Raw genomic sequence first — 72,089 nt, forward strand, 5'->3', positions numbered from 1 at the left:
GAGGAAATGGAGGTGCCCTATTATTGACACTCCATTCCCTCGGCAACGGTCCTGGGCCGGGAGTCGGCCGCGGAGCTACTGGCCTGCGGGGGTGGCGAGGTTTCCCCGGCAGGCTTAGAGCTCCTCTTCTTTTTCTTGGCCTTGCTGGCAGGCGCGCCACAGGCCCCTCCGCCCACTTTGTGTCCCGCTGGCTTCCCCACAGCCGAACACAAGCAGCAGTTTGGCGCCGCGGAACACTGGGCCGCCTTGTGGCCGGGCTGACCGCAACGATAACAGAGGTCGCTGCGGTCAATCTCGGCGGTGCATTTTGCCCGGACGTGCCCCTTCTCCAGGCACCGGAAGCACCGCAAAGCCCGGGGCTGCAGGAGTTTCACCCTCGCTGCAACCCAGCCAACCAGCAATCTGCCACTATCGGCGATCTTTTTCGCCGACGCTACAGGGCACCGAACCCAGACTACGCCGAGTCCGGTAGCGTCAACGCGTATGTCGCCGGCCCGCACCTTGTCCGGCGGACACTCTCCGCCACGAGCAACGGCCGCCGCCACCTCCTCAGAGGTCACGGAGTCGTCCAGGCCAGCAATCCGCACTTCTGCGGTTTTCATTGGCCTGGAGACCCGGACGTCCTCTGGGTTGAGGACCTCCTTCATTTTGGCGGCCAGAGCGTCCGCCTTCTCGACGCTGTCGCTCGCAGCACCAGCCACCTCAAACAGCCGCGCACCCGTGGCAGCCTGCCTGAGGGTGACGGACTGGAGGCCAAGATCTGCCAATTTTATCTTGGCCTTGGCCTCGGCAATCACCGACTGGTACGTAACGCCGCGCTCCGCAGCTCCGGGCTGGAGCGTTAGCGTAACAGCCTCAGAACGAGGCGCACGTATCGCCGGCGCATTGCGACCGCCGGTCTTTTTGGCAGTCCGTCGCGCAGGCTGCGCAACTGCGGCGCGCGCTGCTGCTGGTGCCGCGGCCTTTTTGGCGGCTTTGCGGGCCTTCTTGCGGCCCACGACTTTCGCCCAGGTCTCACCCTTGGACCCGGCAGTCGTGGGCTGAACACTCGACGGGGTTCCCTCCACGGGCTTTTCAACACCCTCCGCGGGCTTCCCCTTTTGAGGCGCAGGTCTCGGCGGCTCCTCCGTCCTCCGTTTGTCCGCCGCTAATGTCGGCCGGAGGATTGGCTCCTGCGGAAGGCGCCGAGAGATGGCCTCGATGCGAGCGTTCATCATGCTCCCGCACTGGAGCATGCAGAGCCGAACAATGCGCTCGACCTCATCGTCGGTGTGCGCGCTTGTCGGTCCCGGTGCGGGAGTGGGAGTCGCCATGGGCGGAGTGGCGACGGCGGCAGATTGTGGCTGCTGCTGCTCGCTCAGCGCAGCCACTTGCCGCCGGAGATCCTCCAGATCTCTTCGGAGGCGGCTGTTCTCCTCCTGCAACTTAGTGACCTCGTCTGAGGCCGTTCGGTTGAGGAGGTCTCCAACCGCCTCCTTGATGTCGGCGGCTGCCTCCTTGAGGGCGCGGGTGAATGTGCCCTTCAGGTTGCCGGACTGCGTGGCAACCTTCAGGACGACATCCACGCCGCCCAACACTTGTTGGCTTAACGCCACCGCCGACATCTCCCCTGAAGCCGCCAAAGCGGCACGTCGCTCGCGGGCGCGTCGGGCCATCTCTGTCACCTCATCGACCGCGACCGCCCTCCGCTGCTCTCTTTTGGCGGCGTTGAGCTCTGCTTTCGTGCTTCCTAGGGAAACACAGCTCACGCCGCCAGGGTCCTCGCTCCTGACCCCAACATCACTCTCTTCGCTGGCCACCGGAGTAGCGGAGCGCAGAAACCGCCCCCGCGAATCCCTCGGCGGCCGCAAAGAGGCCCCCCCTCCTGTTGGTGCCGGTTTTCGGCCCCGCCGAGCTGTCGGCACTTTTGGGGCCGATAGGTCCTCCTCGCTTGAGGATAGGCCTATCGACCCATCTCGGTCCGAGACTTCATCGCGCGGACGCTTCCTCCAAAATCTGGAGGCAGTTCCGCGCGACTCCCCGTCGGACAGGACCACACTGCACGGTCTGCAGCCCCCCTGGCTCAAGACCGTGCCAAGATTGGTGCTTCCAGTAGCACTATCAGCAGCAGGGGCCTGGTCGCCTACCCCTGCGCGTCCGTCGGTCGCCAATTTCACACTCACAGGCCCGGATACCTGTGAGCGCCGGTTGTCAGCCGGGTCACATGACATAGAATCGGTGCTTCCAGTAGCCACATCCGCTACAGGGGCCTGGTCGCCTACCCCTGCGCGTCCTTCGGTAACCAATTTAACACTCGCAGGCCCGGATACCTGCGAGCGCCGGGCGTCAGCCGGATCGCAAGACAAGACACACTCTATATCTGACATTTCCATTTACGATATGGGTGGTACACACATCGCTTCCCCAAGGCGATGCGGCCACTCTTTTTGGGAGGGTATTTAGTCCCCCCGAGGCCAGCGGATGCCTCCGGTGCAGGATACACCGCCCGCTGCTCGGTATCTACAACTAGGACACTAACCTAAGACTAAACCTAATATATTTTTGTATTTTTTGTTATTTTGTAATTTTCTCTTTGGTTTTTTTTTTTTTTTTTTTTTTTTTTTTTTTTTTTTTTTTTTTTTTTTTTTTTTTTTTTTTAACTTACGGCTAACTTAAAACTAACTTAACCTACTTGGCACCGTGGCTCAGCACCTCGCCACGGATGCCCCAATACCGCAGGTTGAGGAGCAACCTGCGGCCTTCCCCACCTCGGTCACCACGACGAGCACGCCGCGGAGACCCGTAGACCGCGGACTGTACAACGGCCCGCGATCTACCCCACCTCGCTCCCTAGTCGTGCACTCTGCTGCTGCAGAGTGCAGATAGGGAGCCCTCGGGAGCGACTCCTCCGCTCCTGTCGAAATTAGCCACGGACAACAATCTCCTCTATCCCACCCCCCGCGAAGAGATTATTGTCCGTGCCCAGGGTGCACCGGCCCGGTGACTGCTCTTCCCTTAGGACGTGTCCACAGGGACCAGCAGTTGCCGAGCACACGGGGAGGTTTTCTGACAGGCACCCCAACCTAACCTAACCTAACCTAACCTTTTTTTTTTTTTTTTTTTTTTCTCGGGGGGAAATCCTCATGGACTTCCTCCGCCTGGGGAGAGGCGGAGGGGTGTGCCGGACTCTTACCGGCTAAAACCCCCCTGTGTCCTCCTTACACGTGGGCGCGGGGCCGCGGGAATCCAAATTCTTCCGCAGCCCCGCACTGGTGCTGGCCCGCCTTGCGGGCCTCGCCTCGGGCACGGGGGAGTGAGGTGTTAAACTCCCCCGTGCAACGCCTCAGAGGCGCGCGTCGACACCCGCGCGCGCCTCCGCCTCGGGTCCGTTGAATAGGGGGCGGGGACTTCCCCAAGTCCTTCGCCCCTGGACCCGTTCATGGGGGGCGGAAGAGGGCGTTGTCTGCCCTCCTCCGGCGCCCGGAGCGCCTGCTGCGGGCGGGATCGGCAGTTGAAATCTCCCTCTCCCGTTCCGCAGCTTCCTTCTGCGACATCACGTCCTCGCAGAAGGACACCACTGCGTCCCACGACTCTGCGCTGCCGACCATCTTCCGTACCACGGCCGGCAGCGACAGATCGCCTCCTACTTCATTTGTGAGGACACGGCGCTGCTCCTCCCAAGCAACACACTGAACGAACGTGTGTTGCGCCGTGTCCTCCCCGCCATGGACGCAGTGGTGGCACCGAGCGTCCGGCTCCCTGCCTATGCGACACAGGTACTTGCCGAAGCAGCCGTGCCCCGACAGCACCTGCGTCACCCTGAACGACAGGGAGCCGTGCCTTCTCCCGAGCCAGTCGTCGAGCACTGGCCGGATCGCCTCGACGGTGGCGAGGCCGGCGGTAGGGCGCAGAAGCCTCTGCCGCCATTCCGCCACCAAGACCTGACGGAGCTCTGCTCGGCGCTGCGCTATCTGCCGCTGCACCGGCCTCGAGTCCCGTGCCCGCTCTTCCTCGCGCCACCGATACAGCGACGCGAGTACTTTAGCCTCTAGGTCCCAGGGCGGGGATCCGGCCAGGACGCAAGCCGCCTCGTAGGAAATCGTGCGATACCCGCGGACGACTCTGACGGCCATCGCCCTCTGCGGTCTGCGCAGAATGGCTAGAGTGCTGGCCGCCAGGTCCATCGCCCACACAGGGGCCCCATATAGGGCCATGGACCGCACGATTCCCACGTACAACCGCCTACAGGCGGCGCTCGGGCCCCCCATGTTAGGAAGCAACGTTGACAGCGCGCCCGCTGCACCCATCAGCTTGGGCACCAGCCGCCGGAAGTGGGGGCCGAATTCCCATCGGCTGTCGAGCACCAATCCCAGATACTTCATGGTGGACTCGACAGCTATCCGGGCTCCACCGACCACGATGTGTGATCCCGACGGCGGCGCGCGTCGGGGGCCATGAAACACCATGGCCTCCGACTTGTTGAGGGCCACCTCCAGGCCCAGGCGCCGGATGCGGTTCACCACCTGTGACACCGCAGCCGTGGCTATCAACGCTGCTTCCCTGTGCGAGCTCCCCCGGGCAGTGACAAGCGTGTCGTCCGCATAACACGTCAAGTCGGCGCCCGACGGGAGTTCGCCTCTCAGCACCCAATCGTAACCGATGTTCCACAGGAGCGGCCCCAGCACCGATCCCTGTGGAACACCGCACGTCATGAGGTGCCGACCGGCACCGTCATGTCCCCGATATGTGACGCATCTACCTTCTAGGTAGGCCCCTACTGTGCGACGGAGGTAGGGAGGCACGCGGTGATATCTCAGTGCCTCCCGAATACAGCTCCAGGGCAGGGTGTTGAACGCGTTGGAGATGTCTAAAGACACCGCCAACACCACCCCACCCTGGGACACCGTCTCCTCCGCCAGGGCTCTCACGCGCATTATGGCGTCTACGGTGGAGCGCCCGCGACGAAAACCAAACTGGTTGTCGTCCAGGTCCGGCCCCTCTCTGCACAAGTGGCTGACGAGGCGATCTGCGATGACACGCTCAAAGAGTTTGCCCGCCTCGTCGAGCAGCACTATGGGCCGGTACGCGGACGGCGAGTCCGCGGGGCGCCCCTCCTTCCTGAGCAGGACCAGCCTCCCCTCCTTCCACACACTGGGAAACTGACCCTGCTCGAGACATGCCGTGAAGAGCCCTCTCAGCTGGGGCTCTAGCTCCTTCAGAGCCAGGACGAGAGCTCGGCCAGGAACTCCGTCGGGTCCGGGCGCCGTGTTCTTAGCCCGGAGCCGCGACACGGCCGCTCTCGTCTCTGCTTGCGTCACCTCGGGGACATCGGTGCTCTCCTCTTCGGGAGAGTCTGTGGCCGAGGGTGAAGCCATCGTCGGGGGAACGTGTCCCGCTCGCTCAGGGAAGAGCGCCAATACGACCGCCCCTAGCAGCTGGGGCTGCATGCTCTGCACCAGTGGAGGCGCCCATGCACGCAGCTTGCCCCGTACCCAACGGTAGGGGCGGCCCCACGGATCCCGATCCAGGGACCCCAGCAGCTCCTCCCTGGCACGCGACTTAGAATCGCCGATGGCCAGCCACAGAGTCTCCTTGGACGCGCTGTACACCTCATACAGCGCGTCCTCCTCGGCGGAAACCTAACCTAACCTAACCTAACCTAGTTTGCTCCAAATAAAACTCATGCTATGGTCATAACGAGGAAACTTAAATGCGACACACCACGCCTTACCATGGGCGGGACTGCAATTTGCGTGACAAAAGAGATCAAACTCCTGGGAGTGACTATCGATAACGGGCTTACATTCAACTCCCACATTAAAAACGTCTGCAAGAAGGCAGCCACCGCTTACAAGCAACTGATTAGAGCGGCAAAAATAAGTTGGGGTCTACACCCGGAAGTGGTGAGAACCATTTACACAGCGACAGTTGAGCCTATCATTTTATACGCAGCTAGCGCATGGGCACCAGCAGCCACCAAGAAATGCACGCGGAAATTACTGGACTCTACCCAACGAGGCTTCTTGCAGAAGATATGTAGAGTAGTGTCCGACCGAAACTGGTTTTCCAGCCGAAACCGAAACCGAAACCGAATGTTCGGCCGTGGCTTCAGTTTCGGCCGAAACCGAAACCGAAACCGAAACTCACATGGTCAAGTATAAAATTTCTTAAAATACTGAAATTTGGTGTTTTTTACCATTATTTTGCATTAATTAGGATATGAAGTGGATACACAGTATATTATTATTGTATATTATATATTATTATTGTAGGTATTGTAATAATTTATTTAATACAATAAATACTTGCAAACAGCTTTTGATGTATCACTGATACTTTTATCAAAGTACTGCCAAATCGGATTTGTTTCTCGTTGTGAAATTTTACTCTGAAACAATTAAAAATAAAACCGTAACAATAACAATCGGACAATAGGTCATCGGAATGAAAAACAAATCTCGAATAAGATTACCTATTGATGACGGCGATAAGGATGAGTTTGCTTGGACGGTGTTTGCACATAAAACTACGTGTGGACGCTTTAAAGGTTTATTTGTAACTAAAAATGCATACAAGTGGACTGTATTAGAAGAAGGGTATAGATACCTATAGATACACTTATGTATGACTGCTGTCGTGGTGGTGTGCGTTTAGACATTCCGCCCACCAAAGGATCTATCCTTTTAGTGATATTGCAAACAAAACGACAACAACAAACGTATTTCAATGATGTTCATAAGACACTTAATTGCAAATGAAAACAAAATAAACAAGTAACATCAAACCACTAGCCTAGTATTAACAAAAAAAAGTAAATTAAAATTAAAGTACTGTTAAATTTACATAACTGGTAAGTATATCAGATAGAACACAGTTCACATTATAACAGATAGTAGGTAGAAAAACAAATGGTGGCAGATCAAGTTTGACATTGTCAAAGAACAATAATCTGTATGGTACACAAATAAGACACATTGTCCAACTTAATCTGCTGCCTTTGTCTGTAAAGAAACGGGTAAGTATAAAAAAGGTTAATCATTCATAGCTGCTAACCGCCCACCGTGCGATATTATTTAGTTAGCTATTTAGCTATATGTAGGTATGTTTAGGTAGGATGTTATGGAGCTAGGAATGTTTACATCATTCTGATAACAAAAAAGGTAAGTACTAACAATATTATAACATATATTTAGGTAAGTAATTTAAGTATGAGTCACTAGTTAACTCAAAAAAATAGATTTTTTACATTGTTATGGGACGTTATGAATTACATAACATAAGTAATGCGTAACATAAAGGTATGGGTGATGACATAACAACTCTAATGCATTTGTAACGGGTTCGAATCCCGGCCAAAATTTATCTGTTGTTTTTTGCAATTAACAAAGAAATTAGTTTGCATTTTTAGGTAGTATACATAATTTACTTACTGGTCGTTTATAGACACCGTTTTTACATTTTATTGACACAACACGAGTAATGCCGTCTGGGCCCACATGTTTTTTAATTATTTTGCCTAATATCCATTTACTAGGAGGAATGTTATCTTCTTTTAGAATTACAATGTCATCGATGTCTGGCTCAGATTGTTTGGTATTCCATTTATATCTTTGGTTTAAATTTACGAGATATTCTTTGTGCCATCTGTTCCAGAAATCGTTGACCATTTTTTGTGTTAGCCTCCATCTGTCTAAGCTAGAAATATTACAATTTGTATAGTTTTCATCACTTAAGTTTAATAAAGGTTCACCTATCAGAAAGTGACCGGGTGTGAGTGGAAGGGGGTCATTAGGGTCGTCACTTAATACAGTTATGGGTCGCGAATTTAAACATGCTTCGACTTGAGCTAATACTGTGGTTAACTCCTCGTACGTAAGTGTAGCATCTCCAATGACTTTCTTAAGATGAGTCTTGGTACTGCGTATGCCAGCCTCCCACAGACCGCCAAAATTGGGTGCGTGAGGAGGTATGTAATGCCATGTAGTACGCTCAAGAACTAGCAACTCTGCTATTTCACCAGGAATGGAAGACTTGGCACTGTTGAACATGTCCCTCAGTTGTCTATCTGCACCCACGAAATTGGTGCCGTTATCACTGTAAACATCGTGACAATGACCTCTTCTCGACGTGAAGCGACGGAAAGCTGCAATGAATGCCTTAGCAGTCATGTCTGTAACTGCTTCCAAGTGTATGGCCCGCGTTACCATACAGATAAACAAACATATGTATCCCTTGTACGATTTAGCTCCTCTGCCTGGCGAGAAACGAATGTTGATGGGGCCTGCGTAGTCCACACCAGATGATTTAAAAGCCCTATCGGCTTTTACCCTCACGTCAGGTAACTGACCCATTAGCTGCGTGATATTCTTTTTGGAATACCTAATGCAGGTAATACACTCACGGTATAATTTCTTTGTTAGATCTTTAGCTCGTAAGATCCAGTATTTTGACCTTAGATAGTTTAGCATCACTAAAGGACCGCCATGCATTGTCCTGAAATGTGCATCTTTAATTATTAACCTGGTAAGATGACTATTAGCGGGTAAAATTATTTGATGTTGTGTGTCATAGGCCATTTCTGATTTCTGAATACGCCCGCCAACTCTTAAAATTCCATTGTTATCTACAATGGGACAAAGGTTGCGAAGCTTACTCCTTTTTAACACGTAACCACGAGACCTTAACTGCTTTATATCCTCGTTAAATTCAATAGATTGCACCTGTTTAATACAATTATTTAAAGTTTCTGACAATTCCTTTGACGTTATAAACTTAGAAAAATGTTCACGTTCGGATACAGGTAATTTGAAATTTAGAAAACGTCTACAATATGAAATTACTCTTAACATTTGTGATAAACTCGAAAATTTTGTCCAGATTAACTCTTGTTCAGTATTGTATATAGCAGTTAAAGTTCTCGTGCGTTCTTCCTCATGCGTATCTTCGTAGTAAGGAACGTTTATATTCATATTAAGGTTAGACAGCCAAGTTGGTCCATTCCACCACAGGGAATGATTTAATAATTCTGATCCTTGTAAGCCCCGTGACGCACAGTCAGCAGGATTCATGTCTGTAGATACGTGCCCCCATTGTTCGTAATCTACAGTGTTAAGTATGTCTGACACCCTGTTGCTCACAAAAGTGTTCCACCTGCTTGGCCCACCCTTTAGCCAAGCGAGTACAATGGTGGAATCTGTCCACGCAAATAACTTGCTTTTAGGCACACATATCACTTGAGATGTTTCTAAAATTAGTTTAGCCGCCAAGGCCGCACCGCAGATTTCCAATCTTGGAATTGAGACTTGTTTCTCTATTGGCGCTACCTTTGTTTTGGACGTTATAAGACTGACGTATACTCTCTCTTCGTCTACGACTCGCATGTACACTACTGCTCCATATGCGACTTGAGATGCATCTGCGAAGACGTGCAACTCTACACTTGATGTGTTACTGTAGTGTAGCCATCGTGGTATGCTAAGGCCTTTGATGTGTGCTAAATTCTCCCGATATCGATTCCACTCTGCTAGCAAGACACCGTCAATAGGCTCGTCCCATTCGAGCCCTGTCTTCCACAATTTCTGCATGATCATCTTTGCGACTACTACAACGGGAGCTATCCATCCCAAAGGATCATATAGCTTAGCTATTTCGGAAAGAATAGTTCTTTTTGTTACAGGTTGTTGAGGCTCCGGCAAGTTGACTGTGTATTCAAAACTATCGGTTTCACGATTCCAGTTTACCCCTAATACCTTAACAACACTATTGACCTTTAAAGGTAACTCATGATCGTCACAATTATTCTTTCCGATGTACTGTAGAACAGCTTCACTGTTACTACTCCATTTTTGTAGTTGGAATCCCCCAGAGTTCATTAGGCTGTTCATCTCGTGGTATATTTCCACTGCGTGCTCTTCTGTGTCGCAGCCAGAAAGCAGGTCATCCATGTAATAGTCAGACATTGTTATTTGTGCTGCGATAGGATAAATTGACTGCCCTTCTTTAGCAAGTGTTTGTAGAGACTTCACGGCGAGGTATGGTGCACAAGCTGTGCCAAAAGTTAGTCTTAAAAGTTTGAAGTGTTTAATAGGCTCGTCGGGTGAAGACCTCCACACTAATCTCTGATAGTCTGTGTCAGCATCTGATACTCTGACCATTCTATACATTTTAATTATATCAGATGTTATGCAGATTCTGTGTGTTCTCCATCTCATCAATATGTGTCGCAACTCTTGCTGAAGTTGAGGTCCAACACACAAGTTATCATTTAAAGCCACGTTATTTGTACCCTTGCAAGAAGCGTCGAACACTACACGAAGCTTTGTAGTCAACTTGTCTTCTCGTAACACTGCGTGATGAGGAAGATAGACAGCCGGTTTATCAATTTCTGAAGGAGTGATTTCTACCATGTGATTTAATTTTAAATATTCATCCATTACTTTACGATATTCATCTTGCAATTTAGGATTTTTTGACAACTTTCTTTCTAAACATTCAAATCTTTTAATGGCTATCTCCCTCAAACCACCATATTTACACTCTGGCTCTTCGTTCTGAAACGGTAATCTGACTACAAACCGTCCGGTTTCATCTCTCACTGTCGTGGCATCATAAAATTCTTCACACATTTCTTCTTCTTTTGAAAACTTTCTTTTTATGTTGTTTGGTTCCCTCTCTATTTCCCAAAATTGTCTCAGTAAATCATCGTCATTTATCTGTGCATGTAGGGTTGTGATGCGTTTCCTTCCGGTTTTATCATCAAGTGTCGTCCTGCCAGATACCACCCACCCTAGGATTGTATTTTGTGCCACTAAATTGCCCTCAGGGTGTCTGATAATACCATCTAACAGTACGTTGCCATAAACCTCAGCTCCAAGTAAAATATATATTTTACCTGGTGTTGTGAACCCTGGATCGGCCAAATCCAGTCCTTGAAGTTCTAACCAATCGGGGAATGTAAGATAACTGGTGGGTAACAGTGTTGTTAATGTGCGCAGTACATACGCATTTATTCTAATTGACTCATTGGGATTGTGGCGTGATTTCACACAGAGTGAAACCATGTGTTTAATTTTCGTTTGCCCCTCTCCCACACCGGACACCCAACCACTCACTGATACACGTGTAAGATTAAGTAACTGAACAGTCGCCTCAGATACAAATGACGCTTGTGACCCTTGGTCTAGCAAGGCCCTAATAATATGTTTACAACCGTTCTTACTATTAACTAAAACCTTAGCAGTAGCTAATAACACCGTATTTGTTTGAACATGCTTAGTTGAAAAATTAGATACGATATGTTCAGCATTAATTGACGAAGATGACTCACCTAGCGACGCCTCACGATTGGTACCTGTAGTCGTGTTTGTCCCCTCGTTGGACTTCTCGGCGTTTTCTTCTCTCTCGAAGTGTAGAAGGGAGTGATGCCGACGTCCACATCGTTTGCAGCACGCTGACTGTCGACACTTGTTCACCGAGTGTGATGGCGCGAGGCAGTTGAAACAAAGTTTGTTCTTTTTGGCACTCTCCTGCCTTTCTTTGGTAGACATACCGGCGAATGCTTTGCAATGATATATATAATGCTGATCTCCACATAACACACATTTAACTTCACGTTCTTTCCCTTCCTTGGTCACATTCGCATGAAAGGACTTAGGTTTAGCTACTGGCTTCGGTTGTGACGTTTTTGTCTTGTTAGCTTCGATCATCTCTAAGGATCTGTATCTAGACTCAAGAAAATTTCTTAAATCTGGCCATGTAGGTATATCACATTTAGATGTACTCAGTTGTTGTTCCCATAGTCTTACTGATTCTGGATCTAGTTTGGCCTCTATTAAAAAGGTGATAATTAAGTCCCATGTATCGGTGTCCACGTCTAAATTCTTCAACGACTTTAAACACGTAGAACTTGTGTCTAATAGATGCCTTATACAACTCGCCGATTCAGTATGTATAGATTTTTGTGATATAAAAGTTCTCAAAATAGCCTTACAGTTATATCTTTTGTTGTTATAACGCAGTATTAACTCGTTCCAAGCATCGGTGTAGTTCGCATTTGTCGTGGTGTAATTACGAAGGATTACTTCAGGTTCACCCTTTAAACTACTTTTTAAATAATGGAGTTTGTGCACTGGAGATAATTTCGTATTCTTATGTATTAGTGTTGTAAACAGGTCGTAAAATGTCTGCCACTCGTCATATTTGCCGCTGAATGTAGGTATATTGATACGTGGCAATTTTATTTCGTTACTGTCCGAGCACGTCGCGAATGACCCTTGACCTTCAGTTGTAGAAGGCGTTGAAGCTTGTTGTGCTGCATCCAGGAACGGCTGAAGAGCCTCCTTCATAGACGACTTATATTGCACATACAATTCTTGAAACACTTCATATGTTTTTTCCTTAAAGTAGGGAGTTTTTCTTTGCTCGTCACTGCTGATGCTCAAAACAATCTTTTTGTGTCCATCTTTAAAGTTATTCCAAAGCTCTTCAAGCATTTCTAACCTTGTTTCCAAGTACGGTCTTTTAATCCTATCTTTCGGCGTTTTTTTATAGTTTTTCTCTGCATTCTTTAGGTTATCTAATAGCTCAAGTTGATATATCACAAGATCTTCCATGACAATATAGATATTTAACACTCGTAAGCTTCACTGGCAAAATAAGGTCCACAAGTAGCGGTTGGTGAGCACATAGAACACGTGTTAACTAGCACTTGCAGTAAGTTTTTACTCGTAATCCGATCACACACTGAATATGGCAAGCGCAGCTAATGTTCTTGTTTGTTATAATATTAACCACGATATTAATATATTAACGATGTCACAGTCCGTCCACAAAACTATGCAATTAAAAAACGTGTTCCTTATCGCTTTCTTTGTTCACGACGCACGCCGGTTAGCCGCCGGTAGGCGACAAGATTCGGTTCGAAATAGGACCATATGATGACGGCGATAAGGATGAGTTTGCTTGGACGGTGTTTGCACATAAAACTACGTGTGGACGCTTTAAAGGTTTATTTGTAACTAAAAATGCATACAAGTGGACTGTATTAGAAGAAGGGTATAGATACCTATAGATACACTTATGTATGACTGCTGTCGTGGTGGTGTGCGTTTAGACACCTATAAAACGTAATTTATGAAATTAAACACTTCACATTTTTTATTTACTTACAATTTCTTTTTTACATGTGACTTCATTTGTTAATAACAACAAAACAGTTATTGACTCAATATTTAATTAACTATATAAATCATTCAAGTACAGAAACAAAACAAAAACTTACATGTTATCAGTTCCATCAAAACATAACCTCCAAATAATGTTTCCGTCGGACGCACACGCACTGGCTAAGTTTTATTGCATTACTGCGGAGCTATCCGAACGGCACACGATGATTCCCGAACAGAGCCGACGGCTTACGACACAGCTTTGCCGCGGAGAACGAAGTTAGGCGAACGTGCGTGACCTTGCGAGATAAGTTTCGGTTTCGGCAAAAGTTTCGGCCGATTTTGGCCGAAACCGAAACTGCAGCCGAAACTTGATTTTTGGCCGAAACTCGGCCGAAACCGAAACCGAAAGTTCGGTCGGACATTAATGTAGAGCTTACCGTACGGTCTCACTAAACTCCACACTGATTCTGACCGGTATACTCCCTCTTGATTTAAGAATTCTTGAAGCCGCCTCCTTATATGAGGCCAAGAGGGGTGTACCCCAACCGGAGCTCGGAGATAGAGAGGTGGAGTGTAGGACGCCCGCAACCGAAACACCACACCCGGCAACACAAGTGAGCATAGCGTTCTGTTATACGGGATCCTCGAACACGGTTTTTAAAAAAAAAAACTAATTTTACACACAAAAATGATTATATTGGTTTTTCACCACAATTGACAGTATTTAAGGATATTTGGACACTTAGAAATAGTAGAACTAGAAATAGGAATAGTAACGAATTGGTAATTGGAATTAGTACCGATATGTGTCGAGAATGACAACAGACTGCCCGCGCGGGCGAATCCGACGTATATTTATATTATTATAATTTGCTGACATAGCACCCTCTACATGGGGTTGCAGTATTAAAATAGGGTATAACAACCCCCCGCATAAGACCGAAATTTGGGGTTAATTACCGAAATTCGGAAAGGTATACTACTTCCCTAAGTCGCGGTAATGGGATAGAAGCGATAGAATGCAGCGAAGCGTTGTCGTTCTCGACGTGAGTATCGTTATCTATGTTTACATTGTTTCTATTGATAACAATTGCATTCTTATATTTTAATATAATTTTAATTAAGATGTATGTTATAAAAGAAATTACAATTAACAAAATTATAAAGGTAAGTATAATAATAATAAATAAATAATGTCGGGACACCTTTTTCACACACGGTCGGTTAGCCCCATGGTAAGTTATTAATTAACTTGTGTTATGGGTGCTAACACAACTGATAAACTACATATAGCTACATATATACATATTTATAAATACATATCATAACACCCAGACCACGGCCAACAAGCATGCTCATCACACAAATGTCGACCGAACCGGGAATCGAACCCGGGACCTCAGGTTCGGCGGTCCGGCATGATGACCATTGCGCCATCGAGGTCGTCATTATTCAAGTATTGAATAATGCGTCCCGTATTTAATAATAAATGGTTTGTCATCTATGATCTTATCTAATTCCGCGAATATTTCTTTATGTTTGTTTACATTAGATGTTAAATCGTCTAAATCGATATTTTGGAAAAGAATAGGGGACGTATTATTATTAATCGAGTTATAATTGATTTGACAACATGAGTCATTGATAATATTAAAATCTAGTATAGGGCTAGGTATACTTATATTATAAGAGTCATCTGAAGTTATCAGTCTTACACTTTTTGTATAGATTGTGCACTGTTTTGGGGTATCTAAAATACCCGTACCGGACACTATAATCTCACGCATTTCTGAAACACCACACTCGATAGACACTTTATTCGGACGAGACTGCACGAAAATCCACCGATTGATTATTAGTGGTTGCCAAATGTCTAGCTCGCCGAATATGGTTTTGGTAACACACCGTTTAGGAATAGCATTAACAGTTTTCGTTAATAGTTCACTTTCGCATATCGGGTTATCACTTGTCGTCGAGATTACCGGTACTTCGCATAAAAAGAACTCAGAGTATATGGTCTTACACTTACGTAAACTATCTAAATTACAATATAATTGTTTACTATTAGAAATAGCAATATACGAACTAGTAGGAGAGATTAAACTATAACTATTTGGGTTATCCACTCTATGAGGAGTAGGCAGAGCCAAAGTATGATATAAATTGAATTCCTCATTGGTAACGAGGGGCACTTGCAAAACAAATACAAGTTTATTCTTAAAATAATAACATGCAACATTAGATATACTTAAAATTAAATGAATATTATCTAGGCTTAATGATATAGGAATCCCAGTGTCCCGTGGTAGGTGCCTATCGTTATCGGCGAGTTCACGGTATAGTTGGGCAGGCGTTACAATGTTAGGATGTAGGATGTTTTGACTACTGAGTATAATTGCGTTTATCAAGTCTTCGAGTTGAAACGATAATGTAAGCAAAGAGCTTTCAAGGTTGGTAAGTATGGAATGGACTTTTGTTTCTATGATTAAATTGTTTGTAATTTCTGTGATATTTGTTATTTGTTTAAGGAATGATATTAATGATTCATTAATGATTTCTTGATTGGTTTTTAATTTGTTTATAATATTTTTATAGGACTCTAAGGTAGAAGTAGTAACTAAGATATTTTCTTTTATTAATGTTGCCATTTTCTTTTGATTATTTTGTATAGATTCTATAGCAGAATCGTATTTAAGAGCGTCGTCTTCATCAAGCGTGCCGAAAACGTGCTTAAATACTGTACCTATACCGCCAAACCATGCATTACGTTTGTATCGCTTTGAAATAAGATGATAAATAGAATCATATTCTCGTTGAACGTCTGTAAAACGAGCTGTTAAAGGAGATAGCGTGTTTTCACAAGAAGTTAAGTTAAATTTTTGACAGTTAAACCTTAATGTACCTATGATTTCATTCAAATTAGTAAGATGAGGTTTTATGAAAGATATATCTACATAACTAATTACGTTTAAATTACTCTTAATTATTTTAAGTTTTCCCAGGCTATCGAAGTAGATACCAGCGTTTGAAGGATAAGGCTTGACAAAGTCCGATCGTGCATCGATTGGAATGCTGAAAGATAGAATGAAATATGAATTAGTGTTGCTCATCGGATGAAACTTCAGCAGGTTTTATTTCATCGAAATGGTGTGTCACATGACGTCGATTTATAAGAAGAGTGACAGTGTTATTATTATGAACCGATATGATTTTATATGGTCCTTTCCAAATGGGAGATAAGGCTTTCCTTAGTCGTAAATGATTCTTAAGATAAACTAGGTCGCCAACCTTGTAATTGGGCGGCGGTTTAGTGTGATTGTCGTAGTAAGCTTTTGAATGTTCCTTAGATTTTAGAATATTTTCTACTGCCTTTTCTCTAGTAAATTTGAATTTGTGTTGTAACATTCTTATGTAATCCGAATATGTTGTATTAGGTGTAGTTTCGTATATCGAGTTTGGAATGAATGGTTTATGGCCAAAGACTAGTTCGTAAGGTGTAAATTTCGTGGTGGAATGAATTGTCGTATTGTAGGTAAGCATAGCGGTATATACGTAGGTAGGCCAATTGTCTTGATTATTATTAATGAATGATTTTAAGTACTCTTTAAGTGTAGAGTGGCTGCGTTCGAGAGCTCCTTGCGTTTGTGGATGATAGGGTGATGCCCAGAGTAGTTTTATCTTTAAGAATTGGCAAGTGGTTTTAAAAAGGTCAGAGGTAAAATTAGTACCCTGATCGGTAAGTATTGATTTAGGAATACCGAAGAGAGAGACGAAATGGATTAAACAATCAGCTGATTCTTCAGCTGTTGTGCTGCGTAGCGGATAAGCGACAGAATATTTTGATAAATCATCCTGTATGGTGAGTATATATTTCAGCTTTGCTGTACCAGATTCAGGTAGGGGTCCTACTATGTCTAATGCTATTCTTTGAAATGGTGCAGTGGAAGTAGTGGTTATTTCCATAGGGGCGCGATTAAGTTTCCTAAGGGCTTTATTTTCTTGACAGGATTTGCATTTCTTGATATAGTTTTCTATGTCACTTCTCATTCCCTTCCAATAAAATTGTTCTTTAATCCTAGAATACATTCGTGATGAGCCTAAGTGCCCGGCGATTGGAATATCGTGGTTTTCCCTTAGTATTTTGGGTATTTCACTCAATGTAGGATAAATTATTTTATTTACGTAAACGTGTATGCGGATTGGAGTGTCGTGAAACAGGTAAGTCAAAATATTGTAGATTTTAGTGTAGGAATGTCGGTCGAAAGGGTTTTTGAAGTCAGAGGTAGCTATATCTGTGATCGATGAGTCTAGTATGATGTCATTTCTCGCTCGTTTCAGGGTGTTGTATATATCAGGATAAGATGATTCGTCGAAATGGTGAACTTTAGTAAAAATTAGGTAAATATCTTTATTTTCTAAGTTTATTTTCAGGAAAGAATGGAGCTCTTTTTCAGCGTTAAGAATTTCGTCTTTGTCTTTATCACTAGAGAGTATTTCAGAGATGTACGGGTTTGATTCGTCTAAGTCGATTGAAGTGGGTATTAATATAGTTTTATAAGGGCATTTGAGTAAGTTTTCGTTATGTTCAGTTATAATGGTATTTGTTTTAAATTCTTTACGCGATATTGATTTCAAAAATTTGGAATAGTCTTCGTCGTTTGCTTCTGATTTAGTGTTAGATTCTGTTGGCGAAGGTATTTCGATGTTATCAAAATTGGGGTTTATATCAATACTCTGTGGGCTAAGGTCAAGTGGTCCTAGGTCTATAAGTTCTGGTAAACTGTCTTCGGTATGAGTAGGGATAGCGTCATGAGCAGTATCAGACTCGGGAATAGTATCCTGTTTACGATTAGTGTCGTTGTTTAATAATTCATTATCATCGAATGTGAACGGTATATAAGAGGGTAGATCTAAGAGGGGGTCTTCCAAAGGGTTATCGATTAAATCATTAGGGCTTGTAGGTAAAGAGTCGGGAGATGGTACATCTATTGGATTAATTGGGAATCGGGACAGAGCGTCAGCATTGGTATTAATTTTTCCTTTCTTATGGATTATATTATAATCGAATTCCTCTAGTTTTAGGCGCCAACGAACTAGTCTAGATCCCGGGTCTTTACAGTTAAAAAGCCATTGAAGTGGTTTGTGGTCTGTTACGATAGTGAATTTACGGCCATAGAGATATGGTCGAAAGGCTTTCGTGCCGAAAATAATAGCGAGACATTCTTTTTCTGTGACGCTATAATTGCATTCAGCTTTGTTAAGAGTGCGGGAAGCAAAAGCAATAGGCCGATCCTTACCGATCTGACCCTGAGAAAGGATTGCGGATATGGCGAAGTTAGAGGCGTCACATGTTAATAGAAAGGGCTGTGAAAAATCGGGATATGCTAATATCGGTGAAGTGGTTAATTTGTTTTGTAATGTTTCAAAAGCGAGTTGTTGTTCGTTATGCCATTTGAAAGATGCGTCCTTTTTTAGAAGGGATGTTAAGGGTTTCGCGAGTTTGGAAAAATCTGGAATAAATCGTCTATAATAAGATACAAGACCCAGAAATGATTTTATGTCTTTGGGGGACTTCGGTATTGGGAATTCAGTGATAGCTTTTATTTTTTCGGGGTTCGGTTGCACTCCATCGTTATTTATTAAGTGACCTAGGTATGCAACCTCCTTGCATAAGAATTCGCATTTGTCTGGTTGAAGCTTAAGATTATAAGTTCTAAGTTTTTCGAATACAGCGGATAAGTTCTGAATGTGACTAGCTAAATCAGGGGAATAAACGACAATATCGTCGAGATACACGAAGCAGCGAGAGCCTTGAAGTCCAGACAGGCAAGTGTTCATAAGTTTTTGGAATGTCGAAGGAGCATTTTTAAGGCCAAATGGCATTCTCGTAAATTCAAAATGTCCTTGGGGTACGGAAAATGCGGTTTTGGGTGCGTCTTCAGCAGCAATAGGAATTTGATGAAATCCTGAAGCCAGGTCTAATGTTGTAAAGTACTGACTCTTGCCTAATTGATCTAGTATTTCAGTTATTTGTGGAATGGGGTAAGTTTCCCCTATTGTTATGTCATTTAATTTTCTGTAATCGATAACGACTCTCCATTTGCGTTGCCCCGAAGCATCTAGTTTTTTGGGGACTACCCAAATAGGCGAAGACCAGGGTGAGTTTGACGGTATAATTATTTTTTGATCTAGCATTTTATTTATTTGGTTTTCTACTTCCTTTTTATGACATTCGGGAAAACGATATGATTTAGTTTGGATAGGTATATCGGAGTTTGTTCTAATTTTATGTTCAGTGGATGTAGTATATGTTAATTGTTCGTTTGGGAGATGGAAAATGTCAGAGTATTGTGAGCATACTTGTAGTAGAGCATCCCTTTCTTCGTCATTAAGATGGGAGGTCCTTAATTGATTTAGGACTTCTTTAGTTCTAGTATAAGTGTTAGAGGGAATTGCTGATGTGAGAACTGGTATAGATTGTTCGTCTAGAGCTTGCAAGGTAATATTTAGATTGGGATGGAGTACAACTGTTTCTTCGGATGTATTAACAACTGTGATATTGATTCGTCTATTTGGTTTTACTTTGACTATACAATTTGCAATGAGTAGTGAATCAGATAAGTGTTGGTCTAATATAACGCCTTCTTTAATGAGAGGGTTGCTAACTGTACATTCAATGACTGCTTCTGTACAAGGTGGTATTTTATATATAGGTTCAGAGAAATGCAGTGTGATGGAGTTTTCATCGAAACGTAGTATGTTCTTGTAATAATCGATTTGGCGTTTAAATTTTTGCATTAGGTCATTTCCTATTATACCATCATGGCTAAGACTTATGTTCTTTACTACATGAAATTCGTGCGTGCAAGGTTTTGGAGAATTTGGAAATAGTTGCATTTGAAGGCTTCCCATAGTAGGCGTTACCGCGTCATTGGGGTCAATACCTTTAAGTGTGATAACCTCATTACTTAGTTTTGGGATTCTGGACATAGAATCGAGTTTTAGGAGACTTACACATGAACCAGAGTCGACTAGAAATGATAGTGGATGATCTGCGAATGGAGTTTGGACAGTGACGTGAGGTAGGTATCTTTTCTCAGTATTATTATTTACTTCATATATTTTAATATTTTTTTTATTTTCCAGGTGCTCCGATGTAGGAGAGGTGGTTTGCCCAATCGTGGGTCGTGAACTAGTAGAATTTGAATGGCTTAGGACTTTTGATACTGAAGAATTAGTAATTTTCTTTGAACCTAATAACGATTTATTTTGAGTGGTTTTGACGGATTCAGCGTAAGTTTTTATTTTTAATATATTGGATTCAGTGGGTTGAGTTTTATTTTTAATAATTGATTTTGTTTGATTCGAAGGACTCGGAGGAGACAGTGAATTTGTTTTTATAAGATTCAATGGATTCGGAGGATTCAGAGGATTCAGAGGATTCAGAGGATTCAGAGGATTCAGAGGATTCAGAGGATTCAGAGGATTCAGAGGATTCAGAGGATTCAGAGGATTCAGAGGATTCAGAGGATTCAGAGGATTCAGAGGATTCGATTTAGTAGATGAGCCAGAAGGTATGGCATCGATTTTGATTCGGTGAGGGTAATTTCCCGAACGATACCTCTCGGGAAATCTTATTCGTTTAAATCGGTCGAGTCTACCGTATCATAACCGCCGTCGTTATCTTGGACTAAATGCACGGATCGGGGCTGTCCTTCATTATTGAAATTTGTCTGGCGACCGGATGTTGACGGTTGGAAATTATTAGCAAATCTATTGTTATTATATTGTCGTTTGCGACAATTTTCTAAAGTATGACCTACGTTTTTGCAGTAACGACACACGAGGTCAGTTGTGTGAACTTTCTTTGAAGTATCCGATACGCGGTATTGATTTGGCATCTGAGGACGATAGTATTGGGGTTGTTCTCGTTTTGGAACAAATTTAGATTTGTCTGTATTAGGAAAATATGTTGGCTTTTTCATAAACGCATTCGACAGTATCTTTTCTTCCGCGACTGCGAAGTTTACTGCAGCATTGAGCGAGTCGGGATCACGACATCTAACTATTTGTGATAGTCGTGGGTGAAGGCCGATAATAAATGTATGGAGAGCTAGATCTTCCATGGCTGCTACGCGTCCAGCTATTTCCGACTTTTTCATAATAGGTATAGATACTTGTATTTCGGTAAGTAATTTTGCTAAGCAGGTTTCAATTTTAAGGGCGAACTGATTAACTGTTTCATTTTGACCTTGTTTACAATCTTGGAGTTCGGAGAGTAAGTGTGCATAGTGTTTTCGTTCTCCGAACTGTTGTTTTAAGAACTCTACAAGCTGTTCAAAACATTCAAATTCTTTAATACTACATATTGTCTCCGCCCTATCTATGAGTTGACTTAATATGTATCTGAATAGAATTGGTTTTTGAGTTTTATTGGCTATATTATAAGCACTTTGGCAATTGGATATAAAAGGGTTTAATTTGTCTCGGGACCCATCGAATGGTTTGATAAACTTTAGTAAGACATTTAGTTCGACCTTTTCTTCAACCTTTTCAGAACGGAGTTGTGCACCTCTAGAGCCACTGGGAACCTCTTCTTTTAAATCGTCTTTAGACATTTTGAAATAATTGAATATAGAAATATAACGCTAAAATATTAAAGTTAAGCCTAGAAAGTACACAAAAGATTATAAAATACAAGTACAAGTATAATAGTACAAGGAGCTGTTTCCACACCGTGTTCGCCGGCTCGAGATTCAGAGCTTATCAGTGATGTCTGGTATGCATTACAATAACAATCACTCGCTGTTGCAAGGATTACAATTTTGTGTAGCGACTTAATATTATGTAAAACAGATAGTAAGTTAAGAATTTATTAATTATCAAGATGTCAATTAGGGAATTGGAAGACTCTGAGTTCTATGCGAGACAAGTGTATATAGTATATCGTCACTCACTGTAGTATTGTCACGACAATGAAGATCTGCCACAGCATGATGATGAGGCCTGATTATAATCAAGGCTCAGGAACAACTCCACACAGCACTTATTTTATATTCCACAGGATTCACTAGCACACAATACACACGCGCACTAGGATGTTGAAGGCATATTTGGGTGAACGTTGTTTATTATTGCCTTTGATTATTGAAGAAAACGTAGCACTGGCACTTTAATTTGTAAGGTTTGTCCTTTGGAGACGTATTCGGGATATATCTGTGTATATATTGAACTTTCGGTATCCCACCGCTGCCACCAAATGTTATACGGGATCCTCGAACACGGTTTTTTAAAAAAAACTAATTTTACACACAAAAATGATTATATTGGTTTTTCACCACAATTGACAGTATTTAAGGATATTTGGACACTTAGAAATAGTAGAACTAGAAATAGGAATAGTAACGAATTGGTAATTGGAATTAGTACCGATATGTGTCGAGAATGACAACAGACTGCCCGCGCGGGCGAATCCGACGTATATTTATATTATTATAATTTGCTGACATAGCACCCTCTACATGGGGTTGCAGTATTAAAATAGGGTATAACAGTTCGGAACCCTGGAGGATCAACAGCTAGATGACAACAGCAATTATGACATCCGTATTTTCACTGATGGCAGCAAGATTGACGGCAAGGTGGGGGCCTCACTATCCGTGTGGAAATGCGAGGCCGAAACCAAGGCCGTCAAACTCAGTCTGTCATCATATTGTACGGTATATCAGGCGGAGCTCCTTGCCATCTGCCATTCCACTAGGGAAATCCTCAGAAGAAAGGAGAAAACTTACGCGTATACAGTGACTCCATGGCAGCTCTCCAGACCATAGCCAACCTAACATCCCTACATCCTCTGGCTGTAGAAACACGCGCAAACCTGAGAACCTTATCACAGGACAACAAAACTGTCGTTTTGTACTGGATTAAGGCTCACGTTGGCCTAGAGGCTAACGAGCGAGCGGATTATTTGGCAAAAGAAGCGGCCTTGAAGTCCAAAAAGAGTGCCAATTATGACAAGTGTCCAATTTCATTCGTCAAGCGATGTATACGAATGCGGTCGCTGGGCGAATGGAATGAGAGATACAGGAACGGTGATACCGCGAGCATTACAAAAATCTTCTTTCCAGACGCAGTTATAGCCCACAGGGTAGTCAGGAAGATTCAACCAAGTGGAGTCATAACGCAGGTAATGACGGGGCACGGTGGTTTCTCGGAGTATCTTCATCGCTTTAGATGCAAAGAGAACCCATCGTGCATTTGCGAACCTGGTAGAGCCGAAACTGTCCCACATCTCTTATTAGAATGTCTCATTTTCTCGATGGAAAGATTCGACATTGAAAATAAAATTGAAACCAAGATGGAGTCATCCAACATAGCTAGTTTAATGCTAGGTAAATACAGACCTGTCTTCTTAGAATACTGTAAAAACATAGCCGATAAAGTAATTAAGAGAAATAAATAAGTAAATAAATTATGTTCACAAAATATTTTGAAAATATTTTAGTTAACATATAAAACCAATAGAATAAGAATATAGAATAAGAAAAATGTATTGTACGAAAAGTCTGTAGAAAAAATAATAATGTATAAGTTTGTATAGAAAATACCTAGATGTAAGTGCAAAATTGTATAAAAGAAGAAATAGATGTTATAACTAAGAAATTGTGAAATAGAATTAAGATTATCAAAAAGTTTAATAAAAATAAAAACGGTAGGAGGAGAAAAATGGGAACCCCACCCAATTTATGAGCAAGAGAAATAGAGCGAGAGTGTATGATATAGAAATAAAGAAATTGGCATGAAAGGTAATAAATGTAGATACAGTCTGCAGCATTACTGCTGCAGGTAGGAGCAACAATGCCCTGTGATGACGGGTGCATTAATAAAAAAATAAAGTACATAAAACACAGGCGTATGTAAAAGAGGCAAAAAAATTGTCACAATGTTACATTTATTAGTAAACAAACAGTGTTTTCCTTACACGAGTACACACATTGAAGCATTGTGACACGCCCACCCTCGCCAGAGTGGCTGCGCCCGGACGAAGGAAAGCGCACTGTAGCGTTAGTACTCGTCTAACTCTAAGGAAGATACGGTAGTGCCCGCTTCGGATTGGCGCTGCCGTCTTTGCGGGTCTACGATGTCCAGAAGGGGCTTCAAATAGGTGTTCTCGTCGGCCACTCGTCGAGACACATTGCGGTCATCGGTATTTTGTTGTACATTAATGTATTCGTGGTTACTATGCAAAAACCTCTCGCTATCTCTCATTTGCGCTTGGTCTCGGTGCATAATATTTCTTATATCAAATGGATTATTGAGTATGATATCTTTAATGAGAGGGCTGCTTGTCAGAACTTTTGGGAAGGCGTTCACTTTATTAATAGCAGTATTAAATTGAGACCTTCTGATTTTGTTGAATACCCGCGGTACCTGGAATGAGAAGGTAAAGCATAGAGCACCTTGTTCTTCGTGCGCACACGTCACGCAGCTGTCGTGTGGCTGTGCGTCACCTTCGTGACTGACGGCGGTATGCTTTAAGGCTTTAAGACCTCTAAGCGTGCAATGCGGTTGCTATGATCCTCGATTTACGACGATTTTTTTGCACAAGTAAAGCATTTCGTCTTTTGGGGGAAATGCTCAAGGACCTCCGCCTGGGGAGAGGCGGAGGGGCGTACCGGACTCCTACCAACTACCTAAATTATTTCTTTATTTCAAACACAGCTAATTTTTAACCGACTTCCTAAAAAGGAGGAGGTTCTCAATTTGTCGGGAGCTTTTTTTTTATGTATGCTCACCGATTACTCGAAGACGTCTGGACCGATTTGCAAATTTTTTTTTGTTCGATAGGGTTTACTTTCCAGGTGGTTCCATAATCATCAGGTCAGGATCTGATGATGGAACCTCTGAGAAATCGAGGGCAACTTTCGAAAATTGTAGGCATATGTAGGGTAAAAACTTAACACTAAAGAGTATATATGATAACACTATACAATGGTGAAGGTTTGAAGCTGACCTGATGATGGAGACCAGAGAAGGTCGAGGGAACTCGACAAGTGATTGTGTGAACTGCCTCGTGTTTGGGCTTACATTATTCGTATTGACGAGACCTTTGCATTAGTGAAGGTTTGGAGCTGACCTGATGATGGAGACCAGAGAAGGTCGAGGGAACTCGACAACTGAATACGTAAACTACCTCGGCTTATATTATTCGTATTGATGAGAATCTTCCACTTATGCGGATAGTGACAACTATGCTTGTCACTGAAAAGCTTAAAATAAAAAACCTTTTTTCGAAAAAATAAAACCGACTCCCAAAAACACTGGAATGCAAAAAAACTATTCTTAGGTGTATCGGCCTAGAAGTCGGTGACGTATAAACTCAGGTACATCCATTAGACACATCCATGAGTATCTTAGGAAATATTGTAATTTTAAAATAACAACTCAGCATAATAATGATCGAGTACTGCGAGTACTGCTACATAATGTTAGATTACTAGCTTCCGCTTGCGGCGTCGCCCGCGTGGTGTGTTGATAAAAAGTAGCCTATGTGTTCCAGGGTATCACCTATCTACATAAATATACAATTTCAACCAAATCGGTCCAGCCGTTTTTGCATGAAAGAATAACAAACATACATCCATACATTCTCACAAACTTTCACATTTATAATATTATAGGATAGGATATAGGATATTGGATAAGACCCAGTACTTACTCACCTACACACATAAACTAAGTCGCAAGTTACAGTCAGCGTTAGCCCAAAGTAACTATTCCACGCGGACGAAGCCGCGGGCGGAAGCTAGTACCTTATATCAGCGGTTCCCGAATTCTTTTAGCTTCGGAACCCTTTTCGTTTCACCATTTTTCGGCGGAACCTTACCTTAAGTAAGAAGTAAACTAAAAACGTAAATACACTTAGGTACGGCTCATGGCGTGTGGTAGCGCACCAAATGGTTATATGGTTAGAGACATATTCATTAAACTCAGGCGTAGCAGGGTAGCCCTGCTGCCACAAGGGCCAGAAAACAATTTAGCCGCCCTTGACTTTGTGTATTATGTGAATAGTTTTCAGTTTGAAGACTGACAAAGTAAACGCAAAAAGAAATAGATTGGGTTTGTACAGGTGCGAGGCAAGCGAGCGCGATTTTTTTTAACTAAAAGAAGAAATTCCAAGCACCCGCTAGCATTGAAAGACATTCAGTGGTAGCCGGTATCGCGAGCGAAGCGAGCGCGAATTTTTTTTAGTTTAAGTACCTACACAAAATAAACAAAACCACTGTAAATTAATAAGGTCTCAAAAAGTACAATCCACAAAAAAAGCAAATGCAAATGAATAAGCAGCTAGCGAAGAAAGCGCTATTGCTTTTTCTGAACCAGAGGAATAATAAATAAACATCAAAGGAAAACTCGACGCAAGAGCGCAAAATTTTTTCGGTGTTGGATACTTGAGCAATGAAACGAACCTAAAAGCATCACACGTAACATGGAGTCGCGAGCGAAGCGAGCGCGAAATTTTCGGATTCGCGGAGGTGCAAAAATTGGAAATAATGTCACACTTTGATTCATGGTAAAAATAGCCACTGGAAATACTCGTATGCCGTTTCATTTCACGTCCTGTCAAATGTATGAAAACGTATAATCCTGGCGATGAAATAAGCCTCGCTACCTACTTTTGCCGAAGACCTGGAGGTATTAAGTTAATCTACAATTTGTTAAAAAACGGAATTTAATTATCTGCTGCCGTGGCCTTCCCCCGCCACTTGTCGCGAAAGTACGAGACTTACACTCCCGAGTGGTACCAACCTACATGGTGCCAAAATGGAATTTTGGAATGCAATATTTAAAACAATTTAATTGAAAATGAATAATAAAATAATATTGTCAAAAGTGAAACGATTTACCATATGGAAATCTTGAATTTTCCACGGAACCCCTGAGGGCCTGTCACGGAACCTCAGGGTTCCGCGGAACCCCATTTGGGAACGGCTGCCTTATATAGTTTTAAATACAAAAATCGAATGAATTTTGTTTTGTATCCTCTCAACCATGAATTTGTATTTGGGTTCACTTGGTCCCCATATCACTGCACAGTACTCGAGGTGAGATCTAACCAATGGCATCATACAAAGCCTCGAGGGCCCCAATATTACCAAATTCATTAGCTTGTCTCAAGATAAATCCCTGTTCTAAAATAATGCATTATTGGCGAAAGTGTTTTTATAAATATGATATTAATCCGTATCCAAATAAATACATTATTCATATCAAGCCATCAGCGCAAGTGCCAAAGCCAAACCACCTGAATGAGCCTGACACACCTGGTGCAGCTTTAACCTCAGTTCTTTGATCTGAGGCTTTAATCATCTTTTATAGATGTTATCAGGCCATAGTATATCTATACTAATATTATAAAGCTGAAGAGTTTGTTTGTTTGTTTGTTTGAACGCGCTAATCTCAGGAACTACTAGTCCGATTTGAAAATTTCTTTCAGTGTTAGATAGCCCATTTATCGAGGAAGGCCATAGGCTACTTTTTATCCCGGTACGGGAAGTAGTTCCCACGGGAAGCGGGTGAAACCGCTGGCAGAAGCTAGTATCTGAGGACACGGTAGTGCCCCAGCCAAGACTCGAGCAAAGCGGGCACGGCCGTACCATCTTTTCTCGAAGCGTTTCGCGGCTATTTCAGCCCCCTGTATCTTCCATGTGATCAAAGCTAGGAGTTTAGGTTTTTGATGACCAAGAGTAAGTATTAGAACAAACTCAGTCTCAAAATTACAAGACATTTGAATAAATAGTTTACGAGTTATGAGCGATCAAAGTTACACCATTTTGTCACTGACTCACTGACCGATCATCAAAGTCTAAGGTACTTCTAGCAAACTTAGAACCTTCAAATTTGGCACCAAGATAGGTTATTATTAGCTACAAATAAAACGAAAATTATAAAAACCTTACAACTTACTATAAAAAAAAAGGAAACAAATTTATATTTGCGGTTTTTCAAGAACATTGTGTATGAATTTTGACTGCATTGATAACTTTGTTATTTATTTATGTACAAAGACTGCCTCGTTGGTCTAGTGGTCGCAAGCGCGGCTGCTGTGCTCGAGGTCTCGGGTTCGATTCCCGGGTCGGGCCGAAATCGCTTTGTGGGTTTTCTTGAACTTTCACAAAGCAGCCCGTAGTCTGGAAGTTGGTGATTGATTCACCCGTGCATCGGAGAGCACGTAAATGTCGGTGCTGCGCCTGATCTCTTTCCGGTCGTGTCGGATTGCCGTCCCATCGAGTTATGAGAGTGAAGGAATAGGGAGTGCACCTGTGTCTGCGCAAATGCTCGTGCACTATAATATGTCCTGCGCAGCTGGCTGATCTCCTTAAATGGAAACAGCCGCCGTGGCCGAAATCGGCCGTGGACGCCATTATGTACAAAATGTTACTACCTATTTGTTTTATTGTTACGTAGTGTGGTATATTGTTATTATGTATTAAATATACATACATCTGAATAGAAAAGCTAGGTTAATATGAAATGAATAATGATACAATCTTTCATATTAATGCAGTGCGATAAATACTGCATGCTCGCTCGATAGATGGCGTTGTCCTGGTCTAAATCGCGCTATGGTTTCGTTACATAGCTTAGTATAAGCATAATCTGTGGTATAAGTAGTACTTACAAAAAAAAACATGTGATAGCGCCATCTACCTCTGAAATAAATCTCTTTTATTTTAAAAGATATTCGATTAAAAAATTCGACAATTTCGATTTTTTTCAGTTTATTTCAAAAAAAATGTACTTTAGGTGTTTTTTTTTTTTTTTTTTTTTTTTTTTTTTTTTTTTTTTTTTTTTTTTTTTTTTTTTTGATATGGCATCTCGCAGTTCAGCCTAGGAGGCCGTGTACTGCTTAACCGGACTTTTCCCTGTGGATGCCTAGAATTTAAGGCCTCCAGCCAGGGGCGTAAAACAACTTATAAACTAAGCGACTGCGCTAAGGGTACCCCCTGTGGGGTCGGACCTCGGCTTAGGGCGTCGCTGGGGAGGCAGCAAAGGGACAGGCTGGATCATATGATCATTATTATTAAATGGGGAATTTAAAGCTACTGGCTCAGCTCGCGGGCTGGCTCGATGAGCAAGGGTCGGGAGGACAGAGAACGGGACGTCGCGGCGGACCTCGGCGGCGAGGTTTGTACGAACGCGGTTTGTGTTTGTTTAGGGTGCTAGTGAGTTTACTACTCTCTTGGAGGACAGTTATCTCATCGTCAGGTTCTAGAAGGGCATGCCTAGGGCGGCGAATCCTACTGATGCGGGAGGGAGTGTAATTACTGGCTGACACGATAAGTGAGTTATCGTGTTTCTCAGCGCGTTCGAAGTACCGTATGGCGGCACGCTTCATATACTGGCGGATGGTAGGGATTTTTAAGTCGAGATGAAGAATCTCATTTCGAACATAATAGGGAGCTCCTGTGATTTTCCGTAAAGCACGGTTTTGAAGGGCCTGCATTCTGTGAAGGCGGCGATGGCTTGCCTGTGCGAACACAGGGCAAGCATACATCATGACGGGGCGTATGCACGATACGTAGAGGCGTAACTTGCTTTTAAGAGATAATTTGCTCTTTGAGTTGAGCAAGAAGTGCAATCTGCCGTACACAAAGGCTGCTCTAGAGCGCACCTTACGTATGTGCTCGGCGAATGAGAGGCGCTGGTCTAAGATTACACCTAGATATTTGGCATGCTCCTTCCAAGGAATCGGCCTACCAAACATGGTGACTGACGGGGGCGCGGGAGGAAGCCTACGGCGAGGGCTCGAAAAGAGTATGGCCTGGCTTTTGTCGGGGTGGAGTTCGATTCTCCATAGCCTAGTCCAGACACCTAATGTGTTGCAATAGGCTTGGAGATGTCTCACTATGGCGGCTGGGCTGCGGCCTGAGCAGTAGATTGCCGTGTCGTCGGCGAATAGGGCTAATTGAACATGCTTGTTCTTAGGAATATCGCTAGTGTATAGCGTGAAGAGGATGGGGGAGAGTACCGAGCCTTGTGGGACGCCAGCTTTTATAGGGTGGGCCGAAGAAAGAGTGCCGTCAATGCGATAGCGAAAGGTGCGATTCGACAAAAAGTCTCGTAAGATGACGACGAGACGGTCTGGGACACCGAGTTGGTAAAGCTTGTAAATCAAGCCTTTGTGCCAGACTTTGTCGAATGCCTTTGCTATATCGAAGAGAATCGTACCGGTGAGTTGGCCACGTTGGAATCCGTGGCTCACACCTTCCACGATGCGGTGGACTTGTTGGACACAAGAGTGATGGGTTCGAAAACCAAACTGTTCTAATGGAATAAGACTCTTTGCTTCGACGTAATCTTTGAGACGCTTATAGATAAGTATCTCGTAGATCTTGCCGAACACATTGAGTAAACTGATAGGGCGATAGCTGGACGGGTCTGATTTTGGTTTACCGGGTTTGGGAATACCGATTACGGTTGCCTCTTTCCATGCCTGTGGGAACAGGTTATGGGTCATGGCGCAATTGAAGATCGCGGTCATGAGCATTACGAGGGAAGCGGGTAGGATTTTGAAAACTTTATTGGTTATTCTATCTGGGCCCGGAGCTTTACGGGGTTTGAGACGTTTGATGATCTCTGCCACTTCGTCTGGAGTGACGGGAGGCAAGGGATCGTCGGGGTCTTCTTGCGGTGGTAGGGAGGATCTGCGCTCGACCTCGGCTTCGACCTTTAGTAGGTGAGCCGGGTCGACCGGTTGGGTACTAGGCGAGCATTGAGCCTCGAGGCTGTCGGCCAGACATTCCGCTTTTTCATCGTCCTCGAAGGCGAGGGAATTGTCGGGGCGTTTGATCGGCGGGGTGGAAGCTACTTCATCGGATTTGAGTTTCCTTTGAAGCTGCCAGAAGGCTTGATGAGTCGGCTCGAGTTCGCTCAGCGTCTTGTCCCAGCGCGTTTGACGCATCTCAGCAAGGCGTTCCTTTACAGCACGCTGTAAGTTACGCATGTGAGACTTGTTAGCGTCGCAGGGAAAAGTACTGTAGGCACGGACAGCCGCGTTCTTCTCGGTCACCAGAGCACGCACGTCATCCGGGAGCTTGAAGCGATGAAAGCTCGTCGCTTCAACTCTACGTGAACACTTGTCCACGGTGGATTGTACGTGCTCGGTGAACGAGCCGATCGCGCCCGTCATGTCAGCGACTGAGTTGATTTCATCGGGAATTGATTCTAACTGGGCGGAGGAGGATTTTAAGCTTTCGCTTAGCATTCTCCAGTCCGTGACAATCTGGGTGGGAGGAGGGCGATCCGGGTCGAGTGGGCCTGAGCGCGAGGCTAGTTCCATAAGAACCGGTCTGTGGTCGGAGGTGAGCTTACTTTAGGTGTACATATTTAGTTTGTTATATATTTAGTTAGTTGCATGTAAGTTAATTTAATCTGTTATGTACTTAGAGAAGAAAGAGACCTACAAAAATAATTTAGATCCCACCAAAAACATTAAATGTAAAAAAAAGCCAATCCTCTACGCAATTTCTCCACCGTAAAAAGTTTTGAGATCGCATAGAAGCCAAGTCCTGTTCAACTTTATTTGTAACTAGCTTCTGCCCGCGACTTCGTACGCGAATCCTGTCCCTTATGCCAGCGACTACGGGGTCAGCAAAATCAAAGATCTGAATCGTCTGATATGTTGACTTGAAAACAACGGAATACGCATAGCCATTAGAAACGTTCCATACATTTAATTTTTGTACTTCAACGGCAAAAGCACAGCAGACTAAACAAAACGCTGAGAACTGAACCGCAAAAGACGTGACCATAGGGATAAAAGTAGTGATTCTAATTAGTCCGCATTTAAGTTGTGTGTGGCAAAAATATTACACGTATTAATACGTTAAAAAACATTAAATGTTACTGAGATGACAAAGTCGTGATGACTTAGTGGAAGTCGTGGTGGTTTAGTGGGTAGAGAACCAATCTCTCAAGTATGAGCGTACGTCCTGCCAATGCAACTTTTCTAAGTTCGTATGTACTTTCTACGTATATTTTGGATACCAATGACCGTTATTTGGAGGGGTAACATCCCCTGTACTACTGTAGGTTCCGGCTGTCATTGAACATTCTTGGCAGTCAGATGCCAGTAAGTCTGACCAGTTTTACCAAGGGGTGTTGGGTTGAGCGGGTAACCGGGTTGTGGAGGTCAGATAGGCAGTCGCTCCTTGTAAAACACTGGTACTCAGTTGCATCGTGACTGGAAGTCGACTCTACACATAATTGGGACAAGGGCTCTTGAGATATTAACGACAATAATAATGAGATATAAGCACCGCAGGACATCTGAGGCTGATGACGGGGAGTAGCGACCCCGCGGGGCTATATATACTGAGTTCTCCAGGGAGAGTATATCCTCCATCTCCGGCCGGTCGGAGTGAACCATGACGGGGGTAGGTCTCACGCCTCTGGCTTGGTTTGGCCGTCCAGAGTGGAGTCGCTAGAGCAGGGTTAGTAGCCCTGCTCGAAGGATAGGTGCCTCGTGGTAAGTGACCCACAGGGAGCGCGTAATCTGCGTTTAAAATCCGCCGAGGTATCCTCACACTCCAGCCGCTCATGTTGCTATTCAGTGACTGATTCCCGGGGGCCCAGTAAGTGAGCTGGCGAGTCTCCACCTGCCATTTTTACCATTTCACCATTTTTACATGTACCTATCTAATACATTGTCATCGGCAGGTGCCATAGTTCCCGTAGTTTCCCCATTCCTAGTCCATTAGCATCCCATCACAATAGCCCAAGTAGTTTTCATCGACAGTTAGCAATGGTATAGCACAGAACCGGGGATTATCTTTTTTTTTTAACGACGACCACCGGGGATTGTCCTTGGGTTCATTTCTTCGGCTCCACGTTTGCCTCCCAAAAATTCGGAACTCTGTAGTCCCGAGGTCTGGAAGAGACATACAAAATAATAATGAGATATAACGCAACAAATTCGGAGAGTGGGGGCTCGTGCCGCCACGTTTGGGTATGTAAAATTTGTACTAAGCAATTACTTAACACAAAATTCAAGCGTGTTATATCTTCGTTATTACTTATTTGTGAGAAGGAGAAAAGAAAAAATACGTGTCCATTATTTTAGGGTTATCTAAAAGATGGACTAATTACTTTTTTTTGATTCACCATACCTATTTCATAACATGCATTTCTATACATTTCAAGTGTAGTATTGCTCTTGAAGTTCCACATCGGGTGTTCCAGATCTTCGATGTATATACGTCAATAGAGAGTGCTTATCAGATTGAACCACTTTTGCTAAAACGTCACACCTCTATATGCTATAGTCTAGCTGGGCCCCTGGAGTTCCACATCAGGTGTTTTAGATCTTCAATTTGTATAAGTCAATAGAAAGTGCTAATCAAATTGAACAACTTTTGCTAAAACGTCATACCTGTATATAGTACAGAGAAGCTGGGCTCTTGGGGTTCCACATCAGGTGTTCCAGATCTTCAAATTTATTATCTCAGCTGAAAATGCTCATCACATGAGACAATTTTTGCCATGGCACCATTTTTGTATCTCTTATAGTTTTGTTGGTCTGTTGGTGTTCTGCCTCAGGTCTTCAAGTTTCGAAGATAAATTATAGCCTATATGTTGACCAGGCTTAATACTGATACAACAAAGAAAAAATCATTGAAATCCGTTCAGTAGTTCGGAAGATTAGCGTGTACAAACAAACAGACATACAGACATACAGACATAGGTACAGACAGAATTTTTTTTGGATTTGTGCTCCATTACTGTTTCTAAACAAAAGTAAAAAAAAAGTCGTGGTGGCCTAGTGGGTAAAGGACCAACCTCTCAAGTATGAGGGCGCGGGTTCGATCCCAGGTCAGGCAAGTACCAATGCAACTTTTCTTAGTTTGTATGTACTTTCTAAGTATATCTTAGACACCATTGACTGTGAAGTCGTGGTGGCCTAGTGGGTAAAGAACCAACCTTACGAGTATGAGGGTGTGGGTTCGATTCCAGGGTCAGGCAAGTACCAATGCAACTTTTCTAAGTTTGTATGTGTCCAAATAAGTATGTATATGTATATAGGTATGCAACCTTTAACAAATATAAAAAAGATTGATTAATGACAGTTGTCACAAGAAAATGTTTTGTTAGAATTATTGATTTTTATTTTTCCATGTGTTTAATACATCGATATATATGTACTACGTACTAGATAGAACGTTCCGAACAAAAAGCTTACCACACTGAACTGCACTGCAGACTATGCAGTGCCCAAATTAGCAAATCAGAGCGATTTTGACACCTGCGTCAGATGGATGTCTATGAAACAATGCTATGAAACGACAATTATAAAATAGAAAATACATATCAAGGTATAAACTTACACATATAAACTATTCGAGAGTCAAGTTAGTAAAATTACACGCTGTTCATGCTATTACAACGCTTGTATCTAGAGCGCATCACACCGTCATATTTAGAAACTAGATTGGAGACACTAGAACAACAGTGGGCAGTATTTATCGAAACGCATCGAGAGATTGTTGAAAAAACCGACAGGAAGCATAATTATTTTTCATCCCACCATCTCGGAAAGAGTAGTTTTACCCTTTGATATCTGAGCGCAAAAGCCGTTTTTATCCTCTAGAGCGGCAAAGTGATTTGAATTTAGAACATCGTGTGCAATACTCCATTTGTGACAATCTTGATAAGACTTTTCAAACAAATACATATTAAACAAATAAAATACTGCTTAAAATAATTAATCAATTAATTAAGTCATTTTTGTTATTGTTTTTACATAGATTTTTAACCTCGGTTCATTTTTAAACTGAGTTTTCAAATAAATGAACTTTAACAGGTTCTTCTTTTTAATTTGATAATCATATGTGCGCGCCATTTTGTTTTTCTTGCATTTAGTAATTTCCTCGATGAGGTGGGATGAAAAGTTACGTGTTGCACTCGAGTGCAAAGATTTTTCACCTTGTGCTCTTTTGATTCCCTCGCTATCGCTCAGGATTCTAATTATTGAAACACTCGCTACGCTCGTGTTTCAATTTTAGAATCCTTCGCTTGCTCGGTCATCAAAATTGAGCCCGCGGTTAAAAAGCAACTTTGCACTCTTGTATAACAAATAACTATTACGAGTGAAGCATATGAATTAACCGAAGAAATTTACATTAATTATAAATCTGAATTAAAGGAAGCTCTTAGACAATTTTCATCAGCAAAGGTTATACAGGATAAACAGTCAACAACGGGAAAATGTACCACTGTAAAGTTACCCAAAATAGTGATCCCAATATTTTCAGGCAAATACACCGAGTGGATTACCTTCCGCGATTTGTTTCTTTCCCTTATACACAACAACGACAGTATTGATGATGTGCAAAAACTGCACTATTTAAAAGGGTACCTAGCTGGTGAACCAGAACAATTGTTAAGGCATACACCGATCACTGCGGCCAATTACCAAGAATGCTGGCACACCTTAACTAAACGTTATGACAACAGGCGTTACTTGTCTAATTGTATTCTAAAACGGTTAATGAATCAACCTGTTGTAAAGGAATCATCATCCTCGGTGAAAGAACTTTTAGACACAACTGTGGATTGCTTACATAGCTTGAGCAACCTCGGAATTGATACAAAGTCGTGGGACGTCATAATTATTTACATTATTAGTGACAAGTTAGATTCTGCATCGCGCAAGCTATGGGAAGCAGAGATAAGCATGGATGTAGATCGGTTGCTTGAGGACGCCTTTAATATTGATTGGACACCTTTGATGACAGCTGATTCCATAGATGACAAAGTCACTATTTTTAACAACTCAGTGAACAAGCTGTACGATGTCCATGCACCAATTAATAAGGTAAGGATAAAACGGCCACCAGCTCCGTGGATGACCAGTCTTATCAAGATTGCCATGCGTAAGAGGGACCGGGCGTTTCGCAAGTTCAAGAGGGAACGCACGGATGAAAACTGGGTTCTGTATAAGGCTGCTAGGAATCGGTGTAATCTGATGATACGCAACGCTAAACGCCGCCATATACTTAGCAATGTCTCATCATCGACTTCTGCTGATATCTGGAAGTTCCTAAGGACTCTGGGTATTGGCAAATCGTGACATTTAGACCTACCTAGTTCTATAACTTTAGATGCTTTAAACAATCAATTCAGCACATCTTCCCATTTGGATTATTTAACCAAACAGGACACTCTCAACTTTATATCAAGTCTAACGCGTCCTAATATTAATCCTTTTAAGTTTCAGCCAGTCGATGAGGGAGAGATCAGAAGAATTATCCTATCCATTAAGTCTAAAGCGATGGGATGTGATAACATCAGTCGCCAAATGATTATTTCCATCCTTGTCCCGATCCTTCCTGTTATCACCCATATCGTCAACTATTCCCTCTACTCTGGAACTTTCCCGTTGCTTTGGCGTAAAGCGTTCGTACGTCCTCTTCCCAAAATTTCCAGCCCCACTCTCCCCAGTCATTTCCGTCCAATCTCCATTCTTCCCTTCCTGTCCAAAGTGCTTGAGGCTTGTGCTCATAAACAATTTGCGCGTTTTATTTATGCAAATAAACTCATTAGCCCGCTACAATCTGGGTTTAGGCCAGGCCACAGCACTTCCTCTGCCCTCCTTAAAGTGACTGGCGATATTAGGCGGGCTACGGAAGATGCTAACCTAACAGTGCTGGTTCTAGTCGACTTTTCGAATGCGTTCAATACCGTCAGTCACGATATCTTACTATCCATCCTATCCTATTCGATGGTCTCTTCTGAAGCTCTAGATTGGTTTTCTTCTTATCTTCGGGATCGCCAGCAGTCTGTTCGGGTGGATGAAGACTCATCAAGTTGGTGTACATTGAATGTTGGCGTTCCACAAGGCGGCATACTCTCACCTCTTCTATTTTCGATATTTATAAATCTACTCACTCTCGAGCTTCAGTGTTCGTATCATCTCTATGCCGACGACTTGCAGCTTTACCGTCACACCAAGGCCATTGACTTGACTGATACTATTGACAAAATTAATGCTGATTTAGAAGTGGTGAAGACTTGGTCTGATAGGTTTGGGGTGGTGGGTAACCCTACCAAGCCATCATTATTGGGGGTTCGAGAGCTATGAGCAAAGTTGATGGTCTTGGTTTACCAACGTTAGTGTTTAACGGGGTTAACATTCCTTACAGCTGCACTGTGAAAAATCTTGGCCTACACCTTGACTCCACGCTGAATTGGCAATCACAGGTTGCAGCTGTTAGTCAGAAAGTGACCAGCACGCTGCGGTTCCTCTATCGCTTGAAAAATTTTCTCCCAGTTAACGTGAAGGCGACGCTTATGCAAACTTTAATCTTTCCCATAATCGACTATGGTGATGTTTGCTACTATGACCTGAATGCAGATCTGCTCAATAAACTTGACCGGCTTCTCAACAATTGCATTCGATTCGTTTTTAATCTCCGCAAGTACGATCATGTGTCAGCCTATCGAGCGCAACTTAAATGGCTACCGATAAGACAACGTCGTGTGATGAGGGCATTAACTACTCTTTTCTCTATTCTACACTCTCCCTGTACGCCTTCTTATTTAACTCCTCACTTCCAATATATATGTTCTCAACATAGCAAAAATCTCCGCTCCTCTAATAATCGTCTTCTTCACTGCCCTGCTCACCGGTCAGATATCATTCACTCTTCCTTCTTTGTTAAATCTATTCTTCTCTGGAATGAGCTACCTCTGGAAGTCAGGATGGTTAACAGTCGTTATACATTCAAAAAGAAATTACGCGACCACATCCATAGGAAATTGGCAGAATCGCTACCGTAGATTGTTTTTTTTTTATCTATTTCTTTATCTCTCCTGGCAATTATATGTATGTATGTATATTATGTATTATTATCTATATATATATTGTATACTTTTAAACTAACTATCCAAACAAAAACCTTGCACCTACCACTGCTATTTCTCCACCACCTAAAGGTAGACTGGGAGAAAACGCCTAAGGCGTTAAGTCCGCCATTGTACGAAATGTGCATGAAGTATAAATAAATAAATAAATAAATAAGCTCTGTAGAACATTTGCCAACTTTTGATAAAGGACGATGGGCGTTTTGGTACCCTGTCCAACAGTGTTGAATCTAGTACCATTGCGTAGGTCTTGGCAAGGCAAAAAATGTTTACTATGACGACTAGTCCGAAATCCTTGTCCATTTCCCGTGACATCGACTAATAGAATGTGTAATGTTCATAAATCATCAACGTAGATGAAGTTCTTAAATCCAACTGTTTTGAATAAAAACTGGTAAAGTAAGAAAAAAACAGGAATTTGGCCTTTTTAGAATGTTTGCCTGCCGATTGATTTAAAAAAAGACTGTGCAAACCTTTGCAGTTCACGCAGAACCAGCTTATGTATTTGATGAAAGTCTTTCAGTATTTACAATCAATTGAGGTTAAAAAGTCAGGAGACGATGTTTATATAGTCCATATTACGACTCAATCTTGCTCCTCAAGAGGTGCTGAGATAATGGTGAATTTCTTCTTAAAAAAAGATGAATAGAAATGTTTTGAACTTTTGTCAAATCAGATGACGATTGTGTTTCCGTAGTATGACTCTATAGACTATTACAACCTTTAGATTATAATAGAGTGTATCAATCAATGTAAGATGTCTGTTAACTGAGTTTAAAATTATTACACTGACGACATAAATGCCTCTTAATGAATTTGCATATATGGATGACATATTTGTTTCTATGTCTATTCAATTTTTATCGTTCTTGGATCGGACAGCTAATTGAGGCAAGCTCCATAGTTTTTATTATTCTTCACGTAAATACCTTTCTAATGATATATAATACGTTGCTGTTGGAGCGGGTACCAAATCCCATACAAAGTGCCCATTGTCCTTTAAGTCGTTTTTAGAATCTAGATTTCGCTCGTTGGAATATTTAGATACTGTCAAGTCTACACAAAAATCCACAGTTGTTAAGTCAAAGAACCTTCACGCAGCAAGTTCAGATAGCGATAATACTGTAACATGTCCATTCTGTTCACAAGATCATAGTTTGAGTCATTGTAAACAGTTTTGTAAAGAAGATTACAAAACCCGAAGTGAGTTCGTCCGAACACATCGATTATGTTATAATTGTTTAAGTTCCAATCATTCGATCAAGTTTTGTCGAGTTAAAACTACTTGCCAGCTTTGTCAACGTAAGCACCACTCATTGTTACACCCCAAGGTTTCTTCAAGATCCACTTCGCCTACCACAAGTGGCCTGTCCGGAGAAGCGGCAGCTGTCAAAACAGCAACGTCTGCGTTGCCCACCGCCTCCAGTACGGCACAAGAATCAGATTTACCAACACAATCAACACACTTCTCGAGAAGAGTAGTGCCCAAACCGAGTTCTGTTACCAACCGCTTTGGTCGAAGCACAGACTGAGAGCGGTCATAAGCAAATGCTGAGAGCATTGCTAGATCAAGGATCTCAAACATCCTTCATAACAGAATCGGCAGTTAGATTGCTGGGACTAAAGAAGATACCAACCAGGAGCGTCATTTCTGGTATAGGTGGTGACGAGAGCGCATTTGCCTCAAAGTTCATAGTTTTTGTAACTATTAAATCACGTCACGATCCTACAGTTAGCATTCAAGTCCAAGCATATGTAATGAGAACCATTACAACATTGATTCCATCTACAAAGATTTTAATACAAACTTGGCCTCGACTGAGAGATTTGGTTCTGGCGGATCCAGAATACCACACTCCAAGTAAAATTGACATTTTATTTGGAGCCGAGGTTTATGGCCAAGTCATTAAGGAGGGTTTAGTTAAATGCGGTTCAGGGCCTATAATAGCGCAAAACACATCCCTGGGCTGGATTTTATCTGGACAACCTCATGCTGATCGCAATGTCGATGCAGCACAACCTCACAACACATTAGTTAGTATGTGTTCACAGTCGAGTGATATCATTTATTCAAGAAGATTAGGGAGACAATTGACTTCACTAAACTGAAATCAGTTTCAACTGGTTTAGAGTATAAACCAGCGCCAAAATCTGTTAAAGCACATCTAACAACCAATGAAGATAATCCGTTTTTAACCCCCGACGCAAAAACGACGGGGTGTTATAAGTTTGACGTGTCTGTGTGTGTGTGTGTGTGTGTGTGTATGTGGCATCGTAGCTCCCAAACGGATGATCCGATTGTAATGCGGTTTTTTTTTGTTTGAAAGGAATGTCATTCGGGAGTGTTCTTAGCTATGTTTGGTGGAAATCGGTTCAGGTCTTCAAGGTCATCAGCTCGTTTGTTAGGTGTGATAGGAATGTTACACGCTCAGTTTACTTGCAAGCATATGTGGGATCTGAAATTTGAAATACTAATGTCTTCTGGAACCACTGAGCTGGTCTGCTGTTAGGACACGAAGATAGGAGACGTAACCCTGAACTGCCGTTTAGTAAACCCATCGAATTTGGGCTCGTTTAATTTGTCTTGACGAGTTCTCTTCATGTTTCTGATTGACGAGAACCTGATGCTGGAAATGGGATGTGGTGGATGAAACCCTGGAATGCCGGAATGAAACGGATAAACCGATTTATATTTTTGCTGAAAATCTAGAATGACCAAAGGTTAATCTTTGTTGTTTCTCAATCTGTGCATTCTCCCAGAGCTGGTTTGTCATGAGGATTGTTAAACAGCTTCTTTTGGCCGAGATCGCATATAGCGACCCCACCTTAAAATAAAAGAAATTAAATGAAAGAAGGAAAAATTAAGGAGCTCCTTCAAAAAGCATGAAATAAAATTAAATTATAAATTTAAAAAAACCCCCGACCCCAAAAAAAAGCACGCAATTATTATGACAAACGTGTCGGGGGACCGCTTTTTACCTTTAAAAATACTTACATAAATCAAATGATACCTAATTACAACATTCGTATAAAAAAAAAAACACGTATCTAAACAAAATTTTATAAAAAGTTATAAGAAGTATATGTAATGTAGTAGTATATAATTACTTCTAACGTTAGGCTAATAAATTAGAGCGGTCCCCCGACACGACAAAATTTAGTTTAGTCTGACATGCTTTAGTTGGTACTTACGTAGTGTTAAAAGTTATTTTTTGCTTTTTATAGGGTTTAGCGTTTTGGATAAAGTATTCGTCACTTCAAAGGTTGATTAGAGTTATAGCATACTGTAGACGTTTTTAAGGCATAAAGAGCATAGGGAAGCATACTTGACCAGCGAAGAATTGACGGACGCTTTGGAAATCTGTATCAGAAAATATCAAGCTCAAGAGTTGTCAAGAGAAAATGTTTTTGTTAAAATTATTGATTTTTTCCATGTTGGAGTCGACTTTGCCGGTCCCATCAACCTTAGAGTATCTAAAGGTCGTGGCAACAAATATTAAAAAGGCTACATCTGTCTTTTTGTGTGTATGATTACGAAGGCAGTACACAGAGAAGCTATCAGTGATTTTTGTGTGTATGATTACGAAGGCAGTACACAGAGAAGCTATCAGTGATTTTTGTGTGTATGATTACGAAGGCAGTACACAGAGAAGCTATCAGTGATTTTTGTGTGTATGATTACGAAGGCAGTACACAGAGAAGCTATCAGTGATTTCGCCGCTCAAGGATTTATAGCCGGTTTTAAGAGATTTGTTGCCAGGAGAGGATAATGCAACGACATTTGGAGCGACAATGGAAAAAGTTTCGTTGGTGCTTCCAAAGAACTACAATCATTGGTTGCTACTGAAAAGTCAGCAGTTGCTAATGAAATTCGAAGTTGGTTGAGTACTAAAAGCGTTAAGTGGCATTTTATTCCTCTTCATGCCCCCAATTTTGGCGGATTTTGGGAGTCTGCAAGGATAATTTACTTCCGAAAGGTCATAGAGAAACATCCGGGTTCTGACGGACTCACTAGGGTTGTGACCCTTAAATGCAACGGGTCTAGAATTAAGAGACCAACAAATAAGTTACGTGTTTTGCCTATTGATTAGGTACTAGTTTTGTTTTGAATATGTTTGTTTTTAGTTTTATTGTATGCTCTTTATTTGTCCAATTACCTCATGGTGGGCGGCTCTTGATGGTTAAGGACAATTCATGCGAATATGTCCTTGCTGGGCGGTATGTCCAAATAAGTATGTATATGTAGGTATGCAACCTTTAACAAATATAAAAAAGATTGAATAATGACAGTTGTCACAAGAAAATGTTTTGTTAGAATTATTGATTTTTATTTTTCCATGTGTTTAATACAACTTTTATGTTTTAAATTTCTATTGCAATGTAAATACAAGACAAAAAAGGCGAAGGAGTTTTTAATTCACAATCTTGAAGAATCTAAAGATACAATTTTCCAGTATGTACTTTCTAAGCATACTTAGACACCAATGGCTGATAAAAAGGTGAAGGAAAACATCTTGAGGAAACCTGGACTATAAAGTCTGAAATCACCAACCCGCATTGAGCAAGCGTGGTGGTTAATGCTCAATCCTTCTCCATGTGAGAGGAGGCCTGTGCCCAGCAGTGGGACGATAAAAAAAAAAGGCTGTAACAGTAACAACAACAGACTGTGTTTCGGATGGCACGTTAAACTGTAGGTCCCGGCTGTCATTGAACATCCTTGGCAGTCGGTATGGGTAGTCAGAAGCCAGTAAGTCTGACACCAGTCTAACCAAGGGGTATCGGGTTGCCCGGGTAACTGGGTTGAGGAGGTCAGATAGGCAGTCGCTTCTTGTAAAGCACTGGTACTCAGCTGAATCCGGTTAGACTGGAAGCCGACCCCAACATGATTGGGAAAAAGGCTCAGATGATGATGATACTGTTTCTAAACCCCACCCAATTATTATTTTTTTAATATATTCAATGTACAGACACAGTTTTTTTACAGATTTATTATATGTGTCGCAGATTCAAACGGATTTGAATCCACGTGTTGGTGATGTTCATCCGCCATCTTAATATTTCTCGGTCAGTGCGCACACCCGGCGCCGGCGACGTCTCAGGAGCAAGAGAGCGAGCTCCATCGACATTCACACTACTGACAGATTGAAATGACGCAGACAACTGTCACTGTCAAACATCAATATGAAGCTCACAACATTCAGTCTAGTGTTGCTACTCGAAAAATAAATAATTATTCATTCTCCGACATATGTATATAGATAATAAATCAATATTTTATGGCTATATCAATAGTTTTGTTCACATTACTATAATATTCTCTTGGCCATGAGTACAAGTTAAAAGTCGCTCCTTGAAATAATGTGTAAATACCATTGAATTGATACATTCTATATGGACATGATTTTACGATTGGACTGATTATGGACTGATTGGAATTTGAGATCACCATGGACTAAACATGCGCCATAGTACATGTGAAGTTCATTGATGTTGGATGATACTGACTTTCGGTCATTTAGTAACAATTGAATAAACTAAAAGTATTTAATTCTGTGATATTAAACTTCATGATTGACTATCACCTCTCCAAGATATGCAGCTAGTTACAAATAAAGTTGAACAGGACTTGGCTTCTATGCGATCTCAAAACTTTTTACGGTGGAGGAATTGCGTAGAGGATTGGCTTTTTTTACATTTAATGTTTTTGGTGGAATTACTTTTTAGGTGAAGTAGAAGAAGTTTAGATAATTGGATAAGTTGGTGTTCATTATTTCTTCCTCTCTTTGCACAAAGTCCGAATCTAACGCGGACGAAGTCGTTGGCAGAAGTTAGTAATGAATAATTGTAATTAAAAAAATACAATTCCTTCACTAATTAATCGAAAACAACTAAATCTGTACATTATATTTTAAAATAAACTAAATCTATATTTACATAAAAAAAACCGGTCAAGTGCGAGTCGGACTCGCGCACGTAGGGTTCCGTACCATCCAAACTAATATTCTATAATAAGTTTGTTGTATGGGTGCCCCCCGAAATATTTATTTTATTCTAGTTTTCAGTCTTTGTATATGTATTTATTTTATACAATGTACACACTATATATCGGGTGTGTCGTTCATAATCACATTAAATTCTATCACATGTACTTCACGATATTCTATAGCGAATTGTAAAAAAAATAACATAATCCATTCAGTGGTTTAGTCACAGGACTCATTTTTAGTTCAGTCAAGGGAGAATTTCAGCTGTTTGTAATGACTGACTTCTATATGGTGTTCTAATTTTCGCACATTTTTATTCTATTTACTTTGTTTGAAAAATGCATTTTTTTATTTTTTACGTATTTTTCTTTTTTTCTTTGTGTTAATCGACATATATCAACCAGTATATTAACGCATTTCATTTAATGTGATTATGAACGACACACCCGATATACAAACTTAAACTACTTATCTTTATACAAAACTAAAAATAAAATACTTTATACAAAATATAGTTTTCAGTATTTTTTGTTCAAATCAGTCATCTGTGAAAATTTCAACTCTCTAACTGTTAATGAGATACAGCCTGGTGACAGACAGACGGACGGACGGACGGATGGACAGAGGAGCGAAAACAATAGGGTACCGTTTTACCCTTTCGGTACGGAACCCTAAAAAGAAAACTTAAAACTAATAAAGGGCGTCGAAAAATTGATCCTCATCGCTGTCACCCGGCAGCGTACCCAAAAGGCTGCATTGCCACGTTGAATGGCAATGCTTAAACGTTGGCCGAAATAAAAGCCAGCCCTTGGGTCACGAGAAGTGTCAACAAGGCGCTTAGAAATTTCCTTCGCAAGTGCGTGAGCAGTCAGACCCCACGGCCCGAGAGTTTCAACCCGAAACGGCTCAAACTTGTAATTCCCGATAAGGCTACTATATTTGCGCCGTTTGAGGTCCTCTGCTTGTGAAGCGGCCGAGCCAACACAACACGCAGTTCTAGGAAAATGGGATGGCGCAAGAGTGTCGACGCAGGTCGCGTCCCATACTAAAGTCCTACCCATCTTCCACGGAAATAGCGACATACCGTCTGGTCTCTTGCCATCGTCGCGTGCCAAACCATTTGGTTCAAGTACGGCTGGCACGCCGACGGCAACAAGACCGTGACGGATCACGTGGTGTGCGGCCAGCACCTCGGTCTAGCTAGACACCCACTTACAATGAGCTGTTTTGTTTTTGCTGAACTCTAATTTTACTGGGAGATGCAGCTTTTTGAAAATTGACAAAAAAAAATATCGGATAGTGCGGCCGGCCTGGGGCTGGGGTGAAGGTTCGGCAGGCGGCACCGGCCCCGAGCGTACTGGGGCAGATGCGGCTCCCTTGTAACACTGTCACAGCTCTCTTTGTGCAGAGTGATCAAATAGTGAGTGCACCTGTGTATGCGCAAATACTTGTTCGCTATAATATGGCCATGGCCAATAATCGGCTAGGCTAGGAGGACATTGTAGTGTTCGCCCTACCTGTGTCTCTGTAATTACAATCCGATAATTAGGATATCGGCTCGCTTGCCCACATAACGTCTTAGGGTCAATTCCCACTGAAAGAGCAGCGGCCGGCCGCGGCCGTAAGAGCACGGAAAATGTAAGAGCGCGGCGCGGTGCGGCGCCGCGCGGCGCCGCGCGGCCCGCCGCGCTCGCGCTCAATCCCTTGCAATTACGGCCGCTGCCGGCCGCTGCCGGCCGCTGCCGGCCGCTGCTCTTTCAGTGTGAATTGACCCTTACTCCCGTGCCATACACTCTCCCGGTTCCCGCCAACTGGCCATAGAGTATAGTGTGCACTCTCCGCGTCTATGCGACAACGAGACGACAGATATCGGTGATAATACAGTACACTACATCCCTTCCTTTGTTTAGTAAAAACAAATTAAACTCCGTCACTTTGCCGACATCAATAACCAGTCTGGTGATCAGTCGATGGACACCGATATCCCGCCTGTTAGTCCATGTGGAATCAAACAGTCTCAAATATTGCTGCACGTTCAGCCAACGAGCACTCATCTTGCTTGGTCCGATTCAAACAGTTTATTATCGAAATCATCTACTTATATATCTAGGCAATGACATATTCAGGTAGGTATCTCATGCTCGAAACAATTACGAACACTTGAGATCCACTAGCGGCAAAATCAAAATGAATATAAATAAAAAAACTAAAAAACACGCTTTTTATAGAAAACCGAACTAAAAAATTGAAAATAAATTTAAATTAAGAAAATAGTGTTAAAAATTTCAATGAATATAAATTAATAATAGTGTGAATACAAAAAAAAAATATTTAAAAAAAGCGTGGGGTGCATGGTGTCAATAGTTATAAATATTTTATTGACAGATATGAGTAGAGTGATTTTCATTTCTATAATATCTTAAAAAGCACCCCACGCTTTTCTTAAATTTTTTTTTTGTATTCACACTATTATTAATTTATATTCATTGAAATTTTTAACACTATTTTCTCAATTTAAATTTATTTTCAATTTTTTAGTTCGGTTTTCTATAAAAAGCGTGTTTTTTAGTTTTTTTAAACTATTATTTATTTTCTACTTTTTAGTTTGTTTTAAAACTATTATTTGTTTTGTAGAATTAAAATTCTCTTTAGTATACAAAAATTTGTCAATATTAGAGAAAACGGCTAAAGAAAATTATCTATACATATAATAAATCTGTAAAAAAACTGTGTCTGTACATTGAATATATTAAAAAAAATAATAATTGGGTGGGGTTTAGAAACAGTAATGGAGCACAAATCCAAAAAAAAAATTCTGTCTGTTTGTCTGTATGTCTGTATGTCTGTATGTCTGTTTGTTTGTACACGCTAATCTTCGGAACTACTGAACGGATTTCAATGATTCTTTCTTTGTTGTATCGGTATTAAACCTGGTCAACATATAGGCTATAATTTATCTTCGAAACTTGAAGACCTGATGCAGAACTCCAACAGACCAACAAAACTATAAAAGATACAAAATTGGTGCCATGGCAAAAATTGTTTCATGGGATAAGCATTTTCTGCTGAGATAATAAATTTGAAGATCTGGAACACCTGATGTGAAACCCCAAGAGCTCAGCTACTCTGTACCATATAAAGGTATGACGTTTGAGCAAAAGTTGTTCAATCTGATAAGCACTTTCTATTGAATTACAAAAATTGAAGATCTAAAACACCTGATGTGGAACTCCAGAAGCCCAGCCAGACTATAGCATATAAAGGTATGACGTCTTAGCAAAAGTTGTTCAATCTGATAAGCACTCTCTAATGACTTATAAAAATTGAAGATCTAAAACACCTGATGTGGAACTCCGGGAGCCCAGGTAGACAATAGCATATAAAGGTATGACGTTTTAGCGTTCAATCTGATAAGCACACTCTATTGACGTAAAATAGGTATTGTGAATCAAAAAATTAAGTCGTAGTCAGAGCGGCTGAAGGGCGAGGATACCTCGGCGGACTTAAAACGCAGATCACGCGCTCCCTGTGGGTCCAGCATCACCGGCCCAGTCGCCACTTACCAGGAAGCACCTGCCCTCCGAGAAGGGCTACTAACCATGCTCTAGCGACTCCACTCTGGACGGCAAACCCCCGTCATGGTTCACTCTGGCCGGCCGGAGGTGGGAGACAGTATACTCTCCCTGGAGCACTCGGTATATATAGCCCCGCGGGGTCGCTACTCCCCGTCATCAGCCTCAGATGTCCTGCGGTGCTTATATCTCATTATTATTGTCGTTATTATCTCAAGAGCCTTTGTCCCAATTATGTTAGGGTGGACTTCCAGTCACGATGCAACTGAGTACCAGTGTTATACAAGGAGCGACTGTCTATCTGACCTCCACAACCCGGTTACCCGCTCAATCCAACACCCCTTGGTAAGACTTATTGGCTTCTGACTACCCATAACGACTGCCAAGAATGTTCAATGACAGCGGGAACCTACAGTTTAACATCCCCTCCAAATAACGGTCATTGGTATCCAAAATATACGCAGAAAGTACATACGAACTTAGAAAAGTTGCATTGGCAGGTACTTGCCAGATCTGGAATCAAAGTCACACGCTCATACTTGAGAGATTGGTTCTCTACCCACTAAACCACCACGACTTCCACTAAGTCACCACGAATTAGTCATCTTAGTTATATTTCATTTTTTTTACGTAATAATACGTGCAATATTTTCGTCACACACAACATAAATGCGGACTAATTAGAATCACTACTTTTATCCCTATGGTCACGTCTATTGCGCTTCAGTTCTCAGCGTTTTGTTTAGTCTGCTGTGCTTTTGCCGTTGAAGTACAAAAATTAAATATATGGAACGTTTCTAATGGTTATGCGTATTCCGTTGTTTTCAAGTCAACGGGCCCTTAAAATTCAATATCAGACGATTCAGATCTTTGATTTTGCTGACCCCGTGGTCGCTGGCATAAGGGACTGGATCCGCGTACGAAGTCGCGGGCAGAAGCTAGTTGGAAATAAAAATTAACATCGAGTCCTGCCTTATCGACTGTAGAGAAAAATTTTAGAAAATTGTAATAAATTTTCCTACCTTATCGACTATAGATGAAAATTATATAAATCATATTTTGCAAATTGAAAAGCCTAGAAGTCGGTGTCTAATGGATGTTACTAAGTTAATTTTGCCACCGACTTCTAGGCCGATGCACCTAAAATTAGTTTTTTTTTTGCTTTTTTGTGCTTTGGGAATGGGTTTTTTCTTTAAAGCTTTTCAGTGATACGAATAGTTGTCACTATCCATACAAGTGGGAAGTTCTAATCAATACAAAGAATATAAGTCCAAACAAGGTATTTTACATATTCAGTTGTCGAGTTCCCTCGACTTTCTCTGGTCTCCATCATCAGGTCAGCTCCGAACCTTCACTGTTGCATAGGTCTTGTCAATACAAATAATTTAAGCCCAAACACGAGGTAGATTACACATTCAGTTGTCGAGTTCCCTCGTCTTTCTCTGGTCTCCATCATCAGGTCAGCTCCAAACCTTCACTGTTGCAAAGGTCTTGTCAATACAAATAATTTAAGCCCAAACACGAGGTAGTTTACATATTCAGTTGTCGAGTTCCCTCGACCCTCTCTGGTCTCCATCATCAGGTCAGCTCCAAATCTTCACAGTTGAATAGTGCTTTTAGGCGTACACCTGAGTGTTAAGTGTTTACTCTATGTATGCCTACAACTTTCGAAGGTTGCTCTCGATTTCTCAGGGTTTCCATCATCAGATCATGACCTGATGACTATGGGACCAACTGGCAGCTATTCCGAGTCGAACAAAAAAAGAATCACGTAAATCGGTCTATAAACCTCGGAGTAATCGATGTGTATGTGTAACCTCCTCCTTTTTGGGAAGTCGGTTAAAAATGGAATAATTTTATCAAATTAGTGTATTGTCATCGGTCCTCAATAAATCTACAAAGTTTGAACGAAATCTGATCGTTTAAAGTGGGTCAAAATCGCGCCCAAAGAAGTCGGTTACAAACAAACATACAAACCTACAAACATACAGGTGAAGCTAATAAAAAGCGTGTAATAAAATAGATAAAACCAAACTGTACCTGCCTATTAATGGAATATAATAAATCTTCAAACTCCCAGTGGTTTCCTCACATTTCACTCTAGCTACCTACTCCTTTCCCTTTTCCTTCAAATGACCAAGTATTGCCTTTGCCCTTGTCGGGCTTTGACTGAATAATTTTACTTCACTTACTTGAAAAACAGTTTCAGAATGCATTGTCCCAATGTAAGAATTTTATTTCTAGCTTCAGAGTTGAAACAATAATGATGAAATGAAGTTTTTCCTGAAGCTTCGTACTTGCGATTAAAGCCCCGTAATGACTTTTACGTGCATTTTACTAGCGTAGCGTTTGCTAGTGTTTTATGAACAACCGGACAACTTTGAAATGTCACTACAGTCGAATCGTTTTACACTGACGATTTATGGAAATTATTACCTTTACCTTTTACTCACACATTACCTTACCATTACCACTTTCAATAACCTTACCAACAAGTTACCGCCGCGCCGTTTAAAGCAAACCTTTGAGTGTTACTCAAGGACTCCACGACAGTGGAACGTGACTTTCAAGTCCATGCCAGGCCCTGCCATTTTATACTTGCACACAACATATACGAATCCTCGCGAACCTTGCTGTTCGCACCTCGTAAAGCTGTACAAGACTTGCACACAACATATACGAATACTCGCGAACCTTGCTGGTCGCACCTCGTAAAGCTGTACAAGACTTGCACACAACATATACGAATCCTCGCGAACCTTGCTGGTCGCACCTCGTAAAGCTGTACAAGACTTGCACACAACATATACGAATCCTCGCGAACCTTGCTGGTCGCACCTCGTAAAGCTGTACAAGACTTGCACACAACATATACGAATCCTCGCGAACCTTGCTGTTCACACCTCGTAAAGCTGTACAAGTTCTCGCCTCTCAGGCATATAGGTCTATAGGTACATATGATAGTTCTACTATTTAATACTTTCGCGCAACTTTACGATTTCTCACGGACCTTACTGTTAGCAACAGTGGAACGTGCCTCGCAAAGCTTTACGAATATAAATATAATAGTTCTACTATTTAATACTTTCGCGCAACTTTACGATGTCTCACGGACCGTACTGTTAGCAACAGTGGAACGTGCCTCGCAAAGCTTTACGAATACTAATATAATAGTTCTACTATTTAGTACTGCCGTACGATCTCTAGTTTTTCAAACATGTACATAAATACATAGTAGTTATGATCACACAAACGTACGTACCCGGTTGACTTCCGCAGTGGGCCCGTGAACTAGCAGATTTCTGCCAGTACCTACACAGACATAATGACTAAAAGTAGAATTATAGTTCAGAAGTTTTTTTTTTTATTGATAACAACATAACACAATAATTTATACGGTTGTACCTAAGGGGTAAATTGTGTCTACAAATGAAATACCTTTGTATTTCCAATCTGCTTTTCAACGTGTCTAGGTGCCAGTATACCTATTATACAATGTTTAAAACTTAAACGGTCGAAACGCAGCTCTCCTGACGGAAAAGATATCTCGTTTACTCATGTTGTATCGTTAACTGTTCTAAAAATTGTACTACTAGGGGAATTACATTTAATCTCGATGACAACAGAGCACTAACAGTTTAGTGCACTACTAATGTGTTAAGTAAAGGTAGGTATTCCTATTAGACTCGGAACCAACCTACCTAGCAATCATGTTTACATAGTTACAGATCGCTTGGACCAGCCACCGTTCACATCTAATTTGACACCGCATTGCAAAATTATTTAAATTATTACAAATGAAATTAATAGCAAATGCTTAAAGCATAATATGAATCAAACTCAACTAATTTTGGTAACAGTTTCCTTTTATTAATTGAGAGTGGAATATTTCAAAGCTTAATTCCTTATCTCAGCATTGCAACAAGTAATCTGGTTTTCAACCGTATGGAGCAGCGCTGGCACTTGCATGCTTCTGCAGATACACTCTCTAAAAGAATTCTGATATACCTAAGCTTCGAGCGTTCTACATCAATGAGTGTCCAGGGGCGCAATTCTACAAATTTAACTTTAGTGCTATGTGTACGTTACGAGTATAACGTAGGCACCTATAAAGCCGTTGCTTTATAGTTACGTTTAACTTATCAGATTTTAGGATTATAGTTAACAACTACGTCGTGCAACGAAAAGCGCTTTGACAGGTGTCATCAGCTTTGTAATCTGCATTGACATATAACTATAAATAAACCAAAATATAAGTACTTTCACCATCAATTCATGTTCCCGTAACATATTTTTATAAAATGTGAATTATTTTATTTAGTTTCTAGCAAAAATATGTTCCTAACCTGTGTAAAGACAATCCAGCTTGAGTTTGGTGCTTCCTAGCACCACACTTCACTATACAACACATAGGCATATTCGTTGATTATTTCACTATTGAAATAGTAAAGTCTTAAAAGTAAACACGAGTGATATTCTATAAAATAGCAAAAATAAATCACGAAGAGCACTTATTTGACAGCACAACTACCATGACATATATATGGCCAGATATGGCACGCACCTACAAACAGAAGGATTTCAAAAGTAAATGTCACCATTTTACGCAATCACTAAAATATTGTTGTCCCTGTTTTCAAATACACTTATCTGCTTAGAAAGAGTGAGACAGAACTATGTTGCATAGTTTGTTTCATATTTATATAACTATAGATACGTCAATATCAAAACGGCGTCTCCTTATAATTCTAAGCTCGATGGTAATCTGTAGCTGTGACAATGTCACAGTTTCACTGAATGTCACAGTGACATTCAGTGAAACTACAAAACACAAACAAACACCTTAACATAGAATAGAATCCATCAATAGAGACTCTCAACTACTGTTCCTCCTCCTTTCATCAAAGTGAACAGCAACTCACAAACAGCGCTCCCGTCGATACACAATTCCCCCTGTAGAAACGATCGCCGACCCCTCTACAACGTCCGTCCACCTATAGATTGGCCGCAGGATTCCAATTCATGCGCCCACCAACGCCGAAGAGAAACCTAGAACCTATGAAGTAGGTACCTACTTAGTGAACAACCAAGCGCCGCAGATAAAATGCAGGTGCCACAGGACCCAGGCAGCTCGGTGCCGCTGCTTTGAAAATTTCAAGAAACTGTTAGGTCAGCATGCATCTCCAGGTTTCACAAGTGGGTGGCAAAGCAACAACAACAATCAGTATGCCAAGAACATTTGTAGCCAACAACTGAGAAGGCTACACATTGTACCTACTTCAAAAGATAGATGTATTAATCTCAAATCAATAAATTGATTCTATTTCATGTCTTGGTTATGTTATTCTCCCAACAACTTTCTATGTAATTTTATTTAGTTTACACTTATAATTCTTGTTGGGCACTGCAATACTGTAAAGTATAATTTACAAATAAATAGCAATATTACAATGAGGGCTACTCTGTTAAACTGCACCAATGTCAGTCAATTGTGATACCAATTAAAATCCACTCAAGCCTGAATCTTGAAGGTTAGATTTTAGAAGCACAAGCAATCACCAAATTATGAAATCTAAATCATTAGACAGTACCCAGAGTAAGTATCTATATTGAAACTCCTTCCATGTTTCATTCTTATAAGATTTTGTCACAGATGTGAAACCCCAGTTAGGTAAATAAAGCAGCATTGTCCCAACAAATCTTAATGGGAATTAATTAAAGTACAAAAATGCTCCAATTACTAACGTACAACTTACTTATATGCTTCAAAGAACACACAATTAAACTTTCCAAGTAAAACCTAGACATGAGCACTGGTGTGACAATTCTTTAAAGTCTCGTACAATAATTTATAGTCGAGTCGGTGACTGGATACCATACTAGCATCCTTACTAGATACTTTAACTTGCACGTTCTTTGGACAGACGGCCAACTTATTCAGATTTCGGCTGTTTAGGGGGACTTCTAATCCGCAAACTGAACTTACCATACCTGCCCCTTCCTTTCTTTTCAATTCAAAAGAAATAATGTTTGCTACTTACAGACACGCCGCCAATATAATATTTTCACTCGTCACCAAATGTAGTGTTCGCCCTACCTGTGTCTCTGTAATTACCATCCGATAATTAGGATATCGGCTCGCTTGCCCACATAACGTCTTACTCCCGTGCCACACACTCTCCCGGTTTCCCGCCAACTGGCCATAGAGTACAGTGTGCACTCTCCGCGTCTATGCGACAACGAGACGACAGATATCGGTGATAATACAGTACACTACAGACATCATCAAACTATTTTAATTAAATATTAGGTATACCGTTTCAGTTTGTTCTTCCGAAATATTGGAGAGCATGCTTGTATCCTGTCTTGATTTTGCGCTCGATATCTTATTGGCATCACCAAATCTAAAAAAAATATCACAGACTTGCACATGTATAAATAGACTACGTGTTATAGGCGTATACACGCTCAATGTAGGGTTTCGTTTCCCGAGTATAGTGAAAATGACTGTGTTTCTGATGGCATGTTAAACTGTTGGTCCCGGCTGTCATTGAACATCCTTGGCAGTCGTTACAGGTAGTCAGAAGCCAGTAAGTCTGACACCAGTCTAACTAAGGGGTATGGGGTTGCCCGGTAACTGGGTTGAGGAGGTCAGATAGATGTCAGTGAACCTGGCAGATCATTGTCTAGCAGATCAACTTTTTTTTGAGTTCGTATCGCATGCAGATGAGTTCTATAGTTCCTGATAGTTTTCAGGAATAGTTCTGCCATTTTCAGCTGAAAAACGATAGTTCACCAAATGATCTGCTAACTTCCGGTAGCAGAGCATTTTTTCAGAAAATCAAAAAAAAAAACTGAGATATTGTCACATAAAGATGAGTTCCATAGTTCCTCATACTTTTCAGGAATAGTTCTGGCATATTTCAGCTGAAAAATATTTTTTTTCCCAATTCAAGTTTGAGTGTTAAAATAGCATGAATAAAGATTAAAGTTTTATTTTCAAATTTCAATCCAGATAAAAGGGCGAAAACTCATTTGTTTTCGATAGATGCTTCATGAAACTGTAATCTAGACTTCAATTCAAATCTAGAACTATCATTAAAGTATCAGCAGAGCATGGCTGAAAGTAAGAAACTGTGAAATTTTATATTTTAATATGAAAAATATTCAAAAAAATATTTTCGCGGTTCCAATTACCCTAGGAGGCGGGAACTATCGCGTTTCTGATAGAAGAATACATGCACCATTATACAGGGTTATAGGTAACACACTAACAACCTCTCAGGACTGTATTACTAACATCATAACAACAACTTTTTATAAAACATAATACATTTGCCAAAAACAAACCTACAAGATTTCATTGTTCTATCTAACACATTTCAACTCTGTTCTGCTATAGTGATAAAATTTGCACGCCCCCACCATTTCTTCACCAACTAATGGCCCGATCGAGACCAGTCGAGCGATTAGTCGACCTTAGAGTGTGTGGACGAGTCGAGATTATCATCACACATTACAATGAATTCGTTTGGTGTAGAGAGTTTGCACTTTTAGAATGAATGCAAGATCTTCACCTACCCACGCCTCCCGCGCACTATTCTCGTACCTAGTCATACTTTTGAATTGGTAACAAGTCAAAAAAAAAAAAAATATCGTCTTCTTCACGTACTGTGTGCCTCGGTGGACGACCACTATCCTTGATGGCATGCCGGAATTGCCCGTAATCTCGTAACCGCTGTGTGGCGGCTAGCATTGTTACTCAGCGAGGTGTAGGGATGTTTGGGAATCGTATGGCGTTTTAGCGACAGGCTTTCGAAACATTGTCATCACACCTAGCAAGCATTCGCACCATTTCCGTGTACTCGACATTTGAATATCGATACGCCACACTGTAAAGATAATTACGTTCCCACAACCGAATTTCGCTACATGGACACGTATGACGCGACGCGGGCGCATAAAAACGACTGACGCCCGCTCGTAAATAGGTCAAGTTCAAACGCTCCCCCGCCGTCGCCCGAGCCCCGCTCCCCTCCGCTGTCTTTTGTACTACTGTTTACCTAACTAGCGCTTTCTTTTGCTTCCCATAGACTTCGTAAATTTTAGAGCGTACACTTGAAATATTTTCATTTTTGTGTGAAAATTTTGATGAATTAAAATCTGAGAGTTATTAAAAGTCGTAGAACAAAAGTTTTAGTTTATGATATTAGTGATATGGTCCTGAGAGGTTGTTAGTGTGTTACCTATAACCCTGTATAGAAGCAGATTCAAACCCAGAACTCTCACTAAAGTATCAGCAGAGCATGGTTGAAAGTAAGAAACTGTGAAATTTCACGTTTTAATATGAAAAAATATTGAAAAAAATATTTTCGCAGTTCCAATTACTATAGGAGGCGGGAACTATGGCGTTTCTGATAGAAGAATATCAGCATCATAATATAGAAACAGATTAATTAACCTAGAGTAATTGGAACCGCGAAAATATTTTTTTGAATATTTTTTCATATTAAAACGTGAAATTTCACAGTTTCTTACTTTCAACCATGCTCTGCTGATACTTTAGTGAGAGTTCTGGTTTTGAATCTGTATCTATATAATGGTGCTAGTATTCTTCTATCAGAAACGCGATAGTTCCCGCCTTCTTGGGTAATTGGAACCGCGAAAATATTTTTTTGAGTATTTTTTCATATCAAAACGTGAAACACAGTTTCTTACATTCAACCATGCTCTGCTGATACTTTAGTGAGAGTTCTGGTTTTGAATCTGTATCTATATAATGGTGCTAGTATTCTTCTATCAGAAACGCGATAGTTCCCGCCTTCTTGGGTAATTGGAACCGCGAAAATATTTTTTTGAGTATTTTTTCATATCAAAACGTGAAACACAGTTTCTTACATTCAACCATGTTCTGCTGATACTTTAGTGTGAGTTCTGTTTTTGAATCTGTATCTATATAATGGTGCTAGTATTCTTCTATCAGAAACGCGATAGTTCCCGCCTTCTTGGGTAATTGGAACCGCGAAAATATTTTTTTGAGTATTTTTTCATATCAAAACGTGAAACACAGTTTCTTACATTCAACCATGCTCTGCTGATACTTTAGTGAGAGTTCTGGTTTTGAATCTGTATCTATATAATGGTGCTAGTATTCTTCTATCAGAAACGCGATAGTTCCCGCCTTCTTGGGTAATTGGAACCGCGAAAATATTTTTTTGAGTATTTTTTCATATCAAAACGTGAAACACAGTTTCTTACATTCAACCATGCTCTGCTGATACTTTAGTGAGAGTTCTGGTTTTGAATCTGTATCTATATAATGGTGCTAGTATTCTTCTATCAGAAACGCGATAGTTCCCGCCTTCTTGGGTAATTGGAACCGCGAAAATATTTTTTTGAGTATTTTTCATATCAAAACGTGAAACACAGTTTCTTACATTCAACCATGCTCTGCTGATACTTTAGTGAGAGTTCTGGTTTTGAATCTGTATCTATATAATGGTGCTAGTATTCTTCTATCAGAAACGCGATAGTTCCCGCCTTCTTGGGTAATTGGAACCGCGAAAATATTTTTTTGAGTATTTTTTCATATCAAAACGTGAAACACAGTTTCTTACATTCAACCATGTTCTGCTGATACTTTAGTGAGAGTTCTGGTTTTGAATCTGTATCTATATAATGGTGCTAGTATTCTTCTATCAGAAACGCGATAGTTCCCGCCTTCTTGGGTAATTGGAACCGCGAAAATATTTTTTTGAGTATTTTTTCATATCAAAACGTGAAACACAGTTTCTTACATTCAACCATGTTCTGCTGATACTTTAGTGAGAGTTCTGGTTTTGAATCTGTATCTATATAATGGTGCTAGTATTCTTCTATCAGAAACGCGATAGTTCCCGCCTTCTTGGGTAATTGGAACCGCGAAAATATTTTTTTGAGTATTTTTTCATATCAAAACGTGAAACACAGTTTCTTACATTCAACCATGTTCTGCTGATACTTTAGTGAGAGTTCTGGTTTTGAATCTGTATCTATATAATGGTGCTAGTATTCTTCTATCAGAAACGCGATAGTTCCCGCCTTCTTGGGTAATTGGAACCGCGAAAATATTTTTTTGAGTATTTTTTCATATCAAAACGTGAAACACAGTTTCTTACATTCAACCATGTTCTGCTGATACTTTAGTGAGAGTTCTGGTTTTGAATCTGTATCTATATAATGGTGCTAGTATTCTTCTATCAGAAACGAGATAGTTCCCGCCTTCTTGGGTAATTGGAACCGCGAAAAATATTTTTTCATATCAAAACGTGAAATTTCACAGTTTCTTACTTTCAACCATGCTCTGCTGATACTTTAGTGAGAGTTCTGAGTTTGAATCTGCTGTTATATTATGGAAATATTTTTTCATATTAAAATGTGAAATTTCACAGTTTCTTACTTTCAGCCATGCTCTGCTGATACTTTAATGACAGTTCTAGATTTGAATTGAAGTCTAGATTACAGTTCATGAAGCATCTATCGAAAACAAATGTGTTTTCGCCCTTTTATCTGGATTGAACTTTGAAAATAACTCTTTAATCTTTATTCATGCTCTTTTAACACTCAAACGTGAATTGGGAAAAAAATATTTTTCAGCTGAAATACGCCAGAACTATTCCTGAAAAGTATGAGGAACTATAGAACTCATCTTTATGTGACAATATCTCAGTTTTTAGGGTTCCGTAGCCAAAATGGCAAAAACGGAACCCTTATAGTTTCGTCATGTCCGTCTGTCCGTCTGTCCGTCTGTCCGTCTGTCACAGCCGATTTACTCGGAAACTATAAGTACTACATTGATGAAATTTGATGGGAATATGTGTTGTATGAACCGCTACAAAAATATGACACTAAATAGTAGAAAAAAGAATTGGGGGTGGGGCCCCCCCATACATGTAACTGAGTGATGAAATTTTTTTTTTCGATGTACATACCCGTGTTGGGTATCAATGGAAAGGTCTTTTAAAATGATATAAAGTTTTCTAAAAAACATTTTTCTTAAAGTGAACGGTTTTTGAGATATCAGCTCTCAAAGTCGTAAAATGTATGTCCCCCCCCCCTCTATTTTTATAACAACGGGGTATAAAATTCTAAAAAAAATAGAGGTGATGCATGCTAATTAACTCTTTCAACGATTTTTGGTTTGATCAAAGTATCTCTTATAGTTTTTGAGATAGGTTGATTTAACTGTAATTTACTGAACCCTTCGTGCACGAGTCCGACTCGCACTTGTTTTTTTTATTTTCTGAGAAATGCTCTGCTACCGGAAGTTAGCAGATCATTTGGTGAACTATCGTTTTTCAGCTGAAAATTGCAGAACTATTCCTGAAAACTATCAGGAACTATAGAACTCATCTGCATGCGATACGAACTCAAAAAAAAAATTGATCTGCTAGACAATGATCTGCCAGGTTCACTGACATGTCAGATAGGCAGTCGCTTCTTGTAAAACACTGATACTCAGATACATCCGGTTAGACTGGAAGCCGACCCGCACATAGTTGGGAAAAGGCTCGGAGGAGGGTGATTTTTTTTTACCTTCGGAGCGATAATTTTCGAAATGTATGATGCAAGTGATTTTGGTTCTGCTTTAAATGTCTTTGGAAAAGGTAAGTATGGAGTTACCGGGGGCGCAGGGGCGCGGGGGGGCGGGGGTCCACGCGGGGGCGAGGGCGCACGGGGATCACGGGCAGCAGCACTACCGTGCGGCCGCAGGCCTTCGGGGCGGCGCTGCTCGGCGCCTCCAGCACCGTCGACTCTGCCATGCACCAATGTAATATGAAGGTCTGTTCACAGTGTTTATTTTGCCAGCCACAAGGGGCCATATAAAAAGTTTTATTTTGTCCATTTCAATGTTTTGCCTTTTTTTCTTTGGAATCTTTATTTTACGCACTTCCGGATAAGTCAATATTTGCATTTAGAATAAGTAATATCTATCGTTATCTATATTATCTATCGTTCCTATTATTGTTCGCTAACTGCCTCGTTGGTCTAGCTGTCACAAGTGAGGGTGCTGAGCACGAGGTCTCGGGTTCGATTCCCGAGTCGGGCCGAAATCGCTTTGTGGGTTTTAGAAGACTTTCACAAAGCAGCCCGGAGCCTGGAAGTTGGTGATTGATACACCCGTGCATCGGAGAGCACGTAAATGTCCGCCCTGCGTCTGATCTCTCTCCGGTCGTGTCGGATTGCTGTCCCATCGGGCTATGAGAGTGAAGGAATAGGGAGTGCACCTGTGTCCAAGCAAATGCTGGTGCACTGCACACACACGTAGTTGGCTGATATCCTCACATGAGAACAGCCGCATGTATGTACGGGGATACATACTGACGCCATATCAACATTTTTGGTATGGTTGACACTCCATATGCAGCATGACCTTGTCGGACAAGTTAACCACAATATTGAAATTTACTAAACATATTTCAAAAATTGAAATTACGAGGAGTCATAGATACGTCGTATCGACAATTCCAAGAATTCAAAAATGCAGCAGTACTTGGCTCACGTCACGACTGCGCTCCACAGCGGAGCTCTCGGCGCCGGAGTGCGCAGCTGCGCTTGTAACCTTGTTGTTTCACTCTTTTTTAACGCGATTGGGTTTTTAGCATAGTTAAATACATACATAGTTTGTGAGCTAACGTTAGAGGAAGGTACCTCTTAGTTTTCTATCACTGTGAGTCGCTTTGTCGTAAACCGGTGGTGTCGAGAGAGCTGCGAAACAAAACATTCTGTTGATTGGTGTGCAAAGTTGCGAGGCAGGTGGACAGACAGGGGTGCGGAACGAGGGGTGCAGTAACTCACAGGATGGGAAATACTCTTCGCACAGGCAGCCGTCTCCTTCCCGGTAGTTGCGCGGGCAGCCGCAGTTCGGCGTGAACCCGTGGCCGAGCACGGGCCGCGTCGTGTTGAAATACGGCTGCCCCGGACGGGTGGTCGTCGACCCGTAGCACACAACCGACACAATCTGCGGATATAACCTGCCGCTGTTTATTATGGCGACACAGATCGAGGTGTGACAATAACACTTTAGGTACATATTAAATCAGGTGTGTCGTACCTAATCACATTAAATCCTATCACATATACTGTATAAATAGTATCGATGGCGAATTGTAAAAAAAAAAATACAATCCATTCAGTGGTTTAGCCACAGGAGTCATTTTTCGTTTTCATAATTCACAACATCATGTGTAAAGCAGAGATAAGGTTAGGTGTATTGAATGTTTTGACCAGTTGACAGCTGTCAGTTTTTAAGGGAGAATTTCAGTCGTTTGTAATGACATTTTTATTGTATTTAATTTGTTTATTTCTTAGTTATACTAGCCGTCCACTGAGCGACGATAGTGGCCCATCTTTCTGGATGCATTCGGCTGACGTGTCCGGCTTAGTTCCACTTTAATATTGCCGACTTTCGGCCCACATCTCAGGATGGACACCGTAGGCGGAGTAGGCCCCGGAAGAGATGGCGTGACGACCTTGACGCCTATCCTAGACTGGTGGGCTCGGTCGAAAGATCGAGAAGTGTGGAAGCAAGATGGGGAGGCCTTTGCCCAGCAGTGGGACAGTATGGGCTAAAATAACAATAATAATAAGCCCCGCAGGGCATCTGAGGCGGATGACGGGGAGTAGCGACCCCGCGGGGCTATATATCCGAGTGCTCCAGGGAGAGTATACTGTCCCCCATCTCCGGCTTGCCGGAGTGAAGCATGACTGGGGATGGGTCTCCCGCCTCTTGGCTTGCCTTCATCGTCAGAGTGGAGTCGCTAGAGTAGGGTTAGCAGCCCGCTCGGAGGGTAGGTGCCTCGTGGTAAGTGGCGAGTGGGCCGGTGATGCTGGACCCACAGGAAGCGCGTGTTCTGCGTTTAAAGTCCGCCGAGGTATCCTCACCCTTCAGCCGCTCATGTACCTGTTGCCCTCTTGTTGCTATTCAGTGACTGATTCCCGGAGGCCCGGTAAGTGAGCTGGCGAGTCTCCACCTGCCATTTTTACGTGTATTTATTACATTGTTATCGGCAGGTGCCATAGTTCCCGTAGTTTCCCCATTCCTAGTCCATCACAATAGCCCAAGTAGTTTTCATCCATAGTTAGCAATAGTTTAGCACAGAACCGGGGATTATCCTTGGCTACATTTCTATAGTGTATACTGGGATAATCGTCGGTTTTGTGTCACCATTTCATTAAAGTTGTCTCGAAAGGGCTTCAGCGTGTTGGCTTCGGCCCCACGTTCGCCTCCCAAAAATCCGGGACTCCATAGTCTCGAGGTCTAGTAGAGACATACAAAATAATAATAATAACCCCCCCCCAAGGGATCACCTTGCCGCGGTGGGGGGGGGGGGGCTTAGAGGAGGCATGAACTACCTAATAATCAGAGGTCGTAACAGCTAGACCCAACCCTGAAACAAAGTCAGGAGGTTCTAAATAACAGTCACTAACATCTCGACAACCCTTCCAACTAACGGTCCCAAAACAACCCCTGCAATATGGAAACTAGGTCAAAAAAGAAGAAACGTTTAGGGCCGCTGCCCGGGGGCGATCTCCGGGGCACACCTGGAGCTGACGCTGGGTGTCTCAGCATGCGATCCGTCAGTGGTGAGGAGTTGAGCAGGCGGGCTCCCATCATGCAATATGCTACAGCCGACGACGAATTAGATATAATAAATAGCCCAGTAGAACCATTTAGTCCAAGTACAGCATCTTATGTTCCTTCAATATTGTCATCTCCCTCCACAATTAGCTTAAATTCTGAAAATAATCCTATCCCACACGAAATTACAACCACTAACTCCATATCTGAGGATGTTGCGCAGGAGGCTTATGCCACTGAACCTGCACCCACCTCGGATACAAGCCGTGCACGCAAAAGATGGTCAGAAGAAATGAACAAATTCATCTGGCGCACGTATCTAATAGCTATGAAATTAAACACTAGTAAAATATACCTCCAACACTTACACACAGAATTCACGAAAAAGTTTCCGGAAATGCAAGTATCTAGGCAAAGGCTGGGGGACCAGTGCAGAGCTATACAGAGAAATAACCTACTCTCACAAGAAACACTAAATCAAATAACTAACGAAGAACACACAGACATAAGTACACAACCACACATTGACATTCATCCAACGAATGGGCAGAGAAGACGGTGGACTACAGAACAAAACGAAAGTATTGTTCGAAACTACTACAAAATAACCGAAATAGAACGCAATAGATCAGCTTATCGTCAACCCCTACATCAAGCAGTTATAGCAGAACAGGTACAGTTACAGTTACAGCCTTTTTTATCGTCCCACTGCTGGGCACAGGCCTCCTCTCACACGGAGAAGGATAGCAGAACACCCAGAGCTAAGTGGAGTGTCACAACAAAGAATTTCAGACCAACTTCGCGTAGTATTCAATAACAAAATGGTCTCTGAACAGAGACTCGAAGAAATACGGCATGAGGTAACGAATATAATTAATTCTAACAACGCTGATAATGCTTTAAATACACACACAACACCAACAATAGAATTGGAAGACGTTGCCGAGCCTGACAATCAATGAACACACAATACATTAAATCAGTCAACATTCACTCACTCGCAGTTACTGCCGACTCTCAGTAACTCAGAACCAGAACTTCATCAAAATCAAGAAGTTAATCCTAACGACCCAAACAAAATCGAAGAAGAGTTTAAAAACACGCTAGAAAAGTTTCGTCACACAAACCCTACCGACCGACCTTATATACCTAAACAAAAATCTTCTAGAAAACTAGCCCTTATTGTCAATTTTATTAACACAAAAATACTACCTGAGTACATTACAGCAGAACAAAATTTTGAAAACACCCAACTTTAGTATACTGTGCCGCATACACAGCCGCTATCTGCAACGGAGCAAAAATGAAGAATTTATACCAGTAAATGTGTTCATCAGAGTGCTTAACAAAGCACATAATTGGAAAGCACCCGGGAGCGACCATATACACAACTACTGGTATAAGAAGCTTACAACACTACACGCTTTAATACACACACATATAAATAACTTTTTACAGACGTCGAATTCTATGCCGCATTTTATCACTCAGGTTCTAACATACATGATACCAAAAGACATTAACGACTATCAAAATCCCGCAAAATATCGCCCAATTACTTGTTTGCAGACTATCTATAAAATACTCACAGGATGCATAGCTGAACTGATACATGACCACACCGCCGTGTCACGAGACACACTAAAGATAAATGCTGGCAAGACAAGGCTCAATACATCCAGTGGCCTCCTGATAGTAATCAGCTCGGTGATTTCTATAGCGAAATTTGCAATCTCCTGGGTACCACCAACTTCATAAAGGTACCACTGAAGTCGCTGGATGGTAAAAGTATGCTGAAAAGCAAAAATGAAGTGTTAGATCGTTGGGCAGAACTCTTAAATAATCTACTTAATGTAGATCGAACAGCCGATCTACACTACATAGACAGTTTGCCTCAACTTCAAATAGCAGATAATTGGATGATGCCTTGTCTAAACATGAGGTGCTTTGTGCCATCAAACAACATCAAAATCAGCGTGCGGTCAGCCTAGACCTTATACCAGGTGAACTTTTGAAGTACGGCGACGAGGAACTGAATTCGCGCGTCCGGGAAATGTTTGTGCTTATGTGGGAGAAAGAACAAGTTCCTGAAACTTTTAAGTTATCACGCGTCAGGGCTCTCTATAAGAACAAAGGCGACCGGTCGGAATGTGGTTCTTACTGCGGTATTTCACTGCTCTCTGTCTCTGGAAAAGTCTTCGCCAGAGTACTTCTAAACCGCCTCAGGAACCTCTCTGAAAAGATTCTGCCGGAAACCCAATTTGGTTTCAGACCAGACAGAAGAACTTGTGAGGCAATATTCGCAGTCCGTCAACTCCAGGAAAAAAAGTAGAGAGCAGGGACAGCACTTGTATCTCTGCTCTATTGATCTGGAAAAAGCCTTTGACTGCGTCCCTTGCGAGGCCCTCTGGAATGTACTGAGAAAGTTGGGGTGTACAGAGAAGTTCATAAGACTCCTGCGACTCACAATGTTGTGTAGCGGTTGAAGATGACCAATAGAGCTTCTTCTCCGTCACCTGTGGAGTGAAGCAAGGTTGTGTCCTGGCTTCCACATTGTTTGCATTATATTTCGCAGTTGTAGTCCGGGAAGTATTGACTCCTTCTCCTGAAGGAGTTCGTATTCGTTATCGGACTGACGGCAAACTTTTCAACCTGAATAGACTCAAGGCGACCACAAAGGTGTCCTATGCACATATACAGGACATTATGTATGCAGATGACCTCTGTTTCGTGGCTGAATCCCCTGAGGTCCTGCAACAGCTAGTCACGAACCTTCACAAGCAGTGCTGTACATTTGGTCTAAAAATCAGCATCAAAAAGACAGAAGTGATGTCTTTAAACAATCACGGACGTCAAGCATTATGCTTGGTGAAGATGTGCTGAAGCAGGTCGTTAAATTTCGATATTTGGGGAGCACTATAACATCAAAGTGCGACCTTGACGCCGAAATCATTAGCAGAATTGGTGCTGCAGCCGCTGCTTTCGGCAAATTCGACAAGAAGGTCTTCAGCTCCCATGACCTAAAGATATCCACAAAGGTCTCTGGGTATATGGCAGTTGTGTTGCCTTGTATACTCTACTCAGCGGAAACATGGACACCGTACCGACGCCACAGCAAGCAACTAGACCGCTTCCACCTCAAATGTCTGCGCAAAATATTAAATATCCGTTGCTCCGGTGCTCCAATACTCTTGCCATTGAAGAGCAATTGAGCTGAATCGGGGGTCAAAGGTGTTCGTACAATCTCTTGGAAGAAGCCACTTGACGAAGGTGACCACAACAAGTGGAGAAGTCGTTTCTTCGGTGCCGGCAGTCCTTTCGGAAGTGGAAAATTTCTATGGCCGGTTATACGCATCTCATGCATCTCGACCTGATCCCGGAAATGAAGATTCTAGAGCCACATTAACACGCCATTTCACCGAAGACCTGCCAAAAGTCAGCAGTGGCGAAATCGAGATCGCTCTGAGACAGCTCAAAAATGGAAAAGCCCCTGGCGAGGATGGCATTACAACAGAGCTATTAAAAGCAGGAGGAAACCCCTTACTGGGGGAGCTCCAGAAGCTTTTAATGCCGTCCTGTTTGAAGGGAGAACTCCAGAGGCGTGGAGTAGGAGTGTTGTCGTCCTGTTCTTCAAAAAGGGAGACAAAACCCAGCTGAAGAACTATCGACCCATGTCCCTCCTAAGCCACGTCTATAAGCTGTTCTCAAGAGTGATCACGAACCGACTTGCGCGAAGACTCGACGAATTTCAACCACCGGAGCAGGCTGGGTTTCGGAGCGGATACGGCACCATAGACCACATCCACACAGTGCGGCAGATTATACAGAAGACCGAAGAGTATAATCAGCCCCTGTGTCTAGCATTTGTGGACTATGAGAAGGCCTTTGACTCGGTTGAAATCTGGTCCCTTCTGGAGTCCCTGCAGCGTTGTCAAGTAGATTGGCGATACATCCAAGTGATGAGATGTCTCTACGAAGCCGCTACAATGTCCGTCCAAGTACAGAATCAGCAAACAAGGCCCATACCGTTGCATCGAGGAGTGAGACAAGGGGATGTTATTTCCCCGAAACTGTTCACTAATGCAATGGAGGGTATGTTCAAGACGCTGAACTGGAAAGGACGCGGCATCAACATCAATGGCAAACACATCTCTCACTTGCGATTTGCTGACGATATCGTCATCATGGCGGAAACGCTGCAGGACCTACAACAGATGCTGAACGACCTGGCTGAATCTTCTCTACGCGTCGGCCTACGGATGAACTTGGACAAAACCAAGGTCATGTTCAATGAACGTGTTCTACCGGGACCGATTGCGATACACGGCGCCGTTCTCGAAGTTGTTCGGAAATATGTATACCTCGGGCAGACATTGCAGTTAGGTAGAAACAACTTTGAGGACGAGGTGAATAGGAGAATTCAGTTGGGTTGGGCTGCATTTGGGAAGCTACGTCGAGTCCTAACATCGTCGATCCCACAGTGCCTAAAGACAAAAGTCTTCAATCAGTGCGTCCAAACCTGTCATGACCTACGGAGCCGAAACGTGGACACTGTCGGTACGGCTGGTTCACAAGTTTAAAGTCGCTCAGCGGGCTATGGAAAGGGCTATGCTCGGCATTTCTCTGAGGGATCGCATCAGAAATGAGGTAATCCGTCAGAGAACCAAGGTCATCGACATAGCCCACCGAATCAGCAAGCTGAAGTGGCAGTGGGCTGGCCATATTAGCCGAAGAACCGATAACCGTTGGGGTAAACGAGTTCTAGAGTGGAGACCACGCCTCGGCAAACGTAGTGTAGGACGTCCTCAGGCACGGTGGAGTGATGACTTACGCAAGACGGCTGGCAGGAGCTGGATGCGAGAAGCCGAAAATCGATCTCAGTGGCGTGCACTTGGAGAGGCCTATGTCCAGCAGTGGACTGCGATAGGCTGATGATGATGCTGATGAATCGAACCTTTGGAACCACACACATCTTACAAATATTTAGGTTTTCAACAAGCAAGACAAATTAATCAGAAGGAAACCAAGGAAAGCCTGAAGAAAAAGTTGAAACACCGCCTCAATATACTATTTAGATCCCAGCTATGCAATCCCTGTACTGACATAGTCGTTCGGCATAATAAACTGGTCTCAAGGTGATCTTCTGAACCTACAGCGCCTAATAAACACCTCGCTGACAGCTAACCGAAAGCACCACCCAAGATCTTGCGTGCAAAGGATGACTCTCTCAAGGAGCGAAGGTGGACGAGGGGTAATAGACATAGCTAATTTACATAATAAACAAATTTCAAATCTAAGACAATACTTTCACAATCATTCACAACAATCTATACTTCACGAAATTGCAGCACTGTTAGACAACCACCTCACCCCACTAAATCTTGCTGACCGAAACCTGCAAAGAAACGAAAAGATAACCGATACCAAGGAAAAGACCGCTTTATGGAGGCAGAAGTCTCTCCACGGACGGCACTACCACGATCTGCAACCATATATCGATAAACAAGCGTCGAACGCGTGGCTGCAGCGTGGCGAGCTGTTCCCGGAGACAGAAGCTTTTATGATGGCGATTCAAGACCAAGTAATTGACACCCGTAACTACCAGAAACACATTATACGTATACCCAACCTTCCCACAGACACGTGTAGACATTGCCACTCTAGCCCTGAAACCATCCAACATATAATTTCTGCCTGCAGATCTCTCGCGCAAACCGATTATAAGCATCACCACGACCAGGTAGCATCTATTATACATCAACATCTAGCACACAAATATAAAGGACCATGGGCAAAAATGTATGAAGCCTGGGCTCACCCACCAACAGAGATGAGACCACTTTGAATATACTTGTAAAGCACTAAATATAAAGATTTAAACTCATTTTTGAGAAGAATCCATGGGGTTATTTTGCTATATAAATATTTTTCTCCAACCATAAATAAACTAATATTCTGCAAAAAGTTGTGCTGTTATGGCATTGTAGGTTTTGTTATTGAACGCCTTTAACTAGTTTTAATTCCAGGTTTAATGTATACATGAAAAAAAAAACAGCTGCTATCAGTTAAAAATATTTTTGTTAACATTTCAATCAATATCAATAATAATGTCATCTAAATATCCTGCCGGTGGATTAAATTGTGTGTGCCTGCCTAACCCTAGATATCATATTATTGAAATGATATGAGCACAACTTCCTACTGTGCGTCTAGCTATTAGACACGAGCAGTAATACTGAGCGATGGCATCTCGACACATTTCGTTTCTGTTAACCAGAATCCCACCCAAAACAAAAATGTGAAAGGCTGCCAAGTTCGATAATATGGGAATGCTTCGCCTATAAAAGAAGTGAGATCTGAATAAGTACCAAGTTCCATACACATACCTCAGTTAAAAATAGTTTCTTTTTGATGATGTTTCTTGGCAAGTTTTCACACACCTTGTTATAAACATACTAAACGCAATGAATCAAGTATTTAATTTTCTATTAAAACTTGCCAAGTAACATCATTAAAAAGTAACTATTTTTAACTGAGGTATGTGTATAGAACTTGGTACTTATTCAGATCTCACTTCTTTTATAGGCGAAGCATTCCCATATTATCGAACTTGGCAGCCTTTCACATTTTTGTTTTGGGTGGGATTTCATTTATTTTTGTAAGGTTATTTATTTAATTTTTTTCTTATCATTAAGTTACTTAAGGAAATGCCTCATTTATACTATCTTTCAGATTTTTGAATATGCACTATGCTTCTTACAAAGAAATTAACTAGATTAAGTAAATGGACTAGATTTACCAACTGACTGACATGACATTGTTATCATATATATTATGTTCGTGGATCAACATTCGTTATTTTCGAAAGTGACTCACACTTGGCCGTTTTCAGATTTTTACTTTACTTTGACCAAATACAAACCTTTGTAACGAATTTCAGATCGGTACGACCATTCAAAGATATATTGTATAAACACAGATGAATTTAGTTCGTTTTAGTTCCTTAGGGGTATAAAACACCTTCATTATTTTGAAACCGACTCACACTTGGCCATTTTCAGATTTTTCCCTTTACTTTGACATAAAGACCTACCTCCATGCCAAATTTCAAGTCAATACGACCATTGGAAGTGGTCTAGGTTTTTGATGAGTGAGTCAGTCAGTGAGTGTATAGTAATTATTGAATTTTCATATAGAAAAGGCAGCCCCCGACGGTTATTCCTATATAATTGGGTTAAGTCGGGGGTTTTGAGTTATTTTATTATTTTTCAATAAGATTTTTACCGTCGGGGGTTTTTCAAAATTTTTAATTTTGCTTAATTTTATTTCAGACTTTTTAGACAGCATATACGAATTATAGTCTACATAATATGTTATTGCAATATTATTTTGCACTGATATTGTAGCGCCCTCTAGTGAGTTACTGGCGTAATTTTTATTATTTGGGAACATGCATTAAGCACGTACACATTGCTGATGAAAACAGAATTGTAATCAGACGTTTTGATTATATTGCAACATTGTTTGGCACTAATATTGTGGTGCCCCCTAGTGAGTTATAGCCATGACACCTATCTAAGAACATGAACTCATCGAACACAATACCGTTATTGAAAACCGCATCAAAATCGGATCATTAGTTTAGAAGGTAGGTGGGAACATTACTGTTTTGCACTAAAATTGTGGCGCCCCCTAGTGAGCTACAGCCATGACACCTGTTTAAGAACGTGAACTTATGGAACACAAATCCGTTATTGAAAACTGTCTCAAAATCAGATCATTAGTTTAGAAGATAGGAGGGAACATTACTTTGCTGTTTTGCTCTAATATTGTGGCGCCCTCTAGTGAGTTACAGTCATGACACCTGTCTAAGAACATGAACTCATCCAACACAAATACGTTATTGAAAACCGCATCAAAATCAGATCATTAGTTTAGAAGATAGGAGGGAACATTACTTTGCTGTTTGCACTAATATTGTGGCGCCCCCTAGTGAGTTTCAGCCATGACACCTATCTAAGAACATGAACACGTTGAACGCAAATCTGTTATTGAAAACCACATCAAAATCAGATCATTAGTTTAGAAGATAGGTGGGAACATTACTTTGCACAAACGCACACACAAACGCACATCTCTCACCCCAAACGCATATACCTGCTCCGTTCCGTCGTGGGTAAAAATAGCGATTTTCTGACGTCAATATCTCAAGACCTACAATAGGTATAGGTATTAATGAAATTTTGTATTTTAGATAAGTGAGGGGGTCTCAACAGATACTAGAAATTTGATATGCGTAAATAAAATAGATTTTGAGTTATAGGGGGGTCGAATTTGGCCCGAAATGGTTCGTGTAATATAACCCACGGCCGGTGTGTCGCTTTTTTGCTCGAACTTGGCGGACACACTGCCGTGTGTCTAGATGTATACGTAATATGAACGTGCACGAACATGTCTTGACTATATCCTTCCTCTTAATAGCCAAATCGGTCTAGGAGTCTCCGAGTAATCGGTGAACATACAAAAAAAAGAAAAAAAAAGATCTTGACGAATTGAGAACCTCCTCCTTTTTGAGAAGTCGGTTAATAATATAAATCCTGCGAATTAAGCGCACTACGACTCCTAACAATCGTCTTTTTCTACAAAACCTATTTAGGTGCATATCTTTTTTTTACACGCTTTTTATTAACTTCACCTGTATGTTTGTATGTTTGTAACCGACTTCTTTGGGCGCGATTTTGACCCACTTTAAACGGCCAGATTTCATTCAAACTTTGTAGATTTATTGAGGACCGATGACAATACACTAATTTGATAAAATTATTAGATTTTTAACCGACTTCCCAAAAAGGAGGAGATTTCACATACACATCGATTACTCCGAGGTTTATAGACCGATTTACGTGATTCTTTTTTTGTTCGACTCGGAATAGCTGCCAGTTGGTCCCATAGTCATCAGGTCAGGATCTGATGATGGAAACCCTGAGAAATCGAGGGCAACCTTCGAAAGTTGTAGGCATACATAGGGTAAAAACTTGACACTCAGGTGTACGCCTAAAAGCACTATTCTAACTGTGAAGATTTGGAGCTGACCTGATGATGGAGACCAGAGAGGGTCGAGGGAACTCGACAACTGAATTTGAAACTACCTCGTGTTTGGGCTTAAATTATTTGTATTGACAAGAGCTTTGCAACAGTGAAGGTTTGGAGCTGACCTGATGATGGAGACCAGAGAAAGTCGAGGGAACTCGACAACTGAATATGTAAACTACCTCGTGTTTGGGCTCAAATTATTTGTATTGACAAGACCTATGCAACAGTGAAGGTTTGGAGCTGGCCTGATGATGGAGACCAGAGAAAGTCGAGGGAACTCGACAACTGAATATGTAAAATACCTCGTTTGGACTTATATTCTTTGTATTGATGAGAACTTCCTACTTGTATGGATAGTGACAACTATTCGTATCACTGAAAAGCTTTAAATAAAAAACTTTTTTACAAAAAAATTAAACCGACTTCCCAAAACACTAAAAAGCAAAAAAAAATAATTTTAAGCGCATCGGCCTAGAAGTCGGTGGCAAAATTAACTTAGTAACATCCATTAGACACCGACTTCTAGGGTTTTCAATTTGCAAAATATGATTTTTGTTATTTTATATAATTTTCATCTACAGTCGATAAGGCAGGACTCGATGTTAATTTTTATCTACTATATAAAAATAAGTCCGGTTTTCCTCCCTGACGCTATAACTCCAGAACGCACGAACCGATTTCCACGGTTTTGCATTCGTTGGAAAGGTCTCGGGCTCCGTGAGGTTTATAGTAAAGAAAATTCAGGAATAAT

The 72,089-nt window shown here is 41.9% G+C and overlaps 2 protein-coding genes across 2 annotated transcripts; both read right to left on the minus strand.

Annotated features, from left to right (window-relative positions):
• Nucleotides 1-6,514: 6,514 nt before the first annotated feature.
• On the minus strand, nt 6,515-12,927 carry LOC124639613. The gene is made up of 2 exons (XM_047177056.1): nt 8,706-12,927; nt 6,515-8,636 (listed from the first exon to the last, which is right to left on the minus strand). The coding sequence occupies exons 1-2, from the start codon at nt 12,588-12,590 to the stop codon at nt 7,371-7,373; spliced, it is 5,151 nt and encodes a 1,716-aa protein (XP_047033012.1). The 5' UTR covers nt 12,591-12,927; the 3' UTR covers nt 6,515-7,370.
• Nucleotides 12,928-14,593: 1,666 nt separating this feature from the next.
• Nucleotides 14,594-22,692, minus strand: LOC124639602. The gene is made up of 3 exons (XM_047177044.1): nt 22,103-22,692; nt 14,929-16,217; nt 14,594-14,709 (listed from the first exon to the last, which is right to left on the minus strand). Exons 1-3 carry the CDS (start codon nt 22,138-22,140, stop codon nt 14,594-14,596), a joined length of 1,443 nt encoding a protein of 480 aa, XP_047033000.1. The 5' UTR covers nt 22,141-22,692.
• Nucleotides 22,693-72,089: the final 49,397 nt, after the last annotated feature.

The sequence above is a fragment of the Helicoverpa zea genome, chromosome 19, assembly GCF_022581195.2.
Source record: "Helicoverpa zea isolate HzStark_Cry1AcR chromosome 19, ilHelZeax1.1, whole genome shotgun sequence".
NCBI lineage: Eukaryota > Metazoa > Arthropoda > Insecta > Lepidoptera > Noctuidae > Helicoverpa > Helicoverpa zea.

What these genes read in the sequence shown, in the direction of transcription:
- LOC124639613 (XM_047177056.1), bottom strand. Translation starts at nt 12,590, where the DNA reads ATGGAAGATCTTGTGATATATCAACTTGAGCTATTAGATAACCTAAAG. An exon ending in AAACTTTAAATAATTGTATT is followed by an intron (nt 8,637 to 8,705) that starts AAACAGGTGCAA and finishes TACGTGTTAAAA; the next exon opens with AGGAGTAAGCTTCGCAACCT.
- LOC124639602 (XM_047177044.1), bottom strand. Translation starts at nt 22,140, where the DNA reads ATGCTGTGGCAGATCTTCATTGTCGTGACAATACTACA. An exon ending in ATTGTCGTGACAATACTACA is followed by an intron (nt 16,218 to 22,102) that starts GTGAGTGACGAT and finishes TCTATCTTTCAG; the next exon opens with CATTCCAATCGATGCACGAT. An exon ending in GTGTGGTGTTTCAGAAATGC is followed by an intron (nt 14,710 to 14,928) that starts GTGAGATTATAG and finishes ATATCGATTTAG; the next exon opens with ACGATTTAACATCTAATGTA.